At 31.2% G+C, this 72,089-nt stretch overlaps 2 protein-coding genes across 2 annotated transcripts; both read right to left on the reverse strand.

Annotated features, from left to right (window-relative positions):
* Window positions 1-1,035: 1,035 nt before the first annotated feature.
* Window positions 1,036-13,441, reverse strand: LOC128163725 (uncharacterized). The gene is made up of 14 exons (XM_052827368.1): window positions 13,225-13,441; window positions 11,502-11,665; window positions 9,850-9,997; window positions 8,895-9,031; window positions 8,125-8,260; window positions 7,766-7,861; window positions 7,472-7,611; window positions 6,140-6,231; window positions 5,536-5,620; window positions 3,877-3,948; window positions 3,546-3,641; window positions 3,045-3,203; window positions 2,233-2,328; window positions 1,036-1,712 (listed from the first exon to the last, which is right to left on the reverse strand). The coding sequence occupies exons 1-14, from the start codon at window positions 13,379-13,381 to the stop codon at window positions 1,551-1,553; spliced, it is 1,740 nt and encodes a 579-aa protein (XP_052683328.1). The 5' UTR covers window positions 13,382-13,441; the 3' UTR covers window positions 1,036-1,550.
* A 9,452-nt stretch (window positions 13,442-22,893) lies between these two features.
* Window positions 22,894-28,613, reverse strand: LOC128163506 (uncharacterized). The gene is made up of 6 exons (XM_052827121.1): window positions 28,415-28,613; window positions 26,983-27,163; window positions 25,890-26,060; window positions 25,174-25,440; window positions 24,282-24,538; window positions 22,894-23,960 (listed from the first exon to the last, which is right to left on the reverse strand). The coding sequence occupies exons 1-6, from the start codon at window positions 28,611-28,613 to the stop codon at window positions 23,284-23,286; spliced, it is 1,752 nt and encodes a 583-aa protein (XP_052683081.1). The 3' UTR covers window positions 22,894-23,283.
* Between the last annotated feature and the right edge of the window lie 43,476 nt (window positions 28,614-72,089).

The following is a 72,089-nucleotide window of genomic DNA, read 5'->3' on the forward strand; positions in this document are numbered from 1 at the left end:
GTGCACGCAGTCTAGTATTAACACATAAATATCCACACCTCAGGACTCCGTTCTAAATGTTTGGATATTATAATTACAAATATATAAAGTGGGCTTGAAGATATGATTAGTTAAAAGTTAAAATATCTGGTCATGTTCAGGGTTTTAAAGAAATTTAAAGTTTAATAGGAAGAAACCTACTGATAAATGCACTGTAAAAACAATGTTACATAACCACAAGGTACAAGGTACATTGCAGATTCACTTATGAATTATACGAATCATCTGAATTAACGATATCTTACTAATTGATGTGTAGTAAAAATAATTAAAAACAAATTATATATATATATATATATATATATATATATATATATATATATATATATATATATATATATATATATATATTCACACTAACTATTACAAATATTAAAAGATGCTTAACTCTTATTGTTGAATCATGTTGACTTAAATTTACGTCTTTTTAATTAACTACAAAATTGACCATTCTGTTGATATAAAAGTTCAAGTTTTTGTATCAAAGACCAAGTTTTCCTAAGTGCAATCAAAAGGCCTAATCACGCTAAATAAAACATCTATATATATGGGCATAAATAGAATATATAGCGTACAATTAAAAAAAACCCTTCAAATAAAGACACTTCACTCATTTAGATCCTCGAAATAAAATGCAAACTTTTGTTTCGAATATATGTTTTCCTCATCGTTAAATACTGTATATAATACAGAATTTACATTTTAAAAATATGTGAATTAACTCAATGTTTTGGCATTATTATTTTTGGTGGCAGGTCAAGCTAATTGGATATTAAATATTTCATGGAATTCCATTAATTTAAAATTCAGTTTTAATGCATGTGTATTGGATTTTTTAAACTATGAATTGTTTCACTAGCAATGTCGAATTAACGGGTACATGTTAACATCAGTCTATTTGAAATATATGCTGTATTAATTTAACTGATGTCTGAAGTATGTCTTTTTTAATACATTTGATATACTCTCGCATAAAAAACAAATATGAGTTGGTTGTTAAAACTTATAGTTTATTGCATATAATATTAAAAACGCAACTAAGAAAATAATAATAGCAAATTCAACTTGTGCTTCAGCAAATCTAGCTGCCATTGACATAAATGATACATGTACTTGACAAAGTTAATATGCATTTCATTCAATAGGTTTTTTTTCTCTCACAAAATTTCCCACATTCTTACAAATGCCTCTTTCTGGTTTCACGGATGCCTTTTTAATCATTAGAACTTGTCTTTTAGTCAATCCTATTGCAATAAATCCATCTGTATATAAAAAGACCATAAACTTAGTAAATTATCATTTTTTTCCAAAGATAGCTCCTGAAAAATAGCATTTATCAGATACTTGCAGATAGAAATAAAAACAAAATCAATTCATATTCAGGTAATTACAATACTGGAATAATGAATTCCATCGCAAAGTACAATTAAGTTACATAGATATGAAAAAGTGAGTTCAAAAGTGGCCATTATCCACGTTTTATACATATCTTAACTCATTTTTTATACTTGTTAAAGCAAGGGGGTTGGTTCGTATTCTATAGCTAGGTCATCTTTTTCTTCTATGACACCATTTATTATGTCGTCCTGTTTGTGACATGTTTTGCTGGCTTTTGACATTTCCAATTTAGCGACGAAGTATCTCAGAAAGGTCATAGTTGATTTGTAGCCTTGCTGTTTAAAAAGAATACGTGGAAAAAAGTGAAACTTAAAGCTTATAATTTGAAATATTTTAAAAAGGACACCAAAATTTACATCGAATACACCAACAATTTGATTTCAAAGGAACGTTATAAGTATGATCGTCAGGTGCTGAATCATGATGCGGGTAAAATTAGTAGAAATAAGTACTTTATCTACTTCATTTATTTCCTAATAGTCCCTTCTTAAAACTTTGATTACGGAATAGTCTAGGAAACTGAGACTTAAGAAAGTGTTTTGCATTGTACATAAATGTATCAAATCTAACACCAATTCGGTCAACAAACAAGCTTCACGTGTTTCTATTTTATAAATGATAAGAAAAATTTCTAGCATCGAAATTTTTTTACAATTCATCGAGTGATGGGAGAGGGCACTAGATAAAAACTGCCGACCTGTCGAAGTAAAACATGTGTAGTATCTTGATATACTAACGGGAAAATAAAACAAGACAACCAATTATAACGCATGAATGATAAAGAAACGAACTTACTGATATTACATAGTCCTTGTCAGCCTCTTCCAATTCAAAATCTGAGGTTCCAACATAACATGTGTTAATTCCCACAGTCCTATCCAAGTCTTCATCCTGATGTGACAGATATGAATAAGGATAATTATAAGTTAAATACATGTTTTTGAAACTAATGCTAGAGAAAGACGTCCATATTGCATAAAAAAGAAACAAATATGTCCTTATTAAATGACTTTAAATTGATGTGCAATATATACATATGCAATATATACATGAATGCAATTGAAAACATATTTTATATGCGTTCGTATGATAAGCTGAGAAATGTTCACTTCTGTTGATTGTTTTTAGGTGTTTTTTTCTGGAAAAAAGATTCATTTAATGAAGAAAGGCAGTAACATTTATCACGTTTACACGAGTTTTCATTAATATAATATTGTTGTTCTTAGACTATTAATACCAGTAATGTTAATTATTATACTATCATCATAATGATGTTTTAGCTACAAATACAACCCTGACGACTCCTAATTAAACGCAGGGGATAAATATCTGTATAGAATAGTGATTGCTAACACTGGCAGCTTTAGAAACCGTGGTTAAAATCCTCTGAAATTTATGAACTATATGGAAATATCTCTCATCTTCCGATCTCGCGAATTATAGTTTTGTCATTTGATACAAAACAGGGGACTAGCAAAGTAATATACTTGCGTAAATTATCAGACTTCAATATATTATTCACTCCCTACTGGTAAAATAAGCTTAAATAAGACAAAATCCGTTTAATATCTGTAAAGAACTTAGCTTTCTAATGATGAAATACTTGCAGTAATAAAAGCCCATTTGATGTTTGTCAGAAGAGTGTTCTGGAGGGTGTCAAAGTATTCCACAATGTCGTTAATGTCCGTCCTCTGGTAACCAAGGAAACGCTGCTGTAAACTGACTCCTGTGCTTTGTATGAAGCTTATCAACTCATTAAAGTTTATCTGTAATCAATATCAATTCTGCTAACGTTTCTAAATCTAATTACTTTTTTTCTTTTAAAATAACTATAGAATATAATGTTGGCGAATAGCTTTTTAACGATTTGCTTTCATTTTTAGGAACACAAAGCAATTTTTTTTATACCAGTTCAAATTTATGTAACAAAAATCAATTTTACCCAGCTTAAAAGGGTATCAAATTTGATATGTTTTTATTTTTATTTCGAAAACCAAAAACAAAAAAAATCAAAACATTAAAACCTATCAATGACGACTTTAAATACATGCTTGAGAAAGTTTATGCATGCTTGAGAAAGTTTATACATATTTAAAAATGTAACAAACCTCCCCATCTTTATCTTCGTCAAGGTGATCAAACGCTTTTTCTGCAGTACAATCCTTTCCAAACAGCATTTCCCTGCTCTTCTGAGAAAATTCCCCCTAAAAATATAACAATTTGTTCAAGGGTAACTCGTTTAAAAACATATTTTGTTACCTTTAATAGAATACATTTTATGGATATCATATAAAAGTTTGTTTGTCTCGGTTATGACGTGTTTTTTAAAGTTATTTCATTTTCGTCATTGTTAGAACTTAATTTTGGAATTTAGGTAGTAAATTTCACTTCTCTCCTGCTTCCTCATGTGCCAGAGATAATTCGATAATTAATACTCACATCTTCAAAAGCATTCTTCAATTCTGTGTGACTAATTGTGTGATCTTTATCCAGGTTGTGTTTATTCAATACCTGGAAGTGATAAAAGAATTGTACTGTTTATTATCAACGGCTATACAGACACTTGAATCAGATGTAATAATATTGATATAAACAGGTATCCTGAGAGAAAGCAAGATTACTGATGAAAAAGGCATTCCTAATGACTGTAATGTTCCATTTTTTACACTCTTTAATGCATTGCTTAATTAATTTAAAGAAGGCGGGTCTGATGTAGTACAACTTCTTAAGGATTTCTCGCCTTAAAATTGTATCTACCAGTTTTTCCGGTAGGACAATGGTATTTTTATTTTAATTTTCATAAGAGTCGTCTATACAATAAAACTCGCTTATACATCTATCGGGGTCCCAGGGACGGGCAACTTTACTTCGTTGTAATCTTAATTCGTTGTACATGTATCCGTCAAGTTTACAACATGTAATAAATTCACGGGGAATGAAAATCACTTCGCTGTTTCAAGTGATACATATAGTCATACATACGTCATTAAATGATATTTGTAATTCAAAATGAATATGTATAATAATCTTAGCCTTACGAATGAATTTTTAAAAAAATATCAAAAGTGTATATTAGCGAGCGCAGCTCGCCGGCGCTGGCCGCCGGCGAGCGAAGCGAGCTCTAAGAACCAGTGTGCGCGGGAAAAAGAACGAGCGAAACCTACAGTTCATCAAACAAAAGTGTTTGTCTACGTCCCATAATGCTCACTAATGTTTTCACCCGTGGTGCTATGCCAAAAATGGCCGACTTTTAACTTGTAATTTACGATGTCTTAAGGTTTGAAGACACGTTTAGAGTACTGCATATGCTTTGGCGAGACTCAAGAGATTTGTTAGTTGCTTCCATACCTTCGTATTGAGTCGAGATACGTAAACAACGACGAACAAAGTCATGGATGACGTCACAGTGCTCTCGCGCTATATCTCCCGCGATAAATTTAGAGGTGGATCAAACATCTGTTATGGGTGTACTAGCTATTTCAGTATAGACTGCGATACCTGTCTCATTGACGTATGATTAATTTTTTTTAATATAGAGATTATTTAAATATATACTAGCAAGAGCCATACTTTACTGTCATATCGATTAATCTTTAAGCTAATTGTGCATGCATGTACAGTAGGCAGGTAAGTATATGAGTATGTCAGTAGGGAGGAAATAAACAATAGGATATTTTGAACTAAATAAAAAGGAATAAAGGGAAAAAATAAACAGTTAAAAAATTTATGTAGATATTGCATATAGTCAAAACCATTAAATTTAAAAGTGGGAAATTACACACCTACAAACAGTAACCGGACTCTCTCTCTCTCTCTCTCTCTCTCTCTCTCTCTCTCTCTCTCTCTCTCTCTCTCTCTCTCTCTCTCTAGTGAGAAGGGTAGGGGGTTGCGCTGTATGTATCATTAAAATAAGTACATTTGTCCCGGCATACTTATTGTAGAGAAATAATCTCTCAAAAATTCTTTGACGTTCGTTAATACCTAAATAACTAAATAACACTAGGTTGAAAATGATGCAAGGTATGTGTAAATCTTGCTGCGCTCGCCAGAACGGTAGCACCGTAAAACATATTATGTGTAATCAATGCTTTCATTTACCTTTAGAAATTCGTCTACTGCCACCATTACTCGTCTATGTTCTTTTTTTGTTTCTTGTTGGACCTTTTTCTTTTCCATTTTCATCCTGTATAAAAAATTAGACCAAGCATTAACATAAAAGAAATTTCGTCGCCATACTCACACATTTTAAATTTCACACTTTACATAATGCAAAGATCATACCGTATAATCGATATAATAATTTTTCTTTACAACTGGATTGTTTTTTCATAAATAATTTATTTCAATGATTCAATTATATAATGCAATATCTGATTGGCTTACCATGTTTAATTACATTTTTTTTATTATAATGTTGCCTTCACTAATACATAGAGAGTATGCTAAACATTTAACATCATAATTTATGCATTTAGATCGACTGACAGAGTATTTTCTATTTTGATAAGACATTTGATTATGACTTGTTCAATGCATCTACTTCATTAAAAATTAAGTTTTCCTACTGAAACTGAAAACTGACGCACCGACGAAATTAGATATCAACAAATAAGCAAAACCTTAACCATCCACGAAAATTGACCCCCACGAAATGAAATGATTCCACAGTATCTAAAATAGCTGTGTAATTGCATGACCCTACCTTGCCAATTTAGTATTGGGAGCTGTGTCAGGCTGTACCCCAATCCTCTTTTCCAGCATATATCGGAACACATCCGACTCTGAGTCTGCGTACTAGAGTACCGGAAACAGATCAAAAACAGCCTTAAAGTCTACATTAGCGTTGAAATAGTGGAGACAAGTAAATTCAACAGATATCATGCTATGCCGTATAATTACATGTATCATTAAAGGATATAGTTCTAAGCACCGATCTATCCGAGAAACGAACAGTTAAGGGATAAATTGGTGGCGTATGATCGTTTGGTAAGGATTAAACAATTGGCTTTTTTTTCAATTGGTGTCTCAAGTTACAACGGGAGACACACTAAAGAGTAGGGATCTGCAAGTGCAAATGATTATAATTCAAATGAAATTTCTCCATCATTGTGGTTCGATATTAAAGGCACTTGGACACGATCTGAGCTCAAAAATTTCAAAATTTATTTTTTCAATTTTTTATGTCTAGAATTGTTAATAAAGATGTTTTCAATGCCTTGACAAAATTTAAAAGTCAAGTATCGAGTTACAAGCGAGTTACAGAGGGCAGCATTCTTTGTTTTGTAAACAAAGCTCGAGTCCGTTAATGTTCAGATATTGGTTGTATTGGTATAAGTTTCAATCCAATGTTGCTGTTTGTTGTAATGAAATTATCTATGAACTCATTGAATCAGTCTATCTTGTTTCCACAAGTTATTTTGATAGAGAAATGGCAATTTCTTTACTTTACAGTATTTGTAAACAAACTTATAAGACTCGAGCTTTGTTTACATATCAACAACTTTTTTCCTCTGTATCTCGCTTGTAACGCAACTTCTAACATTCAAATTTTGGCGAATCATTCAAAATACAAAAGTAAACTATTTTATACATAGAAATAAAAAATAAAATTTTCATTTGAAATCGTGTCCAGGTCCATTTAACACTACAATTTTCAACATATAACAAAAACGCAAAAAAAAGAATTCATTTACTTTTATGTCTAGGAAAAACACCATAATTGAAATCATCTGCACATATAACGAATCTTGTAATCAGAGCAGCTTCTTGAAATTACTGAAAAACTGCCATGAAATAGAGTTTACATGTATATCCTTTACAAAACATGACTTTCTGAAATATACTTTAGTGCGCATATCAAATGGCCAGGGAACTCCCCTTGGACGATTCAAACATATGAACTCATATTTGAAGGTACCTAACATATGCCTCCTCCGACGGCAAACCAAAATATGTACCACACCCTCTTCAGAAAAAAAATGTGGATTTGCACAATTTTTATGTATATCATTAGATTACATTATCAACGCTTTACCAATAAAAAGCCTAGTGTTTTTGATGTGTCTTTGAGGGCACGGTTAAATCTGCGCCGTCTGTCCAACAATTTTGGAATATCATCTAACGGCTGGAGTTTTTCTAAGAAACTGTCACCGGAATCCATCGAGAGCCACCATCCTGTAAATGCAGATAAATCAGTCGTTACATAATCAGCACAATACTTTCTTTCCTTAAAATACTTAGGGTAAAATTGTCTTACAGTGCGTAATCAAGAAAATAATAAGGTTTAGATTATATGTCTGCTAAATCGTTAGTGTATAAACCGACTTACCGTCGAAGCAGTGGAGAGGATAGTTACATATTAATCCACCATCAACGTATGTATTTGTTTCTCCGTTTTGTGTGTATTTTGTTGCTTGGAACATTCCTTAAAAAGTAACAATTCCCGTTAAATGCATGAATAAAATTAAAGTTGAGAGCGCTGCTAACTACAGAAGCATGTTGTCATCTTGCTATGGAAAGATATGTTTTGCTTCCGTGTAGCTTCTGTGGGAAAAAGGTGAAGAAAAATAAAACACCGATTTTTTAGTTTGTTTTGTCCATTGAGACAAATGCTTGAGTAACTCTTCGCCGAGTCGTTTATGAGATTGGTCATACGATATATATAATAATCAAATATGATGACGTCACCTGGTATTGACATGGACATGCGCACCGCTAGTCTGATGGGCATATCCGGTGTAGTTTTCACATGGCAATATTCTTCTACCATATGGTTCACATTTGTAACAACAATACAAAGTTCATTTCCGGTCTTTTTATAAAGCTTAAAAACAAAAACAAAAATAACCATATTAATTAAAAGTTAAATTCTTAGTATTAAAGTATTATATCGTGAGGGTTACATGTACATTTTCCTTATTACTAGCAACTATAATATCAGCGTAAATTTGCTAAATGCACTACTTTTGATTTTAAAAAAATATGCTATCAATCCATATCTTCCTCTTTTTGACAGTTGTTAACTATGTGAAATATTGATTAAAGTTTGGCGTCTGCGATTATTATATCAACGGAAATACAAAACAACACAATGGTGAATACTTGTCTTTTATCGTTATTGTTTATACCTTATCAGCCCCTATCACCATTTCTTCCTGACAATATCCAGTATTTACATTGTTTATAAAGTGCGGGAAATTATGTAATATTAAAACATCAAAAAATCAAGTTTCTGTCGACTTTTTTTACGTTGATGAAAAGTCCACGCTAATTGAGAAAAATACTAATTTCAAAATCTAATTCAAATTAAAACACGCACCTGCCGCGATTTTCTTCCCTGAATAAAATTTTGCTTTGATTGAAATGCAGGTCAAATTTTATATCAACCTTTCATATTGTTAACTTGAAATTTACCGAGTGGCAGTAAATATGTATTTTACAACATGACAACCATTCACCTCTCCAAATGTGATATCTTTGTTGCCGACTTTCTTTTCTATGACTTCTCCCATCCAGTTATACAGTTTGAGCCCTGGATTCCAACCATACCCACTCAGAAGGTTGGGCAGAAGACTCAGTACTCCAAATTTGGCATCTTTGAAAAAAAAAATACTATCGATAGCATTATGAATTTAGAGAATCAATTTACGCGTAATATTACAAAATATAAAACAAATAAAGAGGATGGTTTATTCCCCCCAAAAATCAACAGGTCTTTCATGTATAATTTTAATACATATGGAGTAAAGGATCGTAGAAATTTCTTTTTTTTTTTCAAGTTACCTGTTAAAGTTATAAAAACTGAAAAATTTTCACAAACTTAAGTCTTACTTCAACATTTAAACCATCGCCTGTACATACAAATTGATTCATTTTTTAACTTTAGATAACATTTTTGTTTAATTATTCATTAAAATAATCAATGTATTTTCCTACACTTTTTTCTCCATACAAAATTGACGGCGAAAAGATTTCAAAATTGCCATAATTGAAATATCTAGAAGATGCAGAATTTGAAGTTTATAATGATTTGTAACGATTAAGGATTAAGGAGGCTGGGGGGTCAAAATATAATATAATATTAAACCATCAGATTTATTTGAAAATTTTATATGCGATTTCTGAAGCTATCAACTACTTCTCGGTAAAGAAAAATTTCATATATTTTAATATGAAATTTGATCATTTTCTATATTTTTAATGTGGAGCTCTTCTTTTAAAGGAGATCAATATTGTCTAAAATGGCAACCACCTCCCAGCCCCCTTAAGCCTATAAATAAACCACCTACACATATTATGATGTAGAAACTGATAGTACATATACAAACTGATTTTTTGTTATTTTATACATGTACACCTGTACATGTTATATTGAAAGTTTGTAAAAATACCTGTACGTTCTGTTTCAAATACCTAGGCACACTTTAGACATATTTTGGCTCAGGAAACGTCGCATGTCCTGTGACCCGTATCCCACCGACATCAATGAAGCACAAATTGCGCCTGCGCTGGCCCCGGAAAACCGTTTGATCTGATCGATTAAGCCAAGCTCTTCCAAAGCCTACAAAAACATTAAATTTAAAATAATTGAATCTATAAATTGAAGTTTCTAAAGTTCCTTTTAAAAACATTAATGAATATACAAAAGGAATAAAGATTGGTTTTATCATCTAAATGGTTGCAACATTTTTTGTTATGGTAAGCGAATTTTATTATGCAATTTCAGGAGTTTAGCCAATTTAACGTACGTGTCTCTCATTACAAGATCGTATGTCACAATATTTATATATAGAGAGTGTATATCCAGCCATTTAAAATAAATCTGTGACGTAATCACACATCTATTTACACTTGGGCAAATCAATAAACTAAAGGCTGATCATCCTTAAAGACATCTTATAGCTTTATGCCCCTGGTTATTATTCTTTAATTAGTTTCACTTGCTCAATGTACACAGTTCACATGTACTTTTATGTAACCTAAATGCCGGTCTGTTTCCCTAGTCTCTCAATCCCTCTTAACATGAAGTAATTTAGACATCTTTAGGATTATCTATTTTTTTTTTTAAATATCCTCTATATTGCAAAATAAAGGTATAAAAAAAATCCCGCCTCCATTTTTGTCTATTGAATTAGCGAAAGGGGGGGGGGGCGAATTAAAATGTGATGGCGTAATATTATCATTATTTTATATAAATGAATTTTGAATATCGTGTCGTATAGAGGCACGTTACTGATATATAAATGTACTAAGTCTAGTGATATGTATTTCAAACTCCAACCCCAACATTAATTGTTTAGTAGGGCTAGAATTCATATACTTTTTGTCTAGTTACTTATAATAAAATATAATCTCAAACATAACATAGCCTAGTCTAAGAGTAAATGCGATGAGTAATGTGTTGACAACACCCCCCTCAATTATACTGAAAATACGAAAACGAAGTAAACTCTGAAAAAACCTAGAGAGGTCTAACAACGAACTGTACACATGTTTTGCAATATAAAAAAAATCTATCCAATCAGATGGCAAGTTAAGCTTTCTGCGAGTAATTTTGTGACGCGGTTTCAAAACAATGTTTCCGCCGACTTCGTTACGATCAATGTGATTGGTCGAAAAATGTGTCTTGCACCCAAATAACAAAGTGCATTTTTACGTCAAAGAACATGACCATCAACGAGTCGTCGTTGTAAGATTTCTTTGCGCTTTGCGCTATTGAGAGATGTATACTTAAATCAGATTGCGGGTAAATACAGTTTACGTGTATTTTTTGGAGAATTATTAAAATTTGAAAGGGCCGATTTTCGTAGATTGCTTAAATGTTCTAGGAATGTGGGAAAGGAATTTCGTGCATTCTCTTAATAAGATGTCCGAGGTTATGTGTGCTGCTTGTACAAAGTTGAATGGTCTCAGTAAGAGTTATCGATGTAAATAAATAAAAAAAATATACCAACATTTTTTTTAATTCGTGGAGGATGGTAATTCATGGATGAAAGGTACTCACGAAACTGAATCACGAGGAAATCTAATTTTTCCACAGTAAATGTGCCATCATGATGTTTTACCTTCACAGCACCGCAATAGGCCAGCCCCTTGCTGCCCCCTCCCTCGAAAACGAGGTTCTCAAAAGGGTAGGTGTGGTCTTTGGGATCTATTTTCATAGCTACGAGATCGATTTCACTCAAATGGGACGGCGTGTTCTTCAGCTCTCGATCGGGATTGCAGACTCCTGACAAAACAAACGAGTTGTCCATGGAACTCATAGTTTAACTACTTCTTTATCTTAGGTAGGCTGAATTGCCAAATTATGATTCAGAACCCGTGTCACAAAGTTTGCTGATAAAGTCTGAGCACTGATCTTAATTTTATGCTTATTACTTTTAGGGCTTCGAACACAAAACAGTTTTGATTTATTAGAAAATTAGGTCACTGTGGGGCTAGAATTACCCTTAACCCTTGCTCAATTGTACCGAATGAATTTGACCGGTAAGTTATTTTTTGACATTATTATATCACAGTTCAAATTTTGACGTTTAAACGTATCTATCTAAACAATAATTTATTTTTGAAAAATATATTAAATGGGATTAGGCAGCAGAAAAAGCCTATTTTAGCCCTCTCCCGAAAACGAACCGTGTATTGAGGATCAATGTACATTAGTGATATTAAGGTCAGACGACACGCTCCTCGGGCATTTTTTTTTTTGTATCTCCTCGTTTTAAAGAGTTCCAGTAAAACTAATATTATTTAAATTCGTCCTTAATTTGATTGAAATTTTATTTATTTATAGATACATTGTATATGGCTAGATGGTGATTAGATAGTGGTTAGAGCGGTGGCTGCTTCCTGCTAGGAGCGCAGGTTTCATAGGTCGTGGGTTCAAGCCCCGGCCCCGGTGAAGCTCCAAAATAGTGAAATTTCCTGTGCTCTATATATATCTTTTTATATATCAGCAATTCAAGTGTATCTTCAAAAACATTATATAGGAAATTGCATACTTTAGTATTTTGCAGAAATACCTGGTAAGGTAATCTAATTTTTTGCAAGAAACCTTGTCAAAGTAGTAGTAAATCAATAACAAATTCCTGGGAAAAGTTAATATAAAATTGAGGAACGTGTCGTCTTACCTTAACATCTTATATATTTATTTATATATTTAGATTTCCATATCTCATGCATTAACTAACCATAGTTCCAGTTTTCGTCCTTTTGAAAATGAATAAATTTTACAATAAATATGTAAAATATAAATTTGAAGATACTGACGGGCGACAATTTCATTCCTCGCCAGTGTCCTGTTTGCTATTTTTTGCATATTATTGTATGTGTTGATAAATGACGTGACAATGCGCTGGCGAGAAATGGTCGCACGCCAGCGTGGTACTATATTTGGCTTTGAGTTATTATTGAGACATTTCGTGATTCTTGCGTGAAGTTTAACTAAAACACTAAATTATAGACTAATTAAAGACAGGGAACCATTGAAACTGGGTGTTTCGATGCCCTGCTCAAGTCTTATTTATTTCATTCGATTTACTGACAGGTAATGTCTATCCTTTATAGTCTACAATGTACATTGTAGGTATTGCGTATACTTGGCCATTCTTGCAATCAAAATCATGATTTTTTTTTTCGTTACTTCATATGTACAATGTATTTAGTGACAAAAAGTGATAAAAGTGTAAAAACAAAAATGCATGTCTTGAATTTTACTCCTGGCATCGGATATATTTTTTTATAATTAATTTTGTACACAAATGAAAAGTAGCCGATTTATGCATAACTTACTGTCAGTGTTTTTATCTGCCGTTTCCGCTTCGTCAAGACTCACTTCACCGTCAAACCTGTCTTTTCCATGGACATAACCATTCCTTGATTCCAGAATCTTCTGTTTTTGGATATCCTCGGAGTCCTTCTCTTTTTGATCCCCAACTGCGTTCCCCATCTTCTTTTAGCAGCTGTGCCCTGAATTGTAGACTAAGCTAGACTTAGTTAAGTTGAACTAACATTGCTTAACGTCATGGTTGGTGCATAAAGGACGTACTGAGACGACAGCAGTCGATTTATTTATACGCCGGAGGGGGTATTTACACGTGAGTTAGTTAAAGAGGGGGGATTAAAATTTAGTTGTTTGGGCTAAGTTTCGATTTGTGTACATGTGGCCACAGGGTTGTTTTTTTTTTCAATTCTTAAACTTTAAAGGTGGTCCATGGTCACAATATTGGTCAAAATTTATTTTATGTTTACAATGCTGTGTTAAGGTATATTTCTAAATGCTAGTCGTCGAGATACAAGCAAGATAAAGAGGTTACAGTTCCGTATTATGTAAACAAAGCAAACCCTAGTATTTTTAAATCGAATTAGCATATAAAAATCAAAGTCGTCGCTACTTTAACACACCAAGGCGGTGGGGAAAAAATTGAATAATGATTCTGCACCCCTTGGTGTATAATAGGACCGACGGCATCCAAAAATGTATGTAAGCATGCAATGCTTTTATTAAGTATTCGAATAAATTTTATGTATATTTTCCTGGATCAATTAATTTATTTGTCCGTACAAATGGTTCATTTCGTCAGAACAAGTCTTAATTCGTCCAAACAAATAGCTAATTCGTCTAAACAAAAAGACTAGTGTGTCCGAAGATATTTTTGCTGCACATTTTGGACGATTTTTGATAAAAATTCACATACCTGTTTTCCCTCGTAAAAATTCACAGGAACGAAAACAGATTTTCTACGGAGATTCATAATGGGGAATGTTGACATCTTTTCTCCATTCGGAAGTAACTCAGAATACCTCGCACAATTTTCAACGTTATTAGCCGGGCTTCATTATGGCTGATGGAATCCAAAATCACCGTAGACTTTTATATTTAGTCGTAAATTGAAACCTGACAAGCTAGAGGGCGCGTTTCAAAAGAGAAATCTTGGGATTTTTCTCATACTATGAAATGAACATCGTCTGAACCAAGAGGTATTTATAAATATCGAATAATTTAAGAAAATATGCGGCAAAAATATCTTGGGACAGACTATCTTGGGGCAAAAAATAAAATTAGATAGTTCGTCCGAACAAATCAAAATTTGTCCGGACAAATCCAGCTTCGCCTGAACAAATCTTTTTTCTTTTCTTTTTTTCATCTGTCTCTTTCACAAAGCCCTCATTTTCTACAATGTAATATGACAAACACTGTGTTTTAGAGAGTAAAAATATTGATTTCGTCGTTTAATTGTTAGGGAGTAAAGCAATCGTGTAGTTTACGACGTTACTGTAATACAGTCATCGAAAGTTGTCTATAAGTACAGTTTATAAGGTTTCCTAAAGTCATTAGAAATCGAAAAAAAAAGTCATATACAAAAAATACAAGATAATGAAATAAAGACGCTACATGTAACAAGCTTATAAGTCTGCATATTATGATTTATACATGTGACAAAATCTTATTAATCTAGTTTGCATTTTTTGACAGTTTATATTAAATATGAAAATTAAATCATTTTATTTAAAAATCAATATATCCCTCAAAGAAAACTAAAGAAAACACAAAGGATCAATGCATATACTATAAAGAAAGTTAAAAGCAGAAGACTGTTTATAGAAAAAATGTATTTGAGAGAAATGAAATAAAAATCCATATGATACTTTATTAAAAGCTTTATTTTAATGTGTGGAACATCAATCAACATCTGTTGTTTCACCTGAATGCCCCATCCCCTGCTTATTTCTGCCGTTTGTTCCGCCATAAAAGCACTTTCACGTACATATTACCTTTTTTGTAAATCTGCAACATATGTTTTTTAAGTGGTGATACTGTACATTATACTAGTATATCTTTAAAGTACTGAAGTACTGACGGGAGTTGATTTCATCGATTATTATATATTTCAAAATCAACGATATGTAATTTTGCATGCACGGCATGTAAATTCCTATAAGTATTTGAATTACGCACACTTTTATAATATGAATTCTCCTACAGGAAATTCGTGAAAATCCAATATAAATCATGTTGTGTAATATTCAAATAATTAGTCCATCAAACTGCGTATCAGTAACGGAAATAGTTATGAGAAATTGTATGGATCCAAGCAACTCTAGTCTCGTTCAACCAGACTCTCAGCTGTTTCCGTTAATCTCCGACAAGCAAGAGAGACTCTCTGCTTGTCGGAGATTTACGGAGACAGCCGAGCGTCTGGTTGAACTAGACTATATTAAACTCTGGCGTAGGAATACATAAAATGTACGACTTCAAAAAACATCTTCGTAAAAGTTGTTCGTACCATTTAAAATCTGACTATTTACAAGGTATCTATAAATTAGTTTCCTTGAAAAACAATGCTTAAGAGCTCATTACATCGTATTTATTGATTAGAACTAAATGTTGTCAGCGGTGTTGATTTGTGCTTAAGTCCAAACACTGTTTCACTTTCGGTTTGCCTGAGTAACAGCATAGGAGAGTTGGTTAAAATCAACTCCCAAAAAGTATATAATTTATTGTTCAAATGAATGTTGTTACATGCGATGTTTGTGTGACTGTATTTGGCATTTTGAATTTTTAAAAAAATGTTCCATGCGGAAACCCTAAGGTAGCCAACACATGTGAAGATAACATAAAGATATTTAGGTAAAATATTTATCAAAATATACTTTTAAACTAAAATATAAGTTTATATATCTATATATGAATATCTTTTTTAAAATTATTTTCTACTTTTAAAGGTGCGTTGTATGCTAAAGAAGAATTATTTTATTCGAAAACAGACACCATAGCCGTTAATAGTAAAAGGCTTAATAAAATATTGGCCTAGCGTCTGCTAGGTTATATCTTTCAAGAAAATCACCCACCGTATCTCGAATCTGCAGGTAAAAAAAAAAATTTTCAGTAAACTTTGGCGCATAAAAAACTAGATTGTATATGCAAAACATGTATATCCAACTGAAACATACGTAACAGTATATTCACAATGGTCAATTAAGGTACACGTTTGTACTAAAAGAACTCTAATTACACTTTCGGCACACTGCTCGCATGCATCGTATTCTTATAGGGAGTTACTGTTAAGATCGATGCATACATACTTGAAGTTGTCATTTCTACTAAATCCACAAAAATGGATGCCAACGACTATTGATGAAGCCACAGTATTTGTACCAGACCTTGACTGGCCTTGTAAAGGACGTCTTTGGACGGGCGAGGCATCAACTCTCCTTCGTATTAGTCAAAAAAACATCTATGAAGAGTTATGTAACGCTCCGCAGCCTCACGAAATCTGGGGAGGGGCAAGGGACTGGCTTAAAAGGTGGGTACGAAATCTTGGGGTTATGGTAAATCCTGTTTATTTGAGTGAATAATGGAAATCTTACAAAAGTGGTTAAATCAGTTTATTCCATATAATGGAAAGTTAACCACTGAATGCCCCCCCCCCCCCCCCCCCCATTAAAAACGACCTACGATTTTTCCTTGTTTTATTAAGCAAAGAAATTGTACAGAATTGAGGCGCTACATCATACTTTTTCTTGCATTAAATTTTGACACAACCCATACTGTTATGTAGCAGATTAACTTTAGATGTAGGGTATCTAACATTTATTACGTTGCTATATGATTATTAAAAATAAGAAAAAAAAACTACCTATATGCATAACTTTGATATGCAGTAAAATATACTTTTTCTTTCCTAACAATTTTTGGGACGTTAAAAGAAAAAAAAATAAATGCAATTTCAAGATGAAGCCCACAATTATTGCAAATAAAAGTATCTAATAAAATATCTATATAAAGGTCAGAACATAAACTTGTAGCACTATTCCCTAATCGACAATGGATAATATTTTCCATGCGATTTCCACTTTTTCGCTTATTTGACATATGTACAGTTTATTTATCATTAGTATCTTTCTTAATCAAATAGTTTGCTGTTAATTTGAGTGATTATATTTTCCAGGTGTGTTATTACACCTTGATGGATATTAAGTAGTTTCAGAAATTAAGAATGCGGGGCTTTAAGAGATATATGAGATAATTATTGTAGGTGTCAGTCCATACAGTCCCAGAGACTTGTCGTCGCGAATATTTCTCGCCGCGAACCAATCCTTTGTCTATAGTTTTGTATAACAATACAGGTCTGGATAAGGCTTGGTCGCGAACATTAATAGTCGTGAACCAGTTTATCGGCAGTTAATCGCGAAATAAATTCGCCGCGAATAAAAATTGGTTAAAAGTATTTTGAACCCCTTCTCCAAAGGGAATTGGGTATAGGAGGGGGGTTCAAAATATCGCGGCCATAATATTTTGTGAACCCCCTCTCCAAAGGGAATTTGAAATAGTAGGGGGTTCAATATATCGCGGCCAAAATATTTTGAACCCCCTCTCCAATATCAATGAAAATAAGAGGTTTCAAAATATCGCGGCCATAATATTTTGAACCCGGGGTTCAATATTTCAGGGGGGGGGGTCCAATATATCGCAGCGATATTTTGAACCTGGGTTCATAATATCGCATACTATATTGAACCCGGTTTCAGTATTTCGCGGTTACAAAATATTATATGACACCGGGTAAATAACACTGTGCCGGATAATTATGCCAGTGCCAAGGTGGCATTTTTGCACCCGCTTAAGATGCAGTTTCGAAAAAATCCATGTATACCATATGATAGACCATTGTCTAGAGAGTATATAACCACTTTTGTTTTTAGTGTGTTTCACCTGACAGGTGAGATATTTACCTTTAAACATTAATATCCCGTCGGAAAATGATAATTCCCATAGGAGAATTGACTCTCCTACAGGAAATATTGACAATCCTATAGGATTTTTAAAAATTCCTCTAGGAATTATATTTCCTATAGGAAAATGGTAATTCCTGTAGGAATTGGATTCAAACATGCAGTTTTCCTATAGGATATTAAGTTTTCCTATCGGATTTAATCAAATCCTATCGGAATTGAAATTCCTATAGGAAGTTCTTGTTTTCCGATAGGAAATTTCAAATTACCTATAGGAATATTGATTTTCCTATTGGAAAAATTATTTTCCTATAGGAATTTAATTTGGAAAGGTAAATATCTCACCTGAAAGGTGAGATACACTGATAACAAAGGTGGTTGTTAACTCTTTAAGCAATAGTCTATCACATGGCATATTTGAATTTTTCGATATATGCAGCTTAAGCGGGTGCAAAAATGCCACCTTGGCACTGGCATAATTATCCGGCACAGTGTTAAATATTCTTTGTTACACCGGCGCTAAGTGCAGTCTTCCTTTATGAATCAAATGTCTACTGTTAATGTGTTTGTGCATTTGACATATCGAAATTTAGTCATAAAACATACGGAAACATCTTAGGTAGCCAACACGTGTGCTCGGAATGAGCTGAATTAAACACCCTTAATTACAAGGGTTGATCCAAAAGTAATGTCACACTATGCACCGCGCTTCTCATTGGCGCTGTATTGTAAAGAATGATACATGTACATCAAGATTGTCCTTATCAAAAATTGAATTCGAATTAAAAAAATTATGAAATTTCGTTGAACACTTAACAAGATATTGATGTTTATAGCATGATGTATACGTGACATCGCCGCGTCATGAATTTACATCTTTTCTAAGATTTGTATATATGAATAAATTATATGCTTCATATCTAAAACAGATATGTTATTAACTTTTTCTAACTGTTTTGAAAAATTAGGGACCGTTACTGTCAATTTCCATCTACCCAATGTTTTTTGTCTCTAGATCAAGGGATAAAAGGGCTGAACATGCAAATAGTGATACGATGCATTTTTTTGCTTCGATGGATAGAAAAGTTAACTGGAATTGATATATCAACCTAAAATTGAGAGTAAGTGAACAGGGTACCTTAAACGTGGTTCCAATACATGATGAAAGCATATGTCATGTTGATAAATAAACTAGATAGAAGACATACCCTCTGAAGGAAAATTAAAGCTGGGTTCTTACGTCAATGGAAATATCATAAAGCTACATTCATGACTTCTAGAAGAGACCTTGACAAACTGATCGCACGTTAAATAATCCATTATACTACTTCATCGATTACAAAAAAGATTTATAATTTGTTACTTCATGAAAAAAATGTAAAAAATATAAAATAGACCATCATGGGCGAATTTATATAGAGTACTAAATTACAAAATTCTACCAGAACGCCAAAGATCTAGAAATAACGTCGAAAGCGTGCGGCGACTATCGTTACCTCATGCTCTACAAAACATATTATCTTAAGAAATAATTATCACAACGCATTAACATTTTCAAGTCTGAGTTGAATGAGGTAGATATCTCAAAGCACGAATTTTTGTCACTTTTGTCACGCGGAATTTTCACGATTTTTTCGCATCTGTGATATTACTTTTGGATCAACCCTCGTACTTATTCGATCGTAGAAAAATCTCAAGAAAAAGCAGAAAATACTAGCGACCGTAATTGAACCTAATGTATCCCGGTAAAGTAAGCATAAGGATATTTAGGTTAAGTATTTTACAAAATATACTTTTGACTTGAAATATATGAATGTTTAATATTCATTTATATATGAATAGTTTTTAAAATTATTCTCGACTTTTAAAAGTGCGTTGTATGTTAAAGATGAATTATTTTATTTAAAAAAAAGACATTGGTGTCAAATTAATCAACGAGTACTCTAAAGAATAAAAAAAAAACCCCGGAATCAATGAGTTATGAGATACATGTACCATATGTAGAATAGTAAGTACATTGTACCTTCATGATCACAAATGACTAAGATTTTTTTTTTTTTTTGGGGGGGGGGGGGGGGGGGGGGGCTGGCAAAGATTTTCCCTGCTCACAAAGACGGCCTCGTCATCAGACGGTGCTTGTGCTGGTTTCACTCGGACATGAGTCCCATTCATAAAACCAATTACACCTGGAAATCAATCCTGTGAAAAGGAATTTTGCTGACAGATTTCAAATTTCCCCTCTTGATAGGACCATTTTTTGAATCAATCTTTATTTGCAATGAGTATATTTGTGACATCGTTGATATATGTACAATGAATTGTGTAGGCTCTGCTCACTGTACTTTTATCAAATCGTTACGTTATGTAGAACAATTTCCGTGTCCAGTTTAGTATTCTTTTAGTATGAATTAAAACATTTTGAAATAGATGATAAGTTCATTATATTAAGTGCTAATTTCATTTTATATAGATGTATATGATGTCATAAAATCATTTGTATGGTTAAAACCTGTATGTATAGTGGTGAGAGGGTTGCATGCACATGCACGGATCTAAAACGGGGGGGGGGGGGGGGGGGGGGGGGGGGGGGGGTCAGGGGGTCCGGACCCCCCCTCCTCCTGCAAAATCCAAATTTCTTTAAATTACATTATAAAATAACCAGAAATGTCTTTCAGACGCCCACCCCCAACCCGCGACTCATATAACCGTGGGACCTCTCCACTCCCACCCCCTTGGGGAAATGGTCTGGATCCGCGCATGATGCAACATTGGGTATGTACATATATACTACAATGTATATGTATATGTGTCACTACGACCTGTACATTGTACACATATATAGACAATGTACATATATAAACAGGCATCCGCTATCGGTCACGGACAATGATTATTCACGCATGGCTGCATGTCACTGCACAAATCCGATGACTCAGTCACGGTCAGTAAAGCACATTTATTTATACACTCACATTAACATGTAGATACACTTACATGTACATTATAATTATTTTTTTTTTTACCACCAGTTTTCCAAAGCTAATAACCATTTGCTTGGCTTGATATAGCGCTTTTATAAAGAGGGAACGGGGTAGTGGCAAACATATAACTATGTATTTATTAGAATCTAAAACGCGCATTTACTGGTCGATCGATCGATCGATCGATCGATCGATCGATCGATCGAGAGAGAGAGAGAGAGAGAGAGAGAGAGAGAGAGAGAGAGAGAGAGATTTTATTATATTTTTTTATGTTTTGCCTTACATAAATACCTAATATGAAATTTTTAACTTGCTATTTACTACTCTAAATGCACTGCATTAAAACTGAAGTAACAATTTTAAAAGACGATGAATTTTTGCATGTTTGAATCATGAAAAAAAGTTATTTTACGTGGGCTTGCTATATATATATTTTGTCTGGTTTTTTTTTTAAATCTTATGTACTTAAATGCGTATCACACACGATACATTTTCCTATAAATAAAACCAAAAATCGAAGACTGTCCATCTAGATTGCAAGAACGCTATAAAAAATGGCGGATACAATGAATCTGTTTTAAAACGTAACGATGCTCTGTCGGACTCAAGGGTAACTAAGCTCGTATAAAAAAAAAGAAGACTCGACGAACAAAATCATCCAGCACCCCCCCCCCCCCCCCACCACCAATACCAGAAACAAATGCTAGTATCCGGATCCGCACTTGACAGCTGTAATATTTTAAAGATGCAAGCCACCAAGTCAAAATCTGAATTTAATGAATAAAAGGTGTAAAATCGTTAAGAGAATTTTTGTGCACGGTTCCCATAAGTATCATCATTAACACAATACATAATACATTTACTCATTCATCTTCTTAAAATAAGTCAGTCAAAATCATGCAGTATTATATAAATTTAAATCAAATATGAATCAAGCATTAATCATTAAAGACGCAAGATCTAAGCGTCATCGTATAATTATACAAAAGTTCATACGTTAAGAAAATAATAATTAGTAATGTACACTGGTTGACTGTTCGCGCGTGACGAACTACCCTGACTGTTTAAGTCTGACAGCATCCTGGTAGCTTTAAGCCTACAATGTTTTTCCATGACTTTGATATCCCCCTCAAATTATGAAATAATACTCTCCATCATGGGTCATAGTGTATTTAAATTGGTTTACTAACCGTGTTGTTATGACTAGAATAATTGTCTTAATCCATATCCGTTCACACAAGGTTGTCTATAAAATAGCGTACATACATGTATATGTATTTAGTGGTGTTCTGTTTATTCTGTTAAGTTTGAGGTTGTACATATGGCACACAACGAACTTTCAACAAATATGAAAAAGCAGTTCATACATGTATGAATACATGTAGTGCAGAAAAGAGTTAATGATGTACATTGTATAGATCATTATCATTTTCAATGAAATATCATACCTGTTTAAAGAATTCAAAATTGTAATTTATTTTAACATACAATTCATTTTTCTTTAAAACACGGTAAATATCGATTAAGCCTTGGGCAAAATTCGACAGGTTTTGCTGATAAAATACATGTATGCTGAAGCAATGTCTCCGAGGGTCATAAATATTTCGGACGCATCTTGAATTCTAAGAAGAATAGATAGATTACCAAGCACTTTTCGATAACAACATGTATATATAACGGATTCATTTTTTCAATACATCGTTTACTTGAGGATTTCAAAGATTAGACGGTCGATTTATGCATGTATATGTAAGTAGCATTCATAAATTATCTCAAAACAAGAATAGGTAAGAAAGCTTTTAATTCTAAAATGCTTGTTTCTAATTTAAAACCATCCAGAAGAAATATCAATTTTAATAGATTGAAATTATAATGATTTCAACACCAATCTTTACTTGTCCAAAAAAGGAACACACGAAAAAAGTAAAATTGAGAACAATGTATACAGTTAATTTAAATTTTGTTTCTGAAAAATAAATTCCTGTGCCTCGTATTAATTCTTTTTAGTACAGTGTACATTTAGTACATTATTGTATGGAGGAATTGTCCTTATCTTAATCTTTTAAACGAGTAAAAATGATATTTAATTTGTTCGGATACAAAAAATGAACACACTATAGTGACAGTCAAGTTCTCATGTGCGCATCAACGAAATTGCGACAAACAGACAGACTCCAAGGGCAGACCACTTTGAAAGTGGTACTGCTGCAGATTTGTCCTCCAATTCTTCGAATTCCACTCCCTTTTTGTACTCATAAGTTGTATAAAAGCAGTTGGATGCAACCTTGACCGATTGGTAGCTCTCATTGTTGAACGACCCAAACTGCAAACTACAATCCGAACCCACAACGTCGTTCAAGAGTTCATTAAAGATCATCCGGAATGATCCGTCGGCCCGTGATATAATGGAAAGATTGCCGATTCCGGCAGAATTCATCTGAAACGTAAGGATCTGGCCATTTATCTGTCCAATGGTCATAGTTCCGAAAACACGGCTTTCGTAAATCCCAACATACTTTGGGGTTTCGATTGGTATGGTTTCATCACGAGGCATACTCCTGTTAAGTGGCACAATAGACGATGGATTTTTATACGGAGCAGGAAAACTACAGATGGTGTTGTTATCCAGCCATTGGCTCTCTCCGAGAATGATGTCGGACAGGACGTAGGAGAGGGGTGCCAGATAGGTACGGTAATCATTGTACCACGGACCGTTAATGGAGATCGAAAACCCTGCATTTTTATCCGGGAAAAATCCAACGACCGCTGAATACCCGTACCAATTTCCCGGATGTAGGAGACGTTTGTGACCTAAAATTACAACGATTTCATCGTATTTTCGTTGCATAAATATGACTTATACACACATGAATTACTCAAAATTAGAACTAAATTCTATCTTACATTTAAAAAAAATGTTTAATATGATATTTGGGTTAAGTATAGTTATGCTTCTTTCAGTTTCAAATCCAAGTGCAAACTCTATAGCTCATGCATGTTATATCTAACATCTCTCTCTCTCTCTCTCTCTCTCTCTCTCTCTCTCTCTCTCTCTCTCTCTCTCTCTCTCATACAAACGTTATCCAGCCATGTTTCGGTGTTTTAGTTTAAGAATTCAATGTGTAACCTTACCTCTGTAGTATCCGCCATACCAGCCAAGACCGTACCAGGTTCCCGAGGCACTGACGGGGTAATCACTGTCCAAAGTGAACCTGCTCACTGACGATTCGTCGAGCAGCCTCTGAGCTTTGGTGATCTCTTTGAACAAATCGGGATGGATGAGCTGAGTCTGGTTCGCTGTCTTTCCACCGGAAGCCATGAATTGGACCCATTTCCCGAGATCTTCTGCTGAAGCAGATACACAACCGGCCGGCCCGACGTCCCCTATCCTTGTGTGAACAAAAAGTCATGGTTAAAAAAGTCTCATAAAATATTTCCCCCTCAATATCCTTTTTAAATTGTTGTGCTGTTCGCGAGAACTCAATGGACGCGTTAAAATTCTTGAGATTGCTGCCCAACAAAATTAACAAATTATCATACATGGAATGGTAGATAACTCAGTCAACTGCCCCCCCCCCCCCCCACTCCTATATGCTTAATAATTCTGCTCTACCAAATTTACAAATTTTCAAGAGAATATATGTACCATTTGGAGTACACTATATGAATTTCAAAAAAAATTGCGCTGTATGGCTGCATGAGTAAATGTAATAAAAAGGTTTGATAACTGAATACGATTGACACACTTGACCTAAGAAGTTTTCTAGTCTTAAATAAAATGTGTACACTGTCTTAATGCCTGTAATAAATGAAAGACTAATTGCATCAAATTAATATGACATGCTGAGAGTAACTCATTTTAAGCATATTTCTAATCATATAATATTATCAAAACCGATGTTTTACTAAATGAAATTAACAATTTTTGATTAATAAGTATTTAAGCCAATTCTACATGTAGTATGAAAAACTGAAATTCGGACTTGCGTCTAATCTCGGGCCCTGTAGTTATGTATATTCTTACTTGTATATACGAGAATCTCCAACCTCCAACTTCCCGTTCTTAAAATGGTATGGAAGTGCGTAGTTGGTCTGGGAGCTTGTTGGGTATATTTCCGTTCCACAAGACGCCTGACTCATCCCTAAAGCTGCCACAATCTTACTGTTTACAAGGCTTTCATATCCTTGGCCAGTTCGCTTTTCTCCGACATGGCCTGCTATGGCGTAAAGGAGATTGTTGAATATCCATTGCTCTCGGAATGGAGAGAGTGTAGGCAAATACTGAAGCCTCCTGAAATGTGTAAAGAAAACAGATGAGGAACAAAGGAGTTATTGATTCGTTAGATCCATTTTTAACAATACCTTGGACTTTCGGTAGGATATAACTATCTTTTTCTTGCGTGAAAACAAGTTGAATATGAGGCTGATTTCAAAAGATATATACACATGTTGCGTAATCTTAGCCCAGAAGCCAGTAAAATCTTGGTTTTATTTCATTCCTTCAATTTTAATTTGTAATCTATTCAAAAACCAGATCATTGGCCAGGTAAATCAGGTACAATTTGCAATTATATGTAAACATATATTAGCACAAAAAAGGATCACAAGTGCATATATACATGTATGGAAGTAAAGTCAGTTGTAAAAACTTTAGAATAAAAGACCACGTTCCCTATATAACTGTTATGTAACTAACGTAGTATTGAATTCTTATTAAAATATTAGTCAAATTCTCCTTACTTGACAAATTCTGCACGACCTATCCTCTGGATGCCTGTGTACACGTCAGTATCACTGAGTCCAGTACGATGGCTCAACAGGTCTTTGATTGTCATTTCAGTACGCAGGTAATCATTAGTCAGTCTGAAGTCATCTCCGAATATGGAGGACAGTTTGGTGTCCCAATTAAAGCTGAAGTCAAGATACAGTTCAGATAAAGGGCCATATTAAAGGGGCATGGTCACGATTTTGGACAATTTTTTTTTTCCGATTTTAATATTTACAATGCTTTAGTAAGGCATTTCTAATAGTCAATCAAAATTTGAGTGTCATTCGTTGAGTTATAAGCGAATTACTTTGCTATGTAAACAAAGCGTTTGTTTACATTTTGAATGTTGAAGTGAAAATTCAAGTTTTAGACCAAAAATGAATGACATTGTGTTAAACGTTAGGAACTGTTCATCTATAATTAAAATGAATAAGAAAAATTGACAAATCAGCTTAAAAATATTTTTAACTGGTATATTGAACCTATGTAAACAAATACAGGACACAAACCTTGTTTACATGACAAAGAATTGGGAGTTCTGTATCTTTCTTATAACTCCATGAATGACTCTCAAATTTCATTTGATCAATAAGAATGCATTTTAAAGCACTGTAAATAATAAAATCAGAAAATAAGAATTTGGCCAAGATCGTGACCATGTCCCTTTAAGAAGTTGTGCGGGCTTTATGGACTTTATCCCTCTATAAATGTACCATCTAAAAATGATGCTTTTTTATTTCATATAAAGTATTATTTTTATCTTTTTAATCATAACAAAGAATCACATGCATACATCTTTGTATCACTTGATAAATCATCGATTAAATATTTTTTTTTTCAGATTAAAAAACTCATTCGGGTTAATCTAACTTATCTTTGATAAAATGATAATCATTCATAACTTCGCCAATGCAAAGATTCATTTGAACCAATGAAGCACATTTTGTCAATAAATATTACATGTGTAGTTATAGAGAATACACAAGAGATTGTTTTTCAAATTCATAGTGATTTGAATTTTTTTTTATTTGCAAGGTGGGGGTGTAAAAAGTCATCGCTATGAACCTGTTTGCCGTATTCCTGGTTTCGGTCATAAGAACACCCAATAAGGCGGAAGTGAAGGCTTTACCCACGGATGCGAGGTAGGCAGGAGTCTGGGAGGTCCAATTGAGAGGCGGATCCAAGCGAGCGTGACCATAGCCTTTAGCGAAAAAATCTCCTCCCCGAACCATCGACACACTCATTCCTGTATAAGACGAAACAAACGTTCTCCTTAACATGAATCTTTATACAGCGCTCTTCATGCAAAGGAGATCAATAAATTCTTAATATTGCCACCACCATCAAGCCATCTTAAAATTCAAAATGCATGGCTCATGATTATATAGATTTTATCTCACATGTTTAGAGTAATACCGATACATGTACTCGTGTGATAAACATTTGCTATAAATCATTTCTAATTTGATTACTTTTAAGGAAGCTGTATAGTCAACAAATTAATCCTAAGATTTGCCTTGATTAACTTTTACATATGGTATTTTCATTCTTACGCTAACAATTAGTTAAACAAAAAAGCAAAATAGGTTAGCTTTACAATTTTATCCTTTTCCTTTAATTTTATACAGATCTCGAGCTCTTTTTTTAGGAGATTAAAATAGGCTAAAAATGACCTCTATCATCGAACCCTCTTAAAAAGGCATTTTTGTGAAATGTTTTGCTTGCGATTGAAGGAACCGCAAAACATAGCATAAAAGTAGCAGTAAAATCGAGTTAAACGGTGATGGAACACATTTCACAGTGTAAAGGAGATATTGGGCATATGTATAACAAATTAGTGTAGTTTTAAAGGAATTAAGTTTGTCAGTATCACTTTCACACATGCCAAAAAGGTTTTGAAAAAATTAAGTCTTGAAAGCATCACTTAAAAACATGCAAAAAAAAAAGGGTTTGCAATTAACGGTGCACAAAATCTCACACTGGATTTAGACTTATTTTGACAATCTCCTGATAAATTCAGTTCAAATGATTGATAACTATAAAAATAAACTCTTTAAAAACTCTTTAGGCAATCTGCCTTTTAAGATGTGATTTCACTATTTTAAGTATGGATCTACACCAATTTAACTTCAATAATCGAAGCAAAAAAAAAAAAATTCTCAAAATAACATATAGAAAGTTGAACCTTACCTTTTTTTATTTTTATGCTTGTCAATGATATTTTGGATAATTCTAAAACCATGTGTAATTCTGAACTTGTTTGCACGTAAGGAACTGTACTTATATGGTTTATATTCTGTCAATATTTATGTTACAGAATACATGTATCTAGAGCTGTAATTAGTAACTTAATATGATTACATCAAGAAATGACTCCTATAATATATTAAGTACGATTTAATATATATGTTATATTTTTGTTTTTTTTTATGATTTTCTATATAGAATATTTTAAGGAAAGTGTTTTTAGCCGCATCTTCCCGCTATAAGCACTTACCTGGAATGTTCTTGCATCCCATCACAGCGCTAACCATTGCGTCAACCAGGTCAGTCTCATTTTGGAAGAAGCTGCCCTGACCCGAAGCAAACGTACACAGCACAACCAAAACAGTCATCAAATGTTGCGCATTCATGGTCCTATGAATGCTAAATGAATAAACAAAACGAGAATGAGCATTTATTATCTTCGTAAACATCCTACGAGGACTTTTGTCTCCAGGACTCTTGCTACCTAGTATATTAGTATATTTCACATGAGAAGAGAAGGATGTTTTCAAATGAAATAATAGGAGGACCTAGAAGCATAGAAAGCTAATACATGTAGTAACTGTATAACATTATTATAAGGTTTAAAAATGAGGGATATTTATGGCACCATTTAAGATAAAACTTTAAAAGAAGAGAGAATGATTCAACCCCTGGTAAAACAATAACGCCACTACCTCTCTGAGAACTAATGTAATATACATGGAGTAGCATTCTTTTATTACAAGACACATCACAAGACACCTTTGCGACGTTAAGGTGGAAAAACACACCTTGGAAAAGTAACTCAAATTAACAGTAACTTATTTGATTCTTAAAGATATAATAATAAATAAACTGTACATGTGTCAAATATGTTTTTGACATATAAATTTGTGAATGAATAATGAATATCTAAAAAGAAATCTAATTCAGAAAGTAACAATAAAAGCCCCTTGGAGATTCGAACTCAGGATGTACGAATCACATGTCAGAGACTTTATCTACCCGGCTAAGAAGTAAGTAACATGATGCACCAATAAAATTCTTTTATTAAAACTTAATGTCGTTTTGATCAGAGGTCAGCCAATTTGTTGATGATGTTTTATTCCACCTGACAGTCGGCACATAATTAAACAACGATAATAGCTTACTATACAGAATAAGAACGCCATACCTGTATTTTCAAAACGATATTGATTTGTCCTGCAAAAGTAGCAGTACCACAGTAAATGCGAAACAGTATAATACATTCTCAAATGATGTAAAAAACAAACAGTCAGATAAACCAGAACTTCCTGTATACAATAGTAAGAATACACAATTCAAAGTAAACTACAGGATTGAATAGAATATTATTTACGTTATTTACCTAAGTTATAAGGCAGCTAAATAAATTCCCAACAATTTCTTCCATTCAAATAAATAAACTAATACATCACGTAGTAGGCGTACTTCTATATATATGGACGTACAGTGTAATTCATACAGCATTTCCTGAACCGAAGCAAACCGCAAACCGGTGCACCCTTATATAAGCTTAGGTCTGTTTTGTATAACACTTTATCGAAGTCCGCTATGTTAGAATTTTGTTAACGTATTTAAAATATGCAATTTGAAATTATGTACATGACACAAAGACACGATTCTGCATTAGGCTTATTTTCTTTGTTTTGTTTTTTTAAATTATTGAAACTCGTTTACAGTTTCACATATATTGATATACATGTATATGGCATTGGAACAGATTAAAAACAAAAACAAAAAACAAAAACAAAACAAACCCACAAAAAACAAGTATATAACATAGTATTTTGTAAAAGAATTATATAAGAGAGAGAAAAAGAAAAAAAATGATTATAAATTCAAAAGCTCACAAAATGAAGAAGCTAATAGGGTAAACATGTTTCTTTAGCGCCTATTTTGATATTGGCGGGAATTGGGTTTTATCAAAGGCTCGTGTCATGCATGTTGTTGTTCACGTCAGAGGTGCTGGAGAGACAGTAAATCATCAAAAATAGAATAAAAAGTGATATCACTGGAAAAAAATTGTCACACAAAATTTGCGCATAAAAAAAATCTAGGATAAACTGAGTTTTTTTTTCTGAATATCCAACATCTGTAAACATAAACATTACACAAGCTTTCTTTACAAAAGGAAAATAAAAATGAGCGCCCCGTATCTCGCTTATAACTTGACAACAAACAGTAAAAAATTTGTTTACGATTAGAAATACTCTAATCAAATATTATGTTCATAGAAAATCAAAAGTAAAAATTGAAACAAAAAAATTGTCACCACTCCTTTTTAGTTTAAGTCAATAATTATAATGCTTCGCGCAATGAAAACATATCAATTTTCTTCTTGTGGAAAAAAAAATTAATGTTTTATGTGACAGGGGCGAATCCACGATTTGAAAGGGTTGGGAGGGGGGGGGGGGGCTACTAGACTAATCCTCAGAAATCTTGCAAACCTTGCCAAAAAAGTGGGGGGGGGGGGGGGGCTTAGCCCCCCATAGCCCCCTGATTCCGATGCCTATGCAAACTGCAGGTCAAAAAGTTCTCTGGAATATGATTCCACCGCCTTTTCTCTATTCAGAGCAAGCTTTTTCTTCTTACTACGGGCATGTCCATTTTTTAAAAAGAAGATGGGGGAATAAGATGGTGCAAATGCCCATTCGGTTTAGTTGTGAAATACAATTCAAAATTTATTTTATCCCTGTTAAATCTATTCAAATATATTATAATACAAGTTCAGAAAAACACAATTCCTAACTATTTTCAGTTTTTAATATATTTAACAAAAGATAAGAAAAAAATATTTCCTAAAATACTGGTGGTATTGAACCCATAACATAAAAACCCTAGTTTTATAAGGTTAGCTTATGTCTGGTGCTATAACCACTGAGCCATTTCATGCATAACAAAGTACGCTGTTGAAGGATGACATTTACTTAGAATGAAAAGAAAATTCCACTGATGATAATGAAAAGCAATCTATTGTATGTTATAAACCTTTGATTGTAATGTTATTTTTTTCTTTCAAAAAAGTAGGTCAATGACCAATTTATCATTGAAGCCTGTCGACAAAACATACTTAAAAAATACAAAGATAATTGGAGGCCAGTGTTCATCTCTCAGAGTTATGGCCAATTTAATTTGACTTGTTTGCACCTAAAATGCGATTTTAGCCTGATTACGATTTTTTGTCAGTATTTTTGATTAAGTAAACTTATCTCTTCAAATATTGTTTTTAATTATGCACAATATAAATAAGGTATTACGATAAAAAATGTACGAAGCTGCATTAATTTGTGTGTGATCATTTTGCACTTAAAATAGACAATTTTATAATAATTACAATTTGGGTTGAAATAAACATATTTTGAATATCAAGAATTATATAAGATTAATCTAGTTTGCATGGATATGCATTCAGTATCATTTTGACGTTATAAAACATGGGGGTCTGTGATGTCAAATTTTAGATATATGGCATCAAACGTAAAATTCTGGCAAAATATGTCTTTTTCTATATATTTACATGATTTTATGCGAAACATCTGCCACTCTCTCAATTAAAAGTTTATTTTGTGCATGTCACCCAGGACCAATAGAACATGCCACAAAGCTATCAAATGTTTAAAATGTGAAAAATGAATAAAATGTAATAAAAAGAAAAGTGTATTGAAAATTCATAAAACTGCTTTTCTGCCATTTTTGTCTAAAAAATCTCCGCACGAAAAAATAAAGTAGTTCCCCCAAAACTTGTTTGTTTCTTTAATTCAAATGAATTTTCTTTATGATTGTTGTTGTGTACTTATGAAATAATAGTCTTCCTGTGATGATTTTGTCAATAAAATCGTATTCATTTAAAATATAATGATCACCTGCACAATGAACATAAAACGTGAGGAGTGAGATAACTTAAGTCAAAACTCAATGAAACGTTTGTTACTTTCGTAAATTAGAATACGAATGTCAGATAAAAGACTGTCAAGTGTCACCCCCCCCCCCAAAAAAAAAAAAATCCAACTTACCCGCTGTATGCATACGTCATATATTCATACAAACGTAAAGTTGTTAACACAATCAGTCCATGGTTCTCAAATTAATGTATAAGGTTAAAGCCGCTTGGTCCGATTTTTTGGTAATTACAGTATCAACATTTTTTTTTACAAAACATTTATCTTAGAAAGTTATGGACTTTCTCCTATTTACACCACCAAAATCAGTCTCCTTTCAAAGTTAGAAATATTCAAAGTAAATAAATATAATTTCTCTTTGGGCAAACGAAAAAACAAACCAAAATGCATCACGGGAATGTTTAGAAAAGGAAACTGCATGGGTTCGTCCCCCGAATGATTGGGGTTATTCAACCCGCATGCTATGCATCGATTGTAAAGAAAGCAGACTTTGGAAATATTAGCGAACAAAACGTACACATCTTTATTTGTAATTTGTCTAATCATTTCGACCTTTATTTAAAGCGATGTCAAAGTCGTAATGCAACCATACCCGTCTCGTCGTCAGGGGCGAAATTTAAAATGAGGTGAAATAACGCGGTACCTTTTAATGTGGTTTGTTTTGTTAGCAAATTTTGTACGTATTTTTCTTCATTGAAATTTGGCATAATTGACGGGTAAAACTACTGCAATGTCTATCATTATACATATACTAAGCATAGTCATCGTTTAAAAGCGTGCATAAAATTTGATATAAAATCGGACCAAGCAGCTTTAACTACCAATCCGTAGTGGTATAAAGTTGTGTGTGTTTTTAGAACGCTGATATGTCAATTTTAATCATATCTAAACCAAAGTTGTCAGATCTAAGGTAACTGTCCGATGATTAAGAATTTAGGAAGTGTTTTAAAAGATTAATGAATAAATCTATTTTTTTTTATTTAATGTTTTGTAGATTTAGGAAAAACTTGGTCTTATCAATCAGATCAAACGGTTTTCCTTGGGCAGCGCAGGAAAAATGTGTACTGCATTGCTATCGGTGGGGTCAAAATATGTCTAAAGTGTGTCTAGGTATTTCAAACAAGACTTACGTGCATACTGGGTTTGTTTGTTTGTTTGTATTTTGGTATTTATTTTGAATATGCCGAATTTCATCATAAATGATTGGTTAACAAAACACGTTTACTTATTTTTTTAATGTTTTTTTTTTCAGAGTTAACACGACTATGCTTAAAAAGATAATTGGATCGAGTGCCTTGTTTTAGAGTTTATAAAAAAATTAATTGCATGCAGGTGATTTGCAGTAATCAATCAATAACGAAGATTAATTATTTTCATGTCTATAATCAGTCATATAATTGGATAAACACGGAACAAACAAACAGGAAAATGAATCAATTTAGAGAGCCTCAGATCTAAAGAACTTGTGTATCATTCAAATTAAGTTAATACATGAGGATAGAATGGAAATATTAGTGACGTTTGGTTTTGCATATCTGTCACTATTTGAGTCTTTTCAGGCTTTGCCAGCGGCAACTTGTACAGGGTAAGTAATCTGTTTTGCTAAATTTCTCGATATTTGAGAGGATTGCTCCTAACCATGTTAAACTGATAATATCAAAATTATTGTAGAGCAAACGGAACATCATGTTGCACCGGGTTCAAATGGAATCCTGCACAAAAGAAGTGTCTACGTAAATATACAACTATGCTGAACAAAAATGTTTTCTTATAAAAAATAAGTGCTTTTTGATTAATCAAACTACTATTGAAAGTTAGATGTAACGTTTTGATATTTAAATAAAAATGATAGTCTTTTATTTTTTTTTTAATGTTATTAAGATCTGTAGATTTCATATCATTTGGCCATGTGAATTTGAAATGATCTTATAAAGAAGTGTAATTATTCCCTACAGCTTGAGAAATCATGACTTATCGCACACTTGTAATCACTGTATCTAACTCACTTTTCGTTAGCTAGCACGATTATATTGAATAAAACGTCGTGTAAGTAGTAGTTTATTGAATAGTTTATTTGGTTAGTGCTTCATAAATCGAATCAATGTTCTTTAATTTTTTAATAGCATGTGAACAGGGTTATATAGGGCGTCACTGTGAAATTCAGTGTCCTTTCCCATATTATGGATTTCAATGTCAGATGACATGTAACTGCATTGCCAAACATTGTGATCCTGTCAATGGCTGTAAACTATCAACAGCAGGTATGCAGATGTTTCTAGATGTTTATATGTTTATATGTTTACCTTTATACAAACGTATGTACAGTTTTGTATCCATCATTTTTTTCAAGGAATCGAATAATTCTTCATTAGGTTTAGACTGAAACTCCAAAATGGTAACTACAGACCTATTGGAATCTGAAGACGGGGTTGCAAAAAGTAAAATAGATTTTAGATCAATCCAATGTGCATATAAATAAAAAGAAAAAAGAATCAATATGTTTATTTAGCAGTATTTGCTTCTTACAGAATAACTAGCAAAACCATTCACTATGATTAATAGAGAGAAAAAAAACCCACATCATGTTTAGGTTAAAAGTATGTCAATTAGACATGACCAATTATAATTCAAAATGTGTACATGATTGATTTGTTAGTAAAATGCTTAGCCAGTGCGGAAACGGCCAATAATCAAGGGCTTACACTCAAATTTACAATTTACTTCCTAGATATATTCAAAATAATTACTTCAGCCTTTTTGAACAGCATATCATTGCATTATAAAAATCTAAATAAGGATACTTTGCTTAAAGATTTTCGAAAAAATATTTGTTTTGTCAATAGTGTTTCACTTTTAAACATATACATGAACAATCAATTGAAAACATAGTTAAAGAACAAACGGATGGAAGAAATCCAAGTTTTAAAAAAACCACCTGGGAGGTAGATAAATTTGTGTAATAATAGTAATACTCTTTGAGTGTCTTTAAAATGTTCCGGATATATAGTTGGAGTTAAGTAAGTCCACTATTTAACATGCACCATTATCAAATCCGGCTTTAATTCTCTAAATTATCAATGTATTTATTATAAGTTGAATGCGTACATACACAGCAAGTAGCATGCAAAATTGCATTGTCATACTAGTTATTTGGTTTTTAAAAGTATCATACTACCTAGTATTATTCCTAAGAAGAAAATGTCGTTATTTTTATTTTATTTTTTTTTTTTAATTTTACGCAGTAAATTGAAATAATAAATTTATAACATGGTCATCGTTAAAGCACGTTACTGTGTATTTATTACATTCAAATGAAATTTTAATTTCACAATTTGTTTGGAGAGAGAAAACTTTTCTTTCACACATTTCATTCAGCATTCTCTTTAACTATAAGTACCAGCACTTGTACAAAAACAATTATTCATATGCATCGTTGCTTGAAATTTTAAATACTTGTTTAGTCTGTAAAAAAGGATATAACGGAACAAACTGTGAGACAAGATGTCCTTACCCTTCGTATGGATTTGACTGTCAAAAACAATGCAACTGTATTGACAAAGACTGTGATTATGTCAGCGGATGTATGCAGTCAGCAAAAGGTAATCTATTATATTTTATTTTTATATTTAGAATATCTAACAAGGTTTATACTACTTCAAACAGCCATTTAAATTGCCAGTCAAGAACAGAAGCCGGTTTTGTTTTTATACTTTGACTGATGTTTTTTAAGTGTATGTTGCTGCAGAACGGGTACAATAATAAAAAAAATATTGTTTTACTTTCTTATCGGTCTAGGAGATTAAACAATACATATTGCGAATTCAGTCGTTTTAAATGACTAGAATTGTTAATGTTTTGAAATTTATAATAGAATTATAAGGGGATAATTTTTTACATTAACTTGCATGAAATTTACTACAAATTTAAGTCTTTACACTTCAGCTTCATGTAATAATTTACCCTGCTGATGCCGAGTTTCTGAAAGAGGCGTAAGTTGGGGTTTAAATGATGAACCCCTAGGACACAATACAAACTACATACTAATAAATCACAGTTAAGGAAATCTCTTAAAGTTTATATCATGTTATATGATTATTCAATATTCATGTAATTGTGTTTAGCTTTATCTTAAAAAGATATAGTAAGGCTATACATTTCTGCTCCCTCACCCTTAATATGCAAAATAAACTATGTTATTAAGTAAAAAGTATGTCACTGTGTAATTTACTTATGTATTTATGCAAAATTATTATATAAGTTGAGGTGCAAGAAACGAACTGCTTTAGAAAACCATACAGAACGTATATCTGTCTAAAAGATTTAATCTAAGACATTGCATCAAAAATCGCCGAAACAAAATCAAAGTTGACATTATATGCAGTTTCTACCTAAAAGTATATTGAATCCCGCATTTGACCAACGACGTTAGACGTCATAAGTTTCCATCAAAATTTAAAAAATAATAGTTTACATGTTTGTGACATAAAATTTTAAATATAAAATTTAAACTGTTTTCTTAGCTTTTATTTTAAAGCTTATCCAGTTTTTTTTATTACTTATTTATCACCTAAATTATTATCAACATAATCAGTCATTTGTAATAAAAAATACCAGTTTTTTACCAAAGATTTTTTTAAGACATAAATACGTCATCAGACTTCAATTTGACTGTATGGTAGGTATTAATAGATTCTGTGTTTTTATAGTTACGATTAATATTTCGGGGGAAATTAAAGTAATAATAAAAAATAATTTTGTGTAAGGTTAATTTTGTGATATCTAATATGTGACTTTTTTTATATCCATATGCGCATTGTCAGTGGTAATATGAATTATATTATCATGCATTTTGACATTATCTTTAGCTCTAGTTCATGTTACTATATTTAACTCACATGTAAATATATATAAAACGCATTTCAATGTTGTGTTGCAAAATAAAAAAAAAAGTTTTACAAAGTCATACACGTAAATGCGTCACGAGAGCTCAATTTGACTGAAATGTAGGTATCTATAGATTTTGTAACTTTATAGTTCTGATTTTAGGAAACTTTTAAGTACTAATAAAAAATACGTTCGTGAAAAGGTAATTGTGTAATTTTAACCATTTCACGCAGCATAGTTTTAATTGTAAACATGTATAAAGAAAAAAAAGAGATGTTGGATGTCCGGTGTCCGAAGTAATTGGGAAAGTGATGTTGTTTTGAAATCATCAATAAGAACATAGTTTTCTTGGACGTGAATATTTATTTTGCATGTTGACATGACCTATCGCTTAATGTATATATTTCTTTAACTTTAAGTTGCTCATAAAAACCCTTATTGGCGTTTTGTATTTTCTAAAAAAAAATTCAATTTTAGACCACCCCACATCAATATATTTATAAAAGTTACTGAAAACACGTGTGTTTGTTTTGAATTAAGTGGGCGTGTCGATATTACATATCGATTGGCTGTTTACGGGTGTTTACGGGTGAATAGGGTGAATTATTCCGTGCTACGCATGAATTGTACACATATAAAGTAGAATTCGGGTTTTTTTAAAGTTATTCGAAGTTCGATGCCACTTTGCAACAGACTATCCCCGCCCACCCCTCCCAAATGATAACATTGAATTTCTGTCAATTTTTTGTTTCTACATGATTTTTTCTTCTTTTGTAGAATGAGTATGCTTGTACTTGTTTATGAAAGTAAAGAGACAGAGAGCCGTTTACTTTGTACTATACTATAAATTATACGATTATTAAAGTCTGTTCGCGGGGGTGTTAAGGAAGCATATGGGCAATTTAGCGTCTTATTTTGACTGTTATATTCAAAATCGTGAAATTAAATAATTATTTTGAATAAGATAAAAAACTTAGTATTATCCTTTACAATAGATGTCAGTGCAATAAAATCGGGTAGTACATTACTGCCACATTGGTACATTATCACGTGACAACTATAAATAGCTTACGTATATTCCTTAACATAAAATGAGATAGAACAACACTACCCCGCGGTTTCCAAAATGAAATAAGCATACCAAGAGAAAGCAAAACATCTCAGTTTAATCAAAACCGCTGCTAGAATCCTATGTTTGTCCTTATTAAAAAGTTATTTATCCGGTTCTAGTAAAACCTTCCCAACTTTGATATAGTTTGCACGGAAAACGGCAAATAGCATCAAAACAACACACAGTATGGGATTCTAGCAGCACTTTTCAATTTAAGCATTGATCAAACTAACGATACGTATAAAATTTCAAGTTCAATATATACGGGGTAGTGTTGTTCTAGTCGGATTTTCACATTGTAAACAACGACAGAGGAAAGCCTGACCGAGAAATAAAAGCAAATTTACATACCTTTTAGCGAATGATTGATAAAACTAACATCTCCCCCTGTATTCTTATGTACAATTCTCAATAAATCACACCACAATACTTTACTAGAGTTCTTAGATTAGTTATATTTTGAATATGTTTACAATGCTTTCCGATCAAATTCACACGACATTCAACTTTCAGTCATGACGTCATCAATGTGTAAATCTACGTAACACAAACTAATTTCTGTATAAAATTGTCTTCAGTATTTTTTATTTGTTTTTGATCTACGTTTCGTTGCTTAGATTTTTGAATATGTACATAATAACTCAGATTTGTGATTTCACGGAATTCATGCAACTCAGATTCCATATGCTTCCTTAACACCCCCGCGTTGCATTCGCGCATGCGAGCTTATCCTCTAAATTATGTGTTTGTGTTTTATTTTATAAATAATTTATGTTCGGTTGAACTGGTGAATAAGAACATACATAGACTTCCAACATATTACTACGACGGCCGAGTATATGGAATCTGAATACAATATAATTAATTGTAAAGAAAAGTTATTGTAAAGAAATCATTTCTTTCAATATTTATGAAAAAACAATATAAATAAAAAAGAGCGCTTACATGCTTTATTATTGTTTGAATACCAGGTAATTTTTTTTAAGACAAACAGGCAGAAAGCGGAATTTCATTGAAAACATGCAAAACATCAAATAAATAATCAACGATTATTTTAGATTATATCTTTTTTGCAGGTAAATCTGATAACATACCACCAAATGACAAAACAACTACATGTAAGACTTGGAACCAAGAACCTGAAAATAGTAATTCTCTTAAATTTGCACTCATTGGACTTTTAATTGTTGTTTTTATTATTTTGTTTGCGTACTTTTACACACGACTGTTAGAAAAAAAAACGTTTTAAATATATATACTTTAGATATACTTATGTGCATGTGTTGTTTATCTTATAATATCTGATCTTTTCTTTCAATGTATCTGTGCTTTTGTCATCATCTAACTTAGATAAAAACTATGTTTACTTATTCAGCTGCTACTCCGATTTTTTGCTATTACCATATCAAAATTTTTTTCATATAAACCATATAACTTACAAACTTCTAGACTTTCACCTACGAAAAAGAGCAGAATCGGTATCTTTCAGAGATAGAAATATGCAAAGCATATACAAATTATATCTGTATGGTATTACAATAAAAGAAGTTAAGAATTACTACTATGGCAACAAATTGGACGCATTGGTTGTAAGGTAAACAAACAACAAATCATTTGTGAACAAAATGTAACGAGGGTTAATTTGTAGACGGGGCCACGTGACCCCGTCTATCGGTTTACTGTCACTCAAACCGGAAGGCACGCGTAGAACACGTGAATTGAGTCTACGCGTAAGAATATAATACGTGTTTTTGTAAAGTTAAAAAAAAAACAGCCTTTGTACTTTACTTACAATATATATGTAGAAATATCGTTAAAAATTGAAAAATTATTGTTTTGTCATAATTTATCCCCAAGCTTACATGTAACAATATATATGTTTCCCCTAACCCTACACTAAATTTTGAAGTTGGGTAAGTAGGCAGGTAAATTTTTTTTTTCTGTAAGAGCATAATTGAAAATACATTATAAATTGAAAATAAAAAAAGATCAATCAATTCTTTAATTAATTACATAAAATAGTATTCATTTAAAATATAACGATCACCTGCGCAATGAAAACAAAGTGTGAGGAGTGAGATAATTTAAATCAAATTTCGATTAAACGTTTGTTTCTTTCCCAAATAAGAATGTCAGATAAAAGTCTGTCAACAGTCAACCCCCCTAAAAAAATCCAACTTACCCACTGAATGCATACGTCATATATTCATACATACGTAAAGTTGTTAACACAATCAGTTCATGGTTCACAAATTAATGTATAAGGTTTACTACCAATCCGTAGTGGTATAAAGTTGTGTGTGTTTTTAGAACGCTGATATGTACATTTTATTCATATCTAAACAAAAGTTGTCAGATCTAAGGTAACTGTCTGATGATTAAGAATTCAAGAAGTGTTTTAAAAGATTAATGAATAAATCTTTTTATTTTTTATTTAATGTTTTGTAGGCTTAGGAAAAACTTGGCCTTATCAATAAGATCAAACGGTTTTCGGGGCCAGCGCAGACAAAGTTTACTGCATTGATGTCGGTGGGGTCAAAATATGTCTAAAGTGTGTCTAGATATCTAAAACCAGATTTACAATGTACATTAATATTAGATTTGTTTGTTTGTATTTTTGTTTTTATTTTGAATATGCCGAATTTAATCATTGATTAACAAAACATGTTATTTTTTTTCTATTTTTTTTTTCAGAGTTAGGTTGATTAAAATTATGCTTAAAATAATCATTGGAGAGCCTTGTTTTAGGGTTTATAACAATAATCTAATTATCTGCGGGTGATTTGCAGTAATCAATCAATAACGACAAACAATTAATTTTCATGTATAAAATTAGTCATATAATTGGTTAAACACGGAACAAACAAACAGCTAGGAAAATGAATCAACTTAGAGAGCATCAAATCTAAAGAACTTGAGTGTGTATCATTCAAAGTTAGTACAGGAGGATAGAATGAAAAATATAGTGACGTTTGGTTTTGTATATCTGTCACTATTTGAGTCTTTTCAGGCTTTGCCAGCGGCAACTTGTACAGGGTAAGTAATCTGTTTTGCTAAATTTCTCGATATTTGAGAGGATTACTCCTAACCATGATAAACTGATACTATTAAAATTATTGTAGAATTAACGGAACATCATGTTGCGCGGGATTCAAGTGGGATCTTACACAAAAGAAGTGTCTACGTAAATATACAACTATGCTGAAAAAAAAATTCTCTTAAAAAATATTAAGTGCTTTTTGATTTATCAAACTGCTATTGAAAGTTGGATGTAACGTTTCGATATTTCAATAAAAATGACTTATCGCACACTAGTCATTTCTGTATTTAACTGACTTCGTTTCGTTTGCTAGCACGGTTATATGTAATAAAACGTGTAAAAGTAGTAGTTTATTTTATAGTTTATGTGGTTAGTGCTTCACAAATCGAATCAATGTTCATTTATTTTTTAATAGCATGTGAAAAGGGTTAAAGAGGGCCTAACTGTGAAATTAAGTGTCCTTTCCCATTGTATGGATTTCACTGTCAGATGAAATGTAACTGCATTTATAAATATTGTGATCCTGTCAATGGCTGTAAACAATCAACAACAGGTATGCAGATGTTTCTAACTTAAATATATAGCACGCTGTTTTACCTTTATACAAACGTATGTACAGTTTTGTATCCATCACGTATTTCAATGAATCGAATAATTTTTCATTAGGTTTAGACTGGGACTCCAAAATGGTAACTACAGACCTATTGGAATCTGAAGACGGGGATGCAAAAGGTAAAATGGATTATAGATCAATCAATGTACATATCATTAAAAAGAATAATTATGTTTATTTAGTAGTATTCGCTTCCTACAGAATAAGTAGTGAAACCATACACTATGATCAATCGAGAGAAAAAAACCATATTAAGTTTAGGTTAAAAGTATGTCCATTACATATGATCAATTATAATTCAAAATGTGTACATGATTGCTCTGTAAAATGCTTAACCAGTGCGGAAATGGCCAATAATCAAGGGCTTGTACTCAAATTGACAATTTACTTCCCGGATATATTCAAAATAATTACTTCAGCCTTTTTGAACAGCATATCAGTGCATTATAAAAATCTAAATAAGGATACTTTGCTCAAAGTTTTTCTAAAAATATTTGTTTCTTCAATACTGTATATACATGAAGTTAACTATCAAAACATATTTAAAGAACAAACGGAAGGCCGAAATTCAAGTGAAAAAAAAATCTAGGAGGTAGACAAATTTGTGTATTAAAAGTAATACTCTTTGAGTGTCTTTAAAATTTTCAGGAGATATAGTTGGAATTAAGTAAGTCCACTATTTAACATGCACCATTATTAAATCCGGCTTTAATACTCTAAATTTTCAATGTATTATAAGTTGAATGCGTACATACACAGCAAGTATAGTAGCATGCAAAATTGCATTGTCATACTAGTTATTTGGTTTTTAAAAGTATCATACTATCTAGTATTATTCCTTAGAAGAAAATGTCGTTATTGTTATAAACTTTTTTTAAATTTTACACAGTAAATTAAAATAATAAATTTATAATATGGTTATCGTTAAAGCACGTTACTGTGTATTTATTACATTTACATGAAGTTTCAATTTCACAATTAGTTTAGAGAGGAAACTTTTTGTAACACGTTTCAAGCAGCATTCTCTTTAACTATAAGTACCAGCACTTGTACAAAATTTATTCATATGCATCGTTGCTTGAAATTTTATATACTGTTTAGTCTGTAAAAAGGGATATAACGGAATAAACTGTGAGATAAGATGTCCTTACCCTTCGTATGGACTTGGCTGTCGAAAACAATGCAGCTGTATTGACAAAGACTGTGATCATGTCAGCAGATGTATGCAGTCAGCAAAAGGTAATCCATTGTGTTTATAATTATATTGAGAAGACCTAACACGGTTTATACTACTTCAAACAGCCATTAAGATTGCCAGTCAAGAACAGAAGTGGGTTTTGTTTGATACTTTTACAGATGCTTTTAAGTGTATGTTGCTGCAGGTCGGGTGCAATAATTAAAAAAATATATTGATGTTTTACTTTCTGATCGGTCTAGAAGATGACACAATACATGTTTTGCAAATTCAGTCGTTTTAAATGACTAGAATTGTTTATTTTTTTTTTAATTTATAATATAATTATTAGGGGATAATTGTTTACATTAACCTGCATAAAATTTACTACAGAAGTCTTTACACTTCAGCTACATGTAATAATTTACCTTGCTAATGCCGAGTATGATATAAAGGTATAATATAATAATACAAATTTAAAAAGTGGCGTTATATAAAACAAAAAAATGCTAAACAAAAATATAAGGAAAGCATGCAGGGGATGGAGGGTAGGTAATAGTGACGAAAAAATTGTGATCGTTTAAACTATCCCCTAGAATCCTCTAAAGTGACGTTGAAACTTGTTACGTGTACTAACCCAGAAGGTTGATTGGACAACAAGCATTGCAGGTAACATCTGGGGCCCGTTTTTTTTGAAAAGGCGAAAATTTTGGCTTAAGTTAATCCGACTAACAAATTTATGCCAATATTGAGTCGGGTCTAAGTTGCGTTTCTGAAAGAGGCGTAAGTTAGGGTTTAAATTATGAACCCCTTAGAACACAATACAAACTGCATACTAATAAATCACAGTTAAGGAAATCTCTGAAAGTTTATATCATGTTATATGATTATTCAATATTCATGTAATTGTGTTTAGTTTTATCTTAAAACGATATAGTAAGGCTGCTCATTTCTGGTCCCTTACCTTTAATATGCAAAATAAACTATGTTATTAAGTAAAAAAGCATGCCACTGTGTAATTTACTTATGCAAAATGATTATATAAGTTGACATGCAAGAAACAAATTGCTTAAGAAAACCATATAGAACGTATATCTGTCTAACAGATTTAATCTAAGACATTGCATCAAAAATCGCCGAAACAAAATCAAAGTTAGTTGGCATTATATGCAGTTTCTACCTGAAAGTATATTGAATCCAGCATTTGACCAACGAAGTTGGGCGTCATAAGTTTCCGATTGTATGATTCATCAAATACCTAAAATAGTTAACATAAATGTGACTTAAGATTTTGAATATATTGTTTCAAACTATTTTCTAAGGTGTTTTTTTTTAAAGCAAATCAGTTTTTTTTTCAATATTTTTCTTTACTGATTTTATCACTTATAATCATTACAATTTAAAAAATTCTAGTTATTAAATTAATATCAATATAATCAGTCATTTGTATAAAAAACCCAGTTTTTTACAAACGATAATTTTAAGACTTAAATACGTCATCAGACCTCAATTTGACTGTATGGTAGGTATTAAGGTATCTGATGTACAATTCAGCCAGAGAGCTCGGAGTTTTCCGGCATGAGCTCGGTAGATTACGGAGCTTGAAATAAAGGACTATGTGCGGTTTGGTCAAATATCTGCCCCCAATTTTAACCATTCTTTAAATAGTATCGTATAAAAGTCAAATCTTCATAAATCATTGTACAGTGGACGCCTATCACTTTAGTCTTGATTTGAGTCGTCATTGCGGATTCGCTGACGTCATCCAAATGACATAATTCTCGCAAATGTGCAAACAAACGAAAATATTCTCATTTTAGCTTTATATTTTGCATTTGAAAATATAGAGCGCAGGCTTACTCAATTAAGATTTTAACATATGTTTTTCTTCAGATAATTATACACGTTATATTAAAAAATGGTACTTTAGCAAGCCCGCGCTTGATGTTTCCCAATCGAAAAACCAGTGGAAAACACCCAGATTTTGCTACAAAACATCAATTTATCAAAATAAGGCAATCTTCATGACGTCACTTCTACATTATGACGTCACTTTGGTGATAAACTTTTACACCCTTATTTTCAATACGATTTTAACTATCTTCCATCTTATTTTTAAAGCTTGTAATAAAACTTTAATTTTGGGGGCAAAAAATGCATATTACCGCACATAGTCCTTTTCAAAAAGTCGCACTATTTTTTTTCTAACAAATTAAAAACAATAAAGAATAAACAATTGATGCATAAAGTCAAGCAATATTTTTTTTCTTAATTTTAAAACGAGTTATTTCCCCCTTATGCTTATTGCGACGTTGTACCAGCTTTACGTCATTTGTCGTTGTATGACGTTATTTTTTTCCCGCGGTGCTCTTGTGAACAAAAAAATCCTAATTTATAGAGTAAAGTTTGCAGTGCACAAGTCACGTATTTCGTCGACAAATACTGAGTAGGTCGTTTTAATCATTGATTTCGTAGATATTGCGACTGTTCATAACTTGAATTGGGATAATCGGGTAATTGTTTGGCCCTATTCAATTTGTTCAATTTTTTGTAAACCTAATTTCATTATTCATACAGAGTGTTTCGGACCTAACATTTGTATAACGGCGTATGTGCTACTATTTTTGATAATTTGTAATTGTTGTGTTTAAACATCTCCTTGTTATTTTCCGTAAATTAAGTTAACAGGAGTCAAATAATGAAATTTCTAATCATTGATTGTATTTTTGAATTGGGATTCCAAACAATTTTCTTCTCTCGCTTTTCATAATACATGTATGTGCATGAACGGTGCAGTTTTTACTCTTTTTCAAATCGCTATATTTTATATCATTCAAATTATACTATTACGAGGGTTGTCCCAAAATAGCGTAGACAAGTGGAGTTATTCAGTTAATCGAATACAAAGGAAGATGAAATTTGTGCCACAAAGGGTTCAAGAAATTTGCATTCAAATAATGTTTTAAAATCAAATATAGTTTGAGAATAAATTAGTAAAATGAAAGCATGTTAGATCAGAAATTCGACATGCGGCGCAATGTCAAAACCAAAAAGTTAAAATCAACATAATGAAATGAAAATTGCGAGGAAGAGTACTTTTCGAATGAAAAAATTCAAATAAAACATACATTGATATTTGATAATAATTCTATTAGTTATTTAGAAAATGTTTTGGCTGTAACAAAACTTTAAAATAATTTATAGCGCGTTTTGTGACAAGTTGAAAAGTTAACTCGCAATAAAATGACGATGTCAGCGTTTAAGGCGGCGCAGCAGTAACTAATACAATTTTGTAAAGACCATAAAATAAATCCTAAGCGACTTTGGAAGTAAACGAAGTATTTGTGAATAAATAGTTAAACAACATTAAAAATATTTGAACAAATATGATGACAATAAGTGGAAAAAAGAAACCCCGAACGAAATCAATGGACGTCAAAGTGCTGAACGACACATGTCGGCAAGACGGACGTTACACAACAAGTAATACAGGGCAAGTTTGGAGCCGACCGATCGTTTGTACTAAGAAAATATTAAAAGAAAAAAACTAAACTAGAAATACATGTTGAATGTGAACTCAGGTTACTTTTTCAAAGATAATATATATATATAAGACTTTTTCGGAAATAAAACGTAAATGTTATCGTAAACGATGTGGAGGGTTTAGCAACAACGTAAAACTGGAAATTTTCGACGTTGCACATTGCACCGCCTGACAAAACTTGTTGTTACTAATTATTCATTTTCTCGAGAAATAAATAAAGTACAGATTTGAATTTTTCAGTATTTTTTGTTAAAGAGTCATTGAAGAAAACATAGTCTAATGAAAATGCAGAGAACAGATTATAAATTATGTGTCCTGTCTACGCTATTTTGGGACAACCCTCGTAGATACTGATTCCGATTGTTTTAAAGTCAATTCGTTTCATTTTGCTGTTTACATAAAAGAGGCGCGTCACCATCCAATAAAATCAAAACCTCAAAATTGATTGACAGGTTCAGCCAGATAGCCGATGTCCGATGTTATGTGTGGTATTTGAACACAATCTTATCGTGTAAAAAGTGCATGCTTATTACAACATCACAGCGTCATTTATGGTTGATTCATATTTTGCTGTAACTGTGTAAAGCATGTTGATGTATTGTACATTCCACAATTGTACCGATACGGAAACATCGTAGTCAGACTTTATCGGCAGTATCCATTTTGAAACTGATCTAATTTTTGTTGTTGGAAAAAAAATACAATTTTGAATAAAAGATAATACAATGTGTATTGTTTTCTACGAGTTAAAGGTTTGGAATGAATTCTAATAAAACATTTCACACGGTTCTCGTACGCTTTGTTCGTAACGCTTTACACACCTGATGTGTACTACTCCTGATAATTGTCGCTTAGGGCAACAATATTGAAACTATATCATTTTTAATCTAAGACATTGTATCAAAAATCGCCGAAATAAAATAAATCGTAGGTGTCATTATGTGCAGTTTCTACCAAACAATATATTGTATACTGCATTTGATCAACAAAATTGGGCGTCAAAATTATGTAAAACTATCCGATTGTGTGATTCATGAAATTTTTAAAAATAATAGTTAACATAAAATAGACATAAAATTTTGAATATAATATTATAATCTGTTTTCTTCGCAAATCCATTATTTTTTTTAAAATTTTGTCATAACTCATGATCATTTAATCACGAACAAATATTACAATTCAGTAATTTTACAAACTTTACAATGTTATACAATTTTTCAACAAGTAAATGCGTCATCAGAGCTCATTCTGACTGAACTGTAGGTATTTATAGTTTTGTGTTATAATTATAATTACGATTTTGGGGGAAAATTAATGTAATAATACAAAATTGTTTTGTGTAAAGGTAATTGAGTGGTTTTAACAATTTCACGCAGCATAATTTTGATAGTAAGTATGTATAAAGAAAAAAAGAGATGTCGTATGTCCTGTATCCGCAGTAACAGGAACGTGATGTTGTTTCGAAAGCATCATTAAGAACATAGTTTTCGTGGACGTGGACAATTATCTTGCGTGTTGACATCATTTATCGCTTAATGTATATATTTCTATAACTTTAAGTTGCTCATAAAAACCATTATTGATGTTTTGGAATTTTTAGATTCTCTTTTTTTTTTTCAATTTTAGACCACCCCACTTCAATAGATCTCCAACACATTACTGCCACGGCGGAGCATACCAGATCTGAATACAATGTATTGAATTGTAAAGAAAATTTTGAAATCAACTCTTTAGAAAAAAAACTATATCAATTAAATAAAAAAAGCATTAAAATGTGTTATTATTGTTTGAATATTTTCATCGAAAAATTTAAGACAAACAGGCAGACAGCGAACTTTCATTAAAAACATGCAAAACATTGAATAAATAATTAAAGATTAATTTAGATTATATTTTTTGCAGATAATTCTGATAACATGCCACCAAATGACGAAACAACTACTTCTAAGATTTGGAACCAAGAACCTAAAAACATTAATTTGCTTACATTTGCACTCACTGGACTTTTAATTGTTGCTTTTATTATTTTGTTTTTATTTTGTTTGCCTTGGAATTTTTAGATTCTCTTTTTTTTTTTCAATTTTAGACCACCCCACTTCAATAGATCTCCAACACATTACTGCCACGGCGGAGCATACCAGATCTGAATACAATGTATTGAATTGTAAAGAAAATTTTGAAATCAACTCTTTAGAAAAAAAAACTATATCAATTAAATAAAAAAAACATTAAAATGTGTTATTATTGTTTGAATATTTTCATCGAAAAATTTAAGACAAACAGGCAGACAGCGAACTTTCATTAAAAACATGCAAAACATTGAATAAATAATTAAAGATTAATTTAGATTATATTTTTTGCAGATAATTCTGATAACATGCCACCAAATGACGAAACAACTACTTCTAAGATTTGGAACCAAGAACCTAAAAACATTAATTTGCTTACATTTGCACTCACTGGACTTTTAATTGTTGCTTTTATTTTTTTGTTTGCCTTCTTTTACACACTACTGTTAGTAAAACGTTTTAAAGTAACTAGGATTGTATAATTATATGCATGTGTTGTCTATCTTATAATATCTGATCTTTTCTTTCAACGTATCTGCGCATTTGTCATCATCTAACTTAGATAAAAACTATGTTTACTTATCCAGCTGCCAATCCAATTTTTAGCTATTACTGTATCAAATAATTTTTCATATTAACCATATAACTTACAAAGTTCTAGACTTTTACCTACGAAAACCAGCAGAATCGTTATCTTTTAGAGATAGAAACATGCAAACAAATACAATTTTTTAAAGAAATAAACAACGTTATTTAGTGAACATGGCGTTATGAATGTCATAATGTGTTATATTTAAAATAACATTGGCGTCAGTACCTTGGCATGTTTTTATATGAGCAGATAGGTGAATGTCACTGCAATACGAATGTGTTCTTTAAAAGAAAATGTATGTTATACTCTATTTTTTAAGCATGTTTGTCAAAACCCAACTTAATTATATTTTACATGCATTCAGATTATGCACATTTTTTTTTACACGAAAAGCTGTCATTTATATTTCATGTTTTCTTCGTACAGACTCAACCACTCGAGATCTTACATGTTATGAATTAAGTAAAACATTCCATTTTTTAAGATGACCGAGTCAATTAGAAGTATATGTCTATTTTAATCAAGAACAGTTAATCTTTTATTGATTGTACTATCTGTAAGAAAGTAAAGTTGTTTAATATTAATTACAGATATCCAACATCTAAAATCACAGCATAGCACGGTATTTGATATCCATGTAAAATCTATGATGCATAATTAATTGTTTCCATAATTTTACTATCATTAAGTCAGTATCCTTTATAATTATCCTCGTATGAAAACTACTAACCATATATATAATCAATCATCAGACTTCGACACTAACAAACCAGGACGGAAATTCTACTAGCAGAAGAATGAACTGATTTCGAAAAATGTAAATGTAGATGTAAATAATCAAAACTTAAACATGTCCTGTTTTTAAATATGATGCGAGTTTGCGTGTATCAATTGACATTTAACATGGCAAATAGGCCTTTTAAGGACAAACATGTTCAAATGTAGTGAGAAGGAATTTGACGTTTAAGTAGCTATTATAATTGATTATAATAAGAGAATCCGTACTAGAATTTTGAAAGTCACATTTGTGTTTTAGAGAATCTGTAATGCACTTTGTAATGACGTTAAAAAATAATCGTCATTATCAATGAATGTATCTATGTGATTGAAATTTAATTTCCTAATTTAATAAACAATGGTAGGGTGGTTTTTAGTAATTAATTTTACCATTGCATATATAACGAAATGGACACATTTATTGACATGATTAACAAAATGCCTTTGTGAGCTCCTCCTTTTTGAAATCCCAAGCCGGAAATTCAAACTCAATTGTAAAAATTGTGGTCGCATTGTTATTATGGCAACTCATATTTATAAACTGTGGTTATAAACTGTGATGGCATCTTCCATAATGCATGGAGAAAGGAAAACTATTGAAATTAATGCATTAACAAAATAACAGATACGAAATTCAAAATGGAAAATGCTTTTATGTTTTGATGGAACATCATTTATATATCAAGCATTATGTGAGGAGTTTATCCTTTTAAAGTATATGTTTCAATCCTTCCTGGATAAACTTTATGAAATACTAAAATAATTATCACATCACTAATTAAAAAAAAATTACTACAGTTTATGAATTTATCCTGCCCGTTTGAGTCAGTGATTGGGTTTGAATTTTGTATCTGGTGTAATGTTAATGCATCAATTTCAATTGTTTTGCTTTCTCCAAAATTCAAAATCAATCACTGACTCAAACAGACAGAATAAACTCCACAAATAATGCTTATTATATAAATGGTGTTCCATCAAAACATTGATACACTCGTTCAGTTTCTGTTTTCTATGATGTCCGTGTTTATTAGAATAAAGGTTTTAAATATACAGGTACAAGGTGGTCTTAACAGAATTATTTTGCGGAAGACAGTGCAAGAAGCATTTTTGAAAGAATAAGACTTTTTTTTACAAAATCGGACAAAAACGAAATGTTTGGCAAAGTGTTTCATCCGTAACATTCTTTACGTGCGAAATTTATTGTGGCGTCAGCAAATCCGCAAGCTACATTAAACTTTCGGACTATAGCGTATCCTACCATCGGGGTTTGAGGCAGACCATCGGACGTTGGCGCGACCATCACAGTTTGGAGTCTTACATATGTTTTAACATTTGTTTATGCAAATGCATTATTTGGCATTATCACTAAATGTTTCCTAATATGGTGGACATTTGGCGATACAAGCCACGTGATATTAACTAGTTGTGTCCGATTTTTTTTTTCATATACTTATCCCCCATTGTACTCAATCCCGCATATGCTTTTTTATTTTATTTATCAAACGGGAGAGTTCCCAAACCAAAACAAAATACGCAATTAAGTCTATAGAATCGTCGATTCTTCGTCACTTATTACAATAAAACACAATGGAAGTTCACTCCATTAATCAGAATATGTAAAAACAAATGCCTTGTATACAGAAACTATCGAAAACATGCTATATGTTTTTAAAGATTTAATGCATAAAAGAGGAACGTGATTTTTTTTATATAATATCATACAGAGTTACATTTTACTGCATAATAATTTTGAACTGTTATGTTATATAATTCATATAAATAAAGTTATTTCATGAATGTAGTTTCAAGGATATCGATCAAATAGTGCCTCAACGGGATTCATGTAATACCATAAAAGTCAGATTGTATATACATGGCATTGCGTTTTCATTGAAAAATTTCATTTTCATCCACTTTTCGCCACTATTTGCAATGTTTCTATTCGATCGGATAATTTATAGAACACGGAACAATTAAAACGGACATTAATACATTCATAAAGCTCCAGACTCGAGTTTGAGTGCCTTTTAAAAAAGCATACGTTTGGATACCATGAAAAAAATAGTAAATGGATGCGTTGTTTTTATGATACTGTTTGGGTCTTTTCAAGCCAGACTTGCGAAGACTTGTAATGGGTAAGTAAACTTTGAAAAATGAAATTTCTGATTTTGCTAACTTTTGTCTGTTATCACAATTATAGAAAAACTTTTCTTGTAGAATTAACGGAACATCATGTTGCATGGGGTTCAAGTGGGATCTTACACAAAAGAAATGTTTACGTAAATATAAGATCTTAACTATTCAATCGTGTAAAAAGCATATCAAATATGTTTCTTTTTATGTGCTGATAATTTATTGAAGAATTACAAAAGGTTGAATGTTTCAATTTAAAATATCAACTTTGGACATTAAATGAACTTTCAACATTATTAACAAAATCAAATGTATAAAGATTTCCGGGCATTAAACTTTATAAAAACTGTCGCTTATCAGTCATCACTTAAATCATTTTATTTTCTGTTAATAAACAATATTGTACACATGTATAATATTTAAGGAACTTAGTAAAGCTCCATCTTATAGGTTATTTGATAGAACGCATCAAACTGAAAACTCACATTCATCATTCAATACTCATATCTTCAGCTTGTGCCAATGGTTATCGGGGATTAAGTTGTGAAAGCAAGTGCCCATTTCCTTCTTATGGGCTTGGATGTCAATCACATTGTAACTGTATTGACAAAGACTGTGATCCTGCCAATGGCTGTCGACATTCGTCACGAGGTACATATGCTTCAAACTACAGTATATCTAGTATGCAATTTGCTTCTTACATACACTTTCATGTAAAATGTCGTAGGCATCACTTCTTCAAGGGATCCGACCACTTCTTTAATAGGCTTGGACTACAAGATTGTTACAACAGAAGTTTTGAATCCTAAAGTCCACACTTCTGAACGTAAATATGATTTTAAACAAACGTCCATAAGAACAAGTACTCCTGTACTAACATATCCTTGTGAATTATACTCATATTGGAGAGAATGTCGAGATTTTCCAGATGTACTCCCATTTTACAACAACTTTTTAATAGTGAATTAAAAAATACTTATGTCTAGACTTATATAACAAAACCAATGGAAAATGCAGTTTAATGTTGATATAAATTCGAAATACACCATTTTAAAAGAAAACTATGATGAAAGAAATAGTTTTCTTTCTGTTATCTTTCAAAACCGACAGCGCAATTTTTTTTTGTAAACTTGACACATGATAGAATGGGTATTTTTAACATATATTTTGCTGTATTTTGTTTACCTATCGATATCAATGAAATATTTCGATAATTTTTGTGTACAAAACAATATTTATTTAGCTTGTAAAAAGGGATATAATGGAACAAACTGCAAGCAAAAATGCCCCTTTCCTTCGTATGGACTTGGCTGTCAGAGAAAATGCAACTGTATTGACAAAGACTGTGACCATATCAACGGATGTATGCAACCAACTAGATATACATTTGTTAACAAAGGTATTAATTTGTTCAATCATTTCAAACTTAGATGACTTCTTAAATGCTTCTTTATCTTCAAACAATAGTTTGAAGTATCAAGCAAAATCCGTTTGTAGAAGAGTTTATTTATAAAGTTTAAAGATAGAATATAAAAATGATTCTGAATTTGATAATCAAACATAGTAGAATCCATTTGTTTAATCATTTTGTCTTTTTATATAGTTTGATTAGTTTTGAAATCAATTATGGGATTGGAATTAATGATTTGCATGATTTTTGCCTTACATGTATGATAATAATATCCAATTAATGACTGAGTTAAGAGGAGAAACGAGTTTCACCTTTTTTAAACGATAAAACAATGTTGTATAAGTAACATTTTACCTCAGGTTTTCTAAAACTAAGTCACAATGTGACAATTACCAATACATTTTGAAGATAGATGATGCAGCAAAAAGCCATTGAAAATCATCAATATAGTGTGGAACTATTTTTATAGGACATAAATTTTAAAGTCATTGCATTGTTTTTCTTTTACACTTTACATCTTTTACTGACAACAAACAAATGTTAGGTTTATTACTTTTAAAATATTCACTAATTTATGCTGAGTTAATTAATCAAACCAAGATTGTTTTACAAGATTTAGATTGATTAATTGTTTTTCTTTCTAGACTACCCCAGTCCTTCCACCAGCCTTAAACGCCAGACCGTAACAGCTTACATTTTCAAGTCTGAAGTCAATACTTTTGAAAGTAAAAATTCATTCTATCTGAAATAAGACTTATTTGATGTATGGGTGAATCGATGGATGGATGGATAATTTATTTAAAAAAGTATTTCATTGAAAAGAAATTAAATAACAATCAACTTATATTTACAGATATCAAATCATACATTGATAAAACAACTACATGTACGACGTCGAATCAACCCGCTAAACGGAAAAAATCTCTCATGTTTGCACTCATTGGACTATCTATTGTTGCTTTGATCATAGTCTTTTTTATTTTCATGCTCGACTATTAGCGAAACATTTGCTATGATACATGTATTATAATTAATATAACTTAGCTACGTGCATTGTGCATCTTTTGCGTATTAAAAGAAACATTTCTTCTATTTCAGTTGTCTTTCATTTCTAAGTTTAAAAAGTTAAAGCTGCATAAATCGTACGACATAGACACTTTTAAATGAGGAAACAATCTTATTTTAAAATGCGTCATCATCTTGTCACTGATAGAATAATTTTTAAGGCATCAGTGTAAGTCAGCTGTTCAATTATTCATATACTGTATATTATAAGTGCAATCCATTTATTTTATCTCATTTGTTTCATTATTTGTTGAAATTTCAATGAAAATCAAGAATCAAACAAGGATCAAGGAAACAAAGTTTGATATCAAAAATGTCAATATTAAAAAAAAATCGCATGTATTAATGAATGTTTTCATTAAATTTTAATGTGGCAATGAAAGGAAATTAACTTGATTATAATTTAAAAGCAATGAAAGTTTCCGTATGTTTATAGAAATCCTTTCCTCTTGTGTTTGGCACAGAAACAATATTAAGCGCCTTAAGTGACTTTATCAAAACCCCGGTAACTATAACTCATATTCATCGCAATCACTTATTATTTTTAGCGTCTTTTGTGTGTTAATTAACTAGTGCCCATTATGCTCAGTACTATTTTGTCATGATGTTATTATCTTATTACATGTCCAGTATAAATATTTAACGAATGAATTGTTGTGACATGCAGTTAACTTTTCAAACGTGTGCTAATAAACATTTGCCGTTAGATTTTAATTGAAAGCCCTGAAAATCTATCTCCATAGGTCAACCAAAATATTCAATCATAATTATGTTTATCGAACAGCTTCTTATCTTTTTATCACTAAGGATCTAAGGAAATATCTGTAATAATTATGCTGATCGTTAGGCAATTGTTTTATATATGACCGTTACAATTTTTCTAAGAGAATTTCATAATTAATTTTTTTTTATATCTCTATTCATACATTATCAATTTAATTCGGGGTGTGATTCATTCAGCAATACATACAGCATGATAATATAAACACAACAACCTGTAATAGCTGAGATGCTGAAAGATGTTTTGAACTATTTGATATAATAATACAATATAAGGCATCTTTTAAATCCATTACATATTTTATCTGAATCAGAAATAAAAAATTGGAAGTGTGTATAGTGAAAGAAATGGGAGAATTCATTTGAATACATATACATACAGTAGCAGAAATGTAATCATTACATGTAATTTTGTTATATACACTAAAACACTAGCAGTACATAAAATAGTCTGAAGGTTAATGACGTACTAAACGAAATCTTTTGATAACATAGGATTATTCATTATACATGTATTTGTATTCGTTACATTTAAAAATGAACATATTGTTACCAATAGCGTCCATATAGGCTAAATGGCTGCTGCCTACACATAATTTTATCAAGGTGTTAAAAATATATAGATATATCATCTTAAAATTGAAAAAAAAAAATGAACTCGATAATCTTGGTTTAATTCATGTTCACAGACTTTGTGTCTGATTCTGATGATATCAAAACAAGGTTTTTGTCTTTAAAAAAAACAAACGAATGCGCCTATTGCTAGAATAAATACTGATTACTAGACAAAATAGTGTGGTTATAATGCAAGTGTTAAAGCTTTATGGCGTTTATGACTTAAAAAATAATACACATGTAACACGAATTTGATTGTAGAAACAGACAATATATATTATATTTCAACAGTTTTGAACTCAGATAACCCCACGTTTCTATAGTTAAATTGACTTTAGACTTCTTTATTCAAATATCTATCATCTTCGTGGAGTCGTTATATAAACCTGTCATTGTTTTAAATTTCTGATATCTTAGAAACGCGAGTGTAGTTTGCAGAAAAAGTCAAATCTTTATATAAGGTAATGGAACAAACATAAAGATCTTTTTAATTTTGGTCATTTAGATTTATCAACAATACGCCATATATAACTTTAAAATAAATCATCATTTGCATTCGGAATGATTTTCAGGAGGGAAGCATGATACAGGTAATTCAATTCGGAATGATTTTTTAGGGTGGAATTTTCCATGTTTACTAGGTACTAAAAAAAGGTTCAAATGTTAACTTTGGCAAGTGGTATACAACGGTTTTAATTTTTGAATCATGTTGACCTAAAATATGTTGTCCTTAAATTATTATAATCATCAAGCAATTAACAATATGTGTTCAAATTCGAGAAAAAATTCTATTTTCCTATCGAACGATTTTTTCCTTCTTTATGTGGTACTACATGTACAGCAAGAATTTTATTCTTTTATAATTTTAAATATACTAAATTTTTCCAATCTTGATATCATAAAATTGCGTGATTCGTGTCTATTTTTCAATTTTTTCTCGGAGATGCTCCCTGAACGGCACTAAAGGAAGGGGGCAACCCCTTCCGTACCACCCACCCCCCTTCGGCGCTTCACGCCTCAGGTGAATCTCCCATTCACATTTGCCTACACAATAGAAGAGAATACACGCCACTGGTTACATGTATCACTTAAGTTCAATATCTCTTTGAGATCAGGATATCGGGCTCAATGTCTTCCATTTGTATACAGGTATTCAGGCAAATACAGTTCGGGAAGATGCATCATGTAATTTTCACGTTAGAATGTCATGGTGTTTTGGCTGGCATTTTGATATATCTTAATCATACTATTTATTCAACAGCAGATCACCGTCATGAATGAAAATACATTGCGGATATCGTCCTGCATTATGAACAAATTCAACATTGCACTCATTATAATGCTTAAAGTCATTCCAAAAGTATCAGACTCACTTGTACTGATATCTAAAACATCTAATCTATACTCTATGATTAATATACTATTAAATAACGATTTAACGAAAAATTAGATATACCATGTAAATAAATAAAAAGTTTGACTACGTGGTCAGAGAAAAGGGGAAATGTGAGAAGGAAACAACAGTGCTGTTTTATGTATCACAGGGAAGTTTTCTACTGGTACGATAAGGATGTCTATACTCAGCGTCACCATGTGTGTATGAATTGAATAAGCATTACAATACATGATCATAATTTATTGTTTTATAAATGTCCTCATTTAATCAGTTTCAGAAAATCCAATTAGTATAATAAACCCTATACGTTTTTAAAAAAAAAAATATAGGATATTAAACGCTGAAATCAACTAAAGCCAAGTATATTACACATTTCAAAGGAGTTATCCTTGTGAGCATTCGTAGAAAACGGATTATGTGATGTTTCGTATTGCAAAAGTGATGATGCTTCAAAATTGTGCGGCAGTTTCTATGTATGTTTGTAATGGGTAAGTAAAGTGCTTTCAAATGAAAATTTGATCAATTCCATTTCCCACCAGCACATTTCGAATTCATAATGTGGTAAATACGTAGAACATACGAAATCTTGTGTTGTTATGGGCTTTTTAAGTTGGATAATACTCCTAATAAATGTATAAGTAAGTGGTAAAATTTTTATGTATTTTAATGATTCTCTTGTTCAAAACTTAGTAAAACGTACAATTAAATACTCAGCCTGTGACAAGGGATTTTATGTAGTTAACTGTGACGCCAAGTGCCTGACCCGAGGTATGGAAAGAAATTGGGTCTTTATGTGCATGTAAATGCAATAGCTCAAACTGTGATAATGCTACCGTTTATATACGCGATTTCACTGTTACCTAGATTGTTACTGATATTGCAATAAACGACAACAATGAAGAATTTCAGGTGTGTTTTTAAAAGTGAATTAACCATATATTAAGTAAAAAAAATATTATCCTTTTCAGGTTTTGTTAAAAGAAGGGAGGGAAACATATTATATTATATATGACTGTTCATCTTTCTTTCTTTTTTAGAATATAAGACTGATTTTATGTTGCTTTTGGAAAACTGGACATATACAACTGAAAGGGTTAGTAAATAAATTTCTTACATAACTATTTATAATGAATGTCTTTGAATCTGATTTGATCGTAATTTACACTGTACCATAATGAAAAAAAAATAAGTACACAGTATTTGATTTGAAAAAGAACAACAGTGAATGTAATTATTTTCCCTAATTTGTTTTAGTTTTAATGAAAGTTTCTATGAAGTAATACGTTCAGTCTAATATGAAAAAAACAAGTTTACAACTAGATATATGCCAACACATAAAAGCAAAACTGTATCTATTTTAATTTTTGACCATTTTATGCATTTACCATGCCTCCTTTGCATCATTTTCACATGTACGAGTTTACATTAAAGGTACTCGAAATGGAATTTGTTATCGCTGCCGATTCAAATTTTATTTCGTAAGCATTCTCAAAAATATATTCACAATTTTTGCATATCAACTTTTGCGTCAGAAACAAGGAACACTGATGGTTTATTTTCATTCCAAAACTAATATTTACAAAAGAATGTTGGAATAGAATTTATGATGATGTGAGTATCAGAATCAGAACCTATCAGATTAGGGTGAACGTGAATGTACATGAATACATATAGCAGTATTACATGTAATCGTACATATGATCATTTATAGATGCAATTTTCTATATAGGTGGCATACAATGACGTGCGTACAAAGTTTAATATTATGTTGATCAGGGATACGGTAATTGGAGCTCTGTTAATGTATGACATGAAATCAACAATTGCACGGTTGTTTATTTTTAACAATACCAACATGTTCAACAAAACATATCAACATCATTTTGATTTAATAACTCTTGGAAACACATTATCAGTTGATTGAAATTTTACTTCTGTTTTTAAATTTAATCAACCTTTACGTCAACCCTTTTTTAATTGCATTTTACAGATACTTCACATGCCATGCTAGACAATGCTATGAATAACAGCTCATCGGATTGTGTTACAAAGAAAACAGAAACGTCAAGTGCTTATTCTGAAGTTATTATAATCGGACTTTCAGTAGTTTCAATAATAATTTGTATGATATATATTTACACCCGTGTGCAAAAATGTAGCAAAATGTGAAATAAACATTTACACACTTCAATATCATTATCATTTACAAAAGCAATATCGTTTGTTTTGATACGGTATATACAAATTAGTACCAGATAATGGGGCCCTATCAATATTCGTTGAAGGCCAATGATTGGTGTTGAGAGTATTCAAACCTGAATCAGCACACAATCATCTCTTGATCTACTCCCGCACAAGAAAACACTGGAGAGATATATTTTTGTCAGACAAGCAATTTTAATTTAAAAATATGAGTAAGATATAAAAAAAAATTAGTGTGAACAATTTTTTACGCCAAAAGAAGAAAGTTACAAGTGAAATATTTTTTACAGATATACACTGAAGAGAAAATATTAGGTGGAGAGGTATCTTAAAGTTAGTTGTAAATCGCACTAAAAGTAACTGACAATATTTAAAATACAAAATTATGTTTTGTGGACAGATAACCTAACATTGTTTTTTCATGTGGCTTGATTTGCTTTGCATAAATAAAGAAACAATTTTACAACGAAACACAATCTTTAAATCAAATAGCTTAACATGTATACCAATTAATCACAATACAGATTAAAGAATTGAAAAAATAATTGATCGGGCTTCGTCCTGTTCGATTAGCGCTTTATTTGATAACAGAATGACGTACTGAATATAAAAATGTATATGTACTGAGGTCAATGTCCATATAATTGCAGACATGAATTCCTACTATGGAGATTTTTTTCATCAATAAAAATATGATAGTTTGGATACATGTATCTGCATAATGAAAACATTCATTTGGTCTATAAGTGTTTTGTCATATCAAAATGGTAAGGTAAATACTAATACGCGCTGAAAAAAACCTCTCGCATAATATTTTCTATCTTAAAGCTTTCTCTATGTTTGACGTACATGTATATACGCCAGTCGCCTTTCTCTTACACCTTCAATACTTCAACACACTGGACTGCCGCAATATTTCTTTCTTACATGCTTAAACTGTTACAATTGCTAGAAAAATGTATGTACATGTATTTCTTTCAAACACCTCTGAAAGAGAAAACTCTATAAAACATGGAAAGCAGTGTAAATCTTATGTAATCCTTATCACATCTGTAATTTAGCATCAACACCCAAATTCAAATAATGCAGGATGTATCTAATTGAAATTGAATTTGATTTCCTCTTATATGTTTTATTTGTCAAAATATTTCAGTTCCTCATTAACGTGGATAAAGGGAAAAGGGAATTATTAGAGTGTAGATTAAGCTAAATCGACAATAACAACTCTAGACCTAGAATCAGAAAACATGAAAGATAAAGTGAGGATTGACTTTCTAATAGTGCTTTTGCTGGACATTTTTGAAGTTGCACATTTGCAGATTTGTCAAGGGTGAGTAGTAGCAGGATTTTACCTCGAAATTTTAAAACACATTAACTTTTAATTAAAATCTTTATTATATATTAAGAAAACATTTTCACCAGTGAATAAATATATTGATGTTTAAATAAATATATTGTAGACCAAACGGAACGATATGTTGTTTAGGTTACGAGTGGGATCAGAACCAATCAATGTGTATACGTATGCGTTACATTTATTTTACATATACTGTAAATATACCTTAATTGTCTTTATTTCACGAGTTTAAAAAAAAAAAATCATACATGTAGATAAATACTTTTATTTTCAATATTTTTAAGCATGTAAAAAAGGATATCATGGCAAGATTGTGTCGCCAAATGTCCACCTCTTTTTTTGGATTGGGATGTCAGTCACTATGTGACTGTTCTGTGAAAGACTGTTATTACGTCAGCGGATGTAAACAGTTAACAAAAGGTATGCTTTCCTAGAAAGTGATTTTTATTTAAAACAGTTAGTATCATTATCTTCATCAATGAAATAAATACGATGCTGTTTATGTAATTTTAATTTGTTTCGAGTATCCTAAGCTTAAAGCTAACACATTAATTGTTACTTCACATATACATAAGGTGTTTGATTGTATATCATTTCAGAACAACCATATACTTTTGCAATCGGTTCCAACTACAACGTCAAAACAACAAAACTTATATAACAACAATAATAATAGACACAGCTTTGATGGTAAGATAAAATTTGACCATTATTCAATATAATGTTTGTTTAGATTAAACTTACTTCGGGAGGCATTTTCTTTTAATTGTTTTCTGATACATATGTAGCTAGATGATATACATATACTAATTGTTCTATAATTATAAAGAAGTTATTGTCCAAATACTGCGATGGTTTTTTTATTGTACAAGTAAACATAAGGTGCCGTATCAACAGTAACACCCAAACACCTTTCAGCAGGCCTACATATGTGTGTTTAATAACTTTGGGGAATGTATGTTATTATCGGACTGTCAGTGGCGGCTGTTTTGATCATTTTTATTCAGATATATATACATATCAACTCTAGAAGCGTAAAATTCCTACTCGAGCAGTTTGATACCTGAGTGTTTAATTGTTCTTTTTCTTTTAAGATTGTGCTAAATGATTCACCAAGGTTTTTAACTTTTATGTAAACATATTTTTAAATTATTGTTTATCAAATAATAGACAAATGCTACAAATCAAAAAACAATTTTTTTGTCATATCTATTCTTTTGTATTTCATTGTTTTATTGTAAAAATTTGAAATTGTTTAAGCAATGGTTGTTAAGGTTAACGTTCCTAATTTTAGATTTCATGTTTCAATTTTAGAATAGAAGAAGAATATCATTAGTAAACAACTTATTGATATTCTCCTAAGCAGTGGAATTTCATAAGAAATCCACCAATTTATAGTTGTTTGATTTTTAAAATAAACCGTTATATACATTTTGCTCATTCTATCCGTTTCATCTAAGATTTGATGAACTATTTAACCAGAAAAAGTACTTAAAATTAAACCAATGAAACGACATCTTACATATGATAGAACACATACTTTTTAGAAAAGGAAATCAATAAAGATGACGTTGTTTTTGATGAGTGGTTCCACCTTTGATGTCACTTTGAAAACTTTGAATGTTCACATTTAATAGATATTAATAGGATTCCGGTGACTTCCGCAAATTTCGGGTATTCCTGAACCTTGATTTTCGGGGGGAGTTTTTACAAATAATAATACTTCTGGCTCTAAAAGGTACCAAAAGTGTCAATTCTTAGTGATGGTTTCAGATATTTACTAATATTGTGCTGTCATTGCTGAGAAATTCTGATATTTATTAATAATTTGACTATTGCCGTCAATTTGATAACAATTGATTTTTTTGTGAATAATCCTATCAAAATGTTTCCCCGGATACTGATTATGAAAGACATAAAATTGTTGATTCGTTGATACTTTACTTGCTGACTGTATCTTTATGCAACATTGTACGATCATCGAGCCCTGAATCCAAATGAGAGAGAGAGAGAGAGAGAGAGAGAGAGAGAGAGAAAGAGAGAGAGATATTAAAATCAAGTCAAGAAGATTTAATTAATAGTCAACAGAGGGTTTTTTGATTGGCAAAGGACCAAACCACGTGTTTATTTCATCGAAACGTCCAACTTTCATTTATCAAATGATCCAGGACTGATGGGCAAAAAAGTTAAAAGCTTGCCTTATTGAAAGACAAATGATGTCAGACAAAAACATTAGCTATCGGTATTTGACAAAATATTGTCTTAAATATTTAATTAAGCAAAAAAAAAATGGTCATTGTGACAATTATTCGTCAGTTTTTAAAATTTATAAGACTTGAGTGATGATTTGTTACTTGATATCATGATTTACCAATATTGCTATCAATCGCTGATTTGGGTAAATTCTGCAAAAAACTATTATTTTTATGACTGATTCACAATTGCTGTCTCAAAAAAAGGTACATTTTGTTTAGATATTGTTGTAAAAAAAGTGGGTTTGATATTGCTGGTAACAATGTAATGGGGGCATGCAGAAGGGTTTATGCCTGTTTATCATGTATAATTTTGCATAACATTTAGCGCACATGTAAAACTAAATTAAATGTAAATTGGCAGAGACGTCTTTTTAATTGTGTAGATGGGGTACATGTAAATATTATGAGTAATGATTAATGTGGGTCTATGTCATTTGCCATTAATTATGTCATAGATATTCTAAACGAAGTATACATTGTGAATGCATAATCTACTTGGCATAGACATCGAAAATTTCGTAATCCATTCTACTCAAAGCAATTCATTTTTTAAAACTACACAAAAATTGATGAGTTGTGTTATTGATACATGCTTAAATGATAAATACTGATTCAATAATAGGGAAATTGTTTGAAGTACCTAATAAATGTTCATATATAGGCTGCCTATTTAGGAAAGGATAATCATACGTAAATACCAAATGTTAGCTAAATAAATGAATATAACAATCAAGTTAGCTGGATTTAGTTTCGATTTCAAGTATCTCTAGTAGAGGCATACTAATCAATCAATGTCATTAATTATTCAGATGGACCAAGGGTGAAACCCAAGCGTTTTCATTGACATAAGCTATTAAATTCAACATTATCCTTGTGCAGATATCAAACTTCAGATATACTACAAATATGGTTACTTTTAGCATTGCATTTGTAGTACTGATTCAAACGTTTGTCACTGTTAACATGAAATTGTGTAGAGGGTAAGACGTTGTATTTATTTTAAATAAATATTTTCAAAGTTTTACTTCACCAAGTTTAACCATTATGTATTTTATTTGTTTGTAGAATATATGGGGGATCGTGTTGTGACGGGTACAAGTGGGATCTTGTACACAAAAAATGTACACGTAAGTTGTGGCATTTTATTTAATTGATAAGATTTACCTGTACCTGCTATAACTTAAAGCAAATTGACAGTTTCTAAATTTGGATATTGTGTTACCTACATTTTTTTTCACTTCAATATATAAAAATCAATGATTTTTCACTTTTTTGTAAAGCTTGTGCAAAAGGCTTCTATAGAGTAAACTGTGAATCCAAGTGTATTTATCCTACTTATGGAAACGACTGTCAGTCTCTGTGTGACTGTAATGAAACAAAATGTAATCATGTCCACGGATGTGTAGAATTCTCGGAAGGTATCATTAATTTTTTTGATAATTATTTTTTATTTCTATATTTATTTCTATTTGTAAATTATTTAAATTATCTAGCAAAAACAAACTTTAATCTTTTAATATTTAATCTCATTAGTATAAGAAACAACACGCATTTATTCCCCTTTAAGTTACAGCTTTTAAAATTATTTGGTCAGATAATTTTGTGTTAAAAAGGTGATGTGACTGTGTGTGTATATATATATATATATATATATATATATATATATATATATATATATATATATATATATATAAATATATATATATATATATATATATATATATATATATATATATATATACAGACCCTGAAACATACTACTACACCAAAAAAGCGTGCGACTTTCGTGGGAGAAACGTTTCGTGTAAACTGTTTAGCGTTTCGTGTAAACCGTTAACCGTTAAGCGTTTCGTATGAATCGTGAAGCGTTTCGTGTAAACCGTTTAGCGTTTCGGGCAAAGCGTGCAGCGCTTCGGGCAAAGCGTGTAAATCGTTTGGGGCAAAGCGTACGAGAATCGTGTGAAACGTTCATCAGATTTCATTCGGAACTCTCTGACAATTTAATTGTTTCAAAATAGCGCTCGTGTTAAACATTACATAAAACTGTTTGTGATTGGCAAAACTCCTTAGTAGATATTCTCGTGAAAAAAAATCTATAAGAAATGATATACTTATCTTTTTACAAAATTGAATTAATTTTTAACAAACACATTAAGGAAAAGTACACGTATTGAAAGAAGACTAGTTACTGAGACTAATCGGCTGTGTACAACCAGCACACATAACCTCGGACATCGGGTAAGACCTGCACCTGGCTGAACCTGTCAATCAAACTCTGTGTATTCGTTTTCATTGGATGGTCACGCGTCTCTTCTTTTGTCAATAGCCAATAGAAATTTAATGACTTCAAGGTAATTGAAATCAGTATTAGATGATACACACAATTTAAATGATAGATTATTCAACATTAATTTGAACAAAGTTAAATGTAAACATATATATAGAAAGAAAATATACTATTTCTATGAAATGCAGGTAGTAAATTCTTCTGAATCCCGATTAAAGATATTTCTACAAGTTATTATTTTAATTATTTAAACACTGATAACGGAAAACAACAAGTAATTAACACACTGAACTTTTTCTAAAATGTACTCATGCAATTAATTATTTTGGGAATCTATATGTATGGTACATAATTCAAATAGATTATGATAGATATATTGTACGCCGTTATGCGGGGCGCCGGTTATGTATACGAATATTGAGACAAAAACTTAAATCAGTTTTATTTTTTGTTCTTTCCGAAATCTGAAATAATAATGACAACTTTCTTTATTGTTTAATCGATAAATTTTTTTTCTGTGATTTTATGTACGGAACATATATTTACGCGAATGATACTACATAATAAAAAAAATATCGGTTGTTTTATAGCATTTTTCTAACTTATGTGACTAATTTTATTTTACGTAACTTTTAGAATTATCAATGTAAATAGTTACAGGTTTATTTATTGTATTTTTTATATCGTATTCTCTGAAACCAATAAAAATACTAATGTGAGAAGAAAAAACAAATCCCGCCGAATACTGAAAAACCGATTTCAGTTTGTAATCATACGGATTTTATTTTTTATATTGAATATTGTGTTACGGTAACTTTTAACTCTCTGGAAATTTCATTATTTACGGCACTAATGAGATATTTTGAGCAATAAATATATTTATAAAAGTAGTATTTTTGGCTAAATCTGTAAATGATTTTTTTTTTGCTTTAAATATAAGTACCAAATCAATTTAATTAATCAATTCAATACTTATGTACATATATGTTTCTAATATCAGTATTTCTTTTATTTCGTGTTTTCTTAAAATTATTTCTTACTAACAGATTCAGGGTAAAAATCCGAGAAAACCCAAATCGATCGGGATAAAAGCGTGTCCAGAGCGTGTGAATAGCGAGCAAATCGTTTCGTGCGAGAATCATTTCGTGTAAACCGTTCAGCGTTTCGTGTAAATCGTTTAGCGTTTCGGGCAAAGCGTGCAGCGTTTCGTGTAAACCGTTCAAGGTTTCGTGTGAACCGTTTAGCGAGCGTGTGGTGTAGTAGTACGTTTCAGGGTCTGTATATATATATATATATATATATATATATATATATATATATATATATGTATATATATATATATATATATATATATATATATATATATATATATATATATATATATATATATATAAACTTTAATCTTTTAATATTTATATATTTTAATATATATAAATACACTGTTCTTTCTTTCTTTGTAGAATATATTCATTCTACTGGTCATTTGGACTACGATACTGGCACAAAAGAACGGACTTTTAAAGTCAACATAGAAGATGAAAGTAAATACAATTATACTTTAGTCAAATAATATTTGATCTTATTTGATCTAACATTACATATTCCTTTATTTACGTAGAAAACGTTCATGTTTTAAAAATGAAGCCTTTATCATCACAGGTTTAACAACTTCTGTCCAAACGTTGAATCCTAAATCAACAAATGCCAGTTTTGTGTATAATGTATGTCATGACTGTAAATTAGATGTTAACTGTTTCAGTTGTAAATGTTAATGCTAAAACTCATGAAAGGACTCCTTAAGATAGATATTTAAAGCATATTCGTTATGTAGGTATACAACAAGAGAGCCTTAATATCAAATGCATAAGAACTAGATATTATAATAGTATTTGCTTATAGTTTAACACAGCTGATTACTATTCTCGATTAAAAACAGTTAATTATCTTCATCATATGATTTTGAAAGGAATAGAAGAATATTCTTCCTATTATTATTATTAAAGATATTCGTTTCTCTGATTTTTAGTAGACACTTTTGGTCATCTTTAGTCCGAAAAACTTGAATCATATATATATATATATATATATATATATATATATATATATATATATATATATATATATATATATATATATATATATATATATATATATATATATATATATATATATATATATATATATACACAACGTCATATAAACCGTATTCAATAAAATTGGAATGTGCGTATTTCACATTTAAGGAGTTGGTTACTAATAGTTAAAATACTTTGAGTTAGATTGTTTTTAAACACTACAGTAAAGAGAACAAAAAACGAAACGATAAAAAAACCCTGAGGAAACCCTTAATGGACTTGAGGTTTGTACTGAGGGTACTGAGGAAACTCTGAGAGACCTTGAGGTTTGTACTGAGTGAACTGAGAAATTCCTGAGTGGCTCTTAGGCTCTAATGTCGGCACTTAATGAGAAATATATAGATCTGCTTCAATGATTAGCGCCATTGTCGTTGACATAATCATAAGTAGCAGAATCTAATATTGGTATAAATTTATTTCATTGATTCGGTTGCATATCATTAGTCCATTAAACCGCATCCTTAATAGGTTGTATTAAGTATAGGAAAATACGAAAACAAAATCGATAATTACATATTATACCTATATGCACAGTGTATAGGGGCCGAAATGTTTTACATACACAAGCGAGTGACATATGCTTTACTTTTAAACTTTAGCAATCAGAAAATTCCCCGCAAGCCCTTAACAATAAATGTATTCCTCCAAAATGAAATAGGATTCGATCGTAAAACGTACGTAATGTTTTTTTAAAAACGAATAAAATATGATTTATAATCAATCATAGATTTCATTTATTTTAATTTCATCACAGGTGTTAATCTAATTTTATTAATCATATAGCATATACTTTTAATTAAACTTATAAACACCTAACTTTATTTCATCGAGTTAAAATTTTGAACGCAGAATATCAGTGATTGAAGAAGCAGTTTAAAACATCCGAATGCTCCAACATTGGTACTTTTCAACCGCCGGATTATTTCACATGTTTTTATTTACACATGCATGTGCATACATAGACCAGTCAATTTTAAATTGTTCTCTTTTTAAAGCTTAAAATGAGAGGAGGCTTAGATAACTCTGATGTGCTCTCTCTCTCTCTCTCTCTCTCTCTCTCTCTCTCTCTCTCTCTCTCTCTCTCTCTCTCTCTCTCTCTCTCTCTCTCTCTCCACAGGATGAATATCTACCATTCAGTCAATTGAATTTTAACTGAATGGTCTGGAAATGTGACTGAATGGCAGAGCTATGCCATTCAGTCACATCCCAGTCACCTTTCAGTTAACTGAATGGTAGAAATTCATCCTGTGATCTCTCTCTCATGATCTACCAATGTTTACTGTATATACACCGGTTTCTATCAATGATAAAAGTTTGCATGTTCTGGTCTCATATATATAATTTTGCTTTTGAACAAAAATATTTCAGCAACAAGCTGTCTTGACATCAAATATGACAGCAGTAGATTGCAATTATAAATAGTTTCAACAATAAATGTAACTAACTTTTTTTTGCTAGTTTTTGCTATCTTCTGTAACGATTGTTACTTAAGAACAATTTGAAACAGTAAAAAATAATATATATATATATATATATATATATATATATATATATATATATATATATATATATATATATATATATATATATATATATATATATATATATATATATATATTATTTTTTACTGTTTCAAATTGTTCTTAAGTAACAATCGTTACAGAAGATAGCAAAAACTATCTACTGCGGGTCGTCAATCTTTTTAAATACTAGCTATTTTTATTCGTTAATCGATTTATTTTATTCCAAAAACGGGATCTCAAGAGTTCACAGGTAACCCTTTCATAAAACATATATAATAAAAGAGCAACAACCTCTATCAGATATGATTTTGAATTTCCATTTTTTATTTATTTATTAATAAGTCAATCAATTTTATTTCAACATAGAATCAGCATTTACTCCTGTATAACCGGAGATGTTTTTGAAACAAAAACAAAAACAAAAACAAACAAACGCCAATTTATATAACGAAAAACTAAATGTTAATTAATATCTAACTACTGTTGGTGCTATAGATTTGTGTGTGAATGTCAACAATCAAACAGAGGAAGCATCTTTCAATTCTAATGCTGCCAAATATGCAATCATCGGACTTGCAGTAACGTCTGTTTTGTTGTTTAGTATCTACATTTATACACATCTACTAGAAAAATGTCAGGTAAGAAATCAAACAGTTTAATTGTTATTACAATAAGGCTATTCATTCATATTCATACAACTTAACATATTTTTTTTAATTTATTAATATTTCTTGCTGTTGAATTTTATTATTGATTAAATATTTATCACATTCTGATTATAGCTCATTTGTTCAACTGAACTTTGACTGAAAGATCTCAATATCTTACCCTACACCGATCGATAAAATTATGCCTATTCAATCATCTGGCAGTTAATATCTACTTACTTTAAATTGACTGACTGATACAGTTGTTTTTGCTTATTTTAAAGCATATATTATTTCTTTGCAAAATACTTTAACAAATGTTGCATTTACATAACATATCGCATTAAAAAGCCTTTCTATTAAAAAAAGTCCAACATAAATCACTAGTAAAGGGCGTGATTTATGTCTTCAAGAAACTATGTGATTTTAATAACTTTTTTTTACCAAAAAACGAACATCCATTACTTACTACAGAAGGACTCGCCGGGCAAGTGGAGTAGACCAAGGAAAAGACCAAAACATCTGCCGTAGAAATGCCTTAACAGGGACGGAGGAGATAGGGTACAAGTGGTTCCAAATGAATAAAAAGCTATGTGCCCACCGTCTACTAAACCACGTCTGTTTTCATTTATTTTAAAGATTGCCTTATGAATCATCAAAAAGACGAAGAAATGTAACTTGGCATATACAGCACAACAGATGTAACACAACTTTAAACAGAAAAAAAATAACAAGATAACCACCAACGTTAGCCGAAACTTTTAGCGTGTTTTGACATGTGGCATATATTAATGACGATTCTGCAGATTTGATGAAAAATCTTTATCAAGGCAATGTTTACAAAATCATAAAATATATAAAATGTGACGCCTTGATATCATCCACAAGTACTTAAGATTCCTTGTTTTTGTTTTTAATACAAAACATCCGCATCACTCATTTAAAAAAAAGTAATACCTTACTAATAGCATATTTTTTTGGTAACATCATAGCTAGGAAATGAAAGCGTTGAAATTAAATTAAATTAAACCTATCCAAGTGTTGGCCTACAAATCTTGTTTATGCAAGCATAACATAATTCAAAACTGAAGGGCAAAGACATTGTAATAAAGTTGTTATATTGTTCCCCATTTTTTTAATGTTTGATATGAATTAATTGATGAATTAAACGATAAGAACAAAGGGTTATTGATAAACTTACATGCATGTTTCATTTTTTTTAATATCTAAAATTAACAGACGAATTTGCTAATTCAAATGGATATCTGAAGATGAAAAATGAAAACGAATGTTTTTTATCATTGCCTATATATGCATCACATTAATTGAAGTGATATTTCTAATTAGAACAAACACCTGTTAAAATCGTTTTACATATGGTTGGATGTAATATAAAATGAAGGAAATACCTTAACTAATATACTAAATCAAGGGTCAGAAAAATAGTTCCTTGTTTCTATAATTTCTATTAAAATAAACAATGGAATTGTGTATACATGTTTTAGAAAATTATATGGGTGATGGTTTGATCTTTCTTTTTCATTATACATTTTTCTTAAAGAAAATAAAAATGATCGTGCATATTATTATCATTTATATTAACTTATTACATTGATTTCATGCAACAGGGAACATATATTCATTGTTGTTTTACGTAGCTGAATTTGTTTCCATTAATTTTGGACAAATTACCACAAGTATTTAATCGAAAAGAGTGCTTACTGATATATGTACATTATTATTCAATATGAGGAAAATTTTATGAACTAATTTTCGGGACATCTGTTAATAAATAAATATTTTTAGGAAATGAAAAGATTTTGACACCACATGTTAACCTTATCTGTTGATTTGCGAATACAGGTCATTGCACTGTAAATTTCGATTGCAAGTATTACTAAAAAAATCAAAATAGCCCAGGCAACAGAGGCAGGGTTTTTTGTTTTTGATTATTTTTAAAAATGTGTTGGAGGTTTTCTAGGGGTATTTTGTTACGGTTTTTTTTATTTGGTTATGCCTATTTGTTTCTATGAAGGTGTATATGTCTAGGTGCGTCTAGATGTGTGTACGATTCCTTAATATTTCAGGAATCCATTAATTCACTGATGTGTTTAGTCGAGGTCTGTAGCTTCCAGTCTGAAAAAAAAATTCGCATGGAATACTTACTCATAAACTATTTGTTCAATTACTATAACAATTTTTATTTGTTTATGTTGAGTTTATTGATAATATCACGGTTGTTTTTCAAGATCATATAATATTTAAGGTTTATTATTGCTGTTCTTTTAGACGATCCCTGTCCTTCTACCAGCCTCCAAACAAAACAGTAACAGCTTATATTTTCAAGTCTGAAGTTAATACTTTTGAAATTGATAATGAAATCAAGCTTAAA

This window comes from Crassostrea angulata, chromosome 9 (genome assembly GCF_025612915.1).
Source record: "Crassostrea angulata isolate pt1a10 chromosome 9, ASM2561291v2, whole genome shotgun sequence".
NCBI lineage: Eukaryota > Metazoa > Mollusca > Bivalvia > Ostreida > Ostreidae > Magallana > Magallana angulata.

What these genes read in the sequence shown, in the direction of transcription:
- LOC128163725 (XM_052827368.1), bottom strand. Translation starts at nt 13,381, where the DNA reads ATGGGGAACGCAGTTGGGGATCAAAAAGAGAAGGACTCCGAGGATATC. An exon ending in AAGATATCACATTTGGAGAG is followed by an intron (nt 8,261 to 8,894) that starts GTGAATGGTTGT and finishes TTTGTTTTTAAG; the next exon opens with CTTTATAAAAAGACCGGAAA. An exon ending in ACAAGGACTATGTAATATCA is followed by an intron (nt 1,713 to 2,232) that starts GTAAGTTCGTTT and finishes CTTTTTAAACAG; the next exon opens with CAAGGCTACAAATCAACTAT.
- LOC128163506 (XM_052827121.1), bottom strand. Translation starts at nt 28,613, where the DNA reads ATGTTTACGAAGATAATAAATGCTCATTCTCGTTTTGTTTATTCATTT. An exon ending in GGTCGTGCAGAATTTGTCAA is followed by an intron (nt 25,441 to 25,889) that starts GTAAGGAGAATT and finishes TACACATTTCAG; the next exon opens with GAGGCTTCAGTATTTGCCTA. An exon ending in GTATGGCGGATACTACAGAG is followed by an intron (nt 23,961 to 24,281) that starts GTAAGGTTACAC and finishes TTGTAATTTTAG; the next exon opens with GTCACAAACGTCTCCTACAT.